The following is a 69,278-nucleotide window of genomic DNA, read 5'->3' on the forward strand; positions in this document are numbered from 1 at the left end:
GAATACAAGACTTCAGACAGGAAAATAAGACAGAACTTCCTCAATATTGTTATCACAGTTGATTACTCAGTCCTTCACTCTCCTTCAGAGCCTTACGGGGCTTACATTTTTCGGGAACATGAGACAAGAACGTGCTAAAACTAATACTTTGACAGGAATGGCTGCATCAGCTGTAAGGGCAGGTGGGCCCCCAACAGTTGCCTGCAGGGGACTGCGTTGTCCCGAGCGAAGCCACCAACAATGGTCAGTGGCGTGCCAAACAGACTTACTAATCCAGATTCGGCACGAAGAGCACCACCACGCCCTGTAAGGGTTCTAAGACCACCCTTGACAGCTCCGCACGCCCAAGCTCACCACTGAAATTGAGGATTTAGGAATTAACCACTTAATTCTTGAACTGCTGACCACCTAAAATTTTTTGTCTGCTGATATGATTAACAGCTAAAAGCTATGAATGATTACCATTACTAGTTACTCTTTTAGATTTATTTTATCAAAAAAATCAAAGCAATGTTCTTTAACAACCACTGCATGAGTAAAATACCTGAAGCTTCGAATAATCAGCTAACAACCCCCATGGTCTCCTACATTACATAACAATTACCCTATAACAAAATAAATTAGGACTGGAAAACAGAATGTTATATTACCCCGTGTAATTGCCATTAGATATTTTGATTCGCATATCTCCTTTCTCCGGCACCCCCGCGATGCTCTGGAAGTCCACCTCTGTGCTGTTGCTGGGGTGGAAGTTCACCGCCACAGCACACCCAGGCGTCCCCTTCATTACTCTGAGGGTGAAGGGGCGGGGAGGGTGAGCGAGGCTCATCTCATGGTGTGGGGGAAAAGCAATGAAATGGAAGTGGTGTTTGTTGATTAGATGTGACAATATATGTAGGTAAAAAAGATAGCTACTTGATATTTGTAGATTGATGATAAGATGCAATAATATGAAGGTATAAATGGTACTTAATACAAAAAATATAGGAATAAGAACAAAGTGCCAAGAAGAAGGAAAAAAGGCGAGATATGAATGTTGTTCTGCCACTGAAAATGTCATGAAGTTGATAACATTTGGCACACTATTCAGGTGATTAAAAAAAAAAAAAAAATAATAATAATAATAATAATAATAATAATAATAATAATAAATTATCTTCTTTGCACCTCATACAAATCTGGTCCTACTTTAAAACACTAACAAGCCTAAGCTGCAGCAAGAATTCAAATACCTTCCTAAACAATGACTGGCAGATCATTCAGTAGCATGCATTAAAATAACTTCTCATTCACGTGGTGGAGAATGAAGAAAATATATAAATCAAACTTTAACCACTAGGACATGACCATGAGGAGAGGACCACACTCATAAATCTGATGCATGATATGGTAGTGGACTGCACCAAAGATTCTTACGCACCATAAATATATCTTCGGTAATACCCCCAGACAACAAAAGGTGGGCAAGTAAGCTTAGTTTTGCCCTGGCCACACCTGTGCTTCAGATTCAACAAACATGTCTTGAGAAATATCAAATTACAATGAAATGGGAAGGGTGAGTAAGCTTAGTTATGCTGGAAGAAGCTGGTTTTGGGAACCATGCTGAGGATATTTTTCCTAAACACTGCACTGCATCGAGTGCTGATCAAAAGTTACCCATCCACTTACACATGGCAACTACAAGGTACATCCACTACAAAGGAACTCATACCCTTGTTCTCAAAACTTGTATAAAATTGTAAATATACTGAAGCTTATGGTGGTGCTATTCTAGAACCCCCCTCATAGCTGTGCCACTAGCTGGGTATTTTTTATATATTTAGGGAACCAACCCAGGCATTAAGTCATGTGACACAAGCAGGATTATGCTGAAACATGCCTAGAACTAGAGATGAAGTTATTCTCCAGTAGCAAGCAAACTGGGCACGAAGTTAAAACAGCATCTATAACAAAAATAATGAGCAATGATCGTGACTTACGGCATCCTGGTTGCAAGAAAGACAATAGCATCTGTCAATAGTGATCAATAACTATCCTAAAGTGCTATGTGGAAACCTATAATATAAGAACCCAAATCCTGGTTTCCAAATTGAAACCCAGCCAACAGAACATTTATTTTTATTGTTCTAGGAAAATATTTCCCTAAGTCTCCATTTGATAGAGGTACTGAGGGGGTGAGGACAGAGGAGGCAGATGAAATGTGATTAAGAGACTTCAATCCTGTGTGTGACATTTAGCAGCACCTGACTCCTTGTCCCTTAGAATAATAAACTGATCACGAACCATTCATTACTTTTTTCTTTATACAATCTCCATCCAATTCAACAGATATTAGAAAAACTAAATACTTCAACCTTAAGAACATGAGCTGAAGGCAAAAGAGGAATTAAGTTTAGGCAAAAACAGTCGACTCACCTGGCGAAGGCTATGACATCCTCTGAGGTGCTGTTGACAAAGGTCATGTCGCCAACCTGGACTGACTCCTTCCCCCTGAACTCTGAGAGGGACTTAATGAATCCTTTCTCTGCATTGAAGTAATCTGTCTGAATGCCTTGCAGGAGGGGAGTCCCTGGCACCAGGAACAGGGTCATAGTCACCAACTTGGCCTTGGCTTTACTGTCAGGGTCAGAGGTCGCCTCAGCCAACCTCGGATTGAACTGTGGGAGAAGAGAAAGTGCAAGTCATGAGCTATAGAAAATAAGGGAATCTAATCACCACGTTCTGCAGCAATTGCCTAACAACCACTTATAACTGGACTGTTTTACGTGCAGATTAATTCAAGAAATTTAGAAGAGAGGAAAGTCAATGAACAAGAAACCCTCCCAATACTATTGCAGTCAATTTAGTTTAATATGAGGAGCAAATTCAGGCAACTACACAGAAGATGGAGATACAAAATAAGTAAAGCAATATTAGAAGTTGAAGAACAGGTAGCTGGAAACAGCAGTAGCAAACTAACAGCAGAAACAAAAGATCTCATAAAATAGCACAAAAACATGAGTGATGATTAGAAAATAAGGGACAGTTAAGATATCTGCCAAAACTTGACAAGAGGAAAGTTATACACATCCATAAACTCAATTTGGACAAGATCAAAGAATCACTACAGAATGGCAGAAGTAGGTCAACAACTAGAAGACTGGGAATTAGCAAAAAGCTGTAGTTTGCTAGAAAAGATATAATGGCAATGTCACAAATAATATGGAGCAAATAGTCAAGAGCTGCTGAAAAACTCTATACCAAATTGTACAGAAATCAGAATGAGCAAGATGGTGAAGTGGAGTGAGTATATAAAGGAATGAACATGCGTAAAACAAATGATAAATATAAAGCTGACTGCATAATTAACTCCTTAGAAATGCAATTCCTCCGCTGTATTATCCTCTCTAGCTGCAGCAAGGGCCTGATTTTTCAAGTCTCAATAAGATAAATTTTGGTCTTAAGTTTCAAGCTTGATTTTGCACATGATAGAATACATGTTTCACTTGTATGTAATATATATGAAGTGCGGTGACTATGCCTGATGAACAAGCCTCCCATAACCCACTTAGCCAGTGGGGTACCTCTTTGGCTGACTCAGTAAGGAGTGGCCCTCTCGTCACGTTGATCGTGGGTTCAATCCCAGGCACCCGGCGAATACCCTCTCCTGATCTTGATTAATTTCTTGTGTGTTTTGATACACACAGAGGTCGTGTTGGATAATAGAAAAAAGAGAAAATACAGCTCTCGGGGCACGACAGTGGTGGCATAGCAGTGGGCATCCTCTCCTGCAATTCTGTTGAGTTTCCCCGAAGGGGTAACAGGTAGGATGGCCCATGCTCTCCGAGGGTAATAGAAAATGGAAAGTGCTGGAGGTATGTCTCTACGGGGACAGTGTGAAATAGTGCACCAAAATGGGTCACAGTCTAAAGGTCTCAACACACAGAAATTAATCTACATAGAGGGGAAAGTCGTGTAGTGCGGCGACTATGCCTGATGAGCGAGCCTCCCATAACCCACTTAGCCAGTGGGGTACCTCTTTGGCCGACTCAGTAAGGAGTGGCTCTCCTGTCACGTTGGTCGTGGGTTCAATCCCAGGCAGCCGGCGAATACCCTCTCCTGATCTTGATTAATTTCTCGTGCGTTTCGATAAACGCAGAGGGCATGTTGGGAAATAGAGGAAATAGAAAATATGCTCTCGGGGCATGACATATATACTGTACGATGGAGTGTTAAAAAGGCTCAGGATGAGGAGGGACTGTGATGGGGTAAGCAGTAGTAGCAGATACATACAGTTAAGTGGAGAGATTAAATTAGAACATATGCTGAAGCAGGACAAAATACACTAACACACATGAGAAAGATGGAGGAAACTATGAAAAACCTTTATGATACAGTGTACAACTTGTGCCTGAAAATGATGATGAACTTATTGTCAACTTTTGTTAGACGAGAACGGTCAAATTTCCTAGATTATGTTCAATGATGCAAACATTACAAGATACTTTAATACACCACTGCCACACACCTTGTAGTAGGCCCAGTTGTCAATGTGCTGGTCAAGGAAATACTTGAACAACTCAGGAGTGAAGGTATTCAGCTCGCGATTGACGTCTGTCGCTCCATACACCACGGCTCTGTAGAGGCAAGGGTGCAGGATGCATCAACTTGGTGGCTCCACACAACACTTCTCATCAACTTATCAAAACAAAAGAACTCAGATAACAAAATGAAACATGTGAGAGCAGGTCCCTTATCGAGACAAAAGAACTCAGATAACAAAATTAAAAATGTGAGAGCAGGTGACTTATCAAAAGAACTTTCACGGCAAAATAAAATGAGCAAGAGTGAGAGGAGGTCACTCAATGGATACGAGAATGAGAATCCCTAGCCTCAAGATTAAGTGTCATTGTGTTGCAAGGTTACAGTTGATGAACAAATAGACCCAAGTCCATATTTTTAAGTGTATCAGCTCCTCAGTTTGCCCGTTTGAAAAGCCTCTCATGGAGGTTGCTGGGGTTCTCATGGCCTGTTTTGTGATCCTACTGATAGTTTTACAGCCTCTCCACCTTGAACGGGAAAAGTCACCCATGAAAGCAGCTTGTCTTTTTTGTGGCCTTGAGAAATAGTAGTAGATGGAGCTCGGTACATTTAATAATATGGACCCCACCCAACAGTAGGACATAGGAAGCCCCCAACTCACCCATCCTCCTCGGCCAGCCCCTGAGTGATGGTGACCGTGGCATTCTTCAGTGTTTCATCCACATTCTCGTCTTCCACCAGGTACCCAAGCACTCCACGACTGTTCCAGGTGGTGCTGAAGATCTCCTGATGAGAGGGAAAAAATGGGGTTATTTTTTTTTTCATTATTTTTATTTTTTTTATTTATAAATTTTTTTGGGGTGTGTATTTGCCTAGTTGTGACATACGGGAAAAGTGCTACACTCGCGCTGTCCTGTCTCCACGTCCGCTCTTGTCCAACTTTTCCTTAAAATCATGAATGCTTCTTGCACAAACCGCCTCCTCTTCCAGCCTATTCCATAGCTCAATGCTTCTGTTTGGGAAGCTAAACTTTTTCACATCTCGCCTACACATGGTCGCCCTCAACTTCTTTCCATGTCCTCTTGTTTCTCGCTCGTTCCACACACACAGGTCCTCTCCGTCCAAATGCTCCACTCCGCTCGCCACCCTGTACACCTATCAGGTCTCCTCTTTTTCTTCTTCTCTCCAGGGCTGTGAGCCCCATGCTATTGAGTCTCTCCTCATAAGTCCGATCTCTAAGTTTCGGTACCATCTTAGTTGCCACTCTCTGCACTCTTTCCAGCTTTCTTATGTTCTCCTTTTCGTGAGGAGACCAGACCACTGCTGCATACTCCAACCTTGGCCTTATCATTGTAACTATTATTTTCTTCACCATCTCCTCTTCCAAATACACAAATGCCGTCCTTATGTTCCTCAACAAATTCATAGTTTGTCCCGTTATCCTGTTGATGTGTTTGTCCGGTAACATGTTCTCTGAGACAGTCACTCCCAAATCTTTTTCTTCCACTCCTCTGCATATTATCTTACTTCCAATCTTATAATCATATTCACATCTTCTTCCACTCCTACCAAACTAATTTTTTAAAATTTCCCAAGGTTGAACTCCATCTGCCATGTACCACTCCACTCCCATATTTTATCCAGATCCCTCTGCAATGCCTCACAGTCCTTCACATAGTGTGTGTGTGTGTGTGTATGCATTCAGGATTTCAGTCATGCTCATATTGTCCTGTCTCAAAATCAATAACAATCCAATTTCACTTTACACTTATGAATATTCATTTAAATTATAAAATTCTGGAGTTATTCTGTTCCATTTGTCAATAGTTCTATATGGGATACTGAATTTTTGGTCTATTTTTCATCCACTTTTTTCAACTTTATCCTTTAATCCTTCAAATGTCATATACTGACTAATGATTGGGAGCAGCGAGTAGCGGGCTTTTTTTTATTATTGTTTTATTTTTTTGTGTGCCCTTGAGCTGTCTCCTTTATTGTAACAAAAAAATAATAATAAAAAAAAAAAAAAAATAAATAAAAAAAACGACCCTGAGACCCAGGTAAGAATTTTGAAGACCTTGAGCTAAGGTGATAGGGTGACCCCTTTGGCTCATTGCCAGAGTCTGCCTCGTATCTCAAAGGCCTATGTCCAAATTTCAGGTGGGTTGTTAGGAAGATTTATCCTGAATAGATTAGTTTCTCATATGCTTCAAAAAGTTAAGCTCCCCCATGACTATCAGGGGTAACAGGCACTGGACTGAACATGCTGAGAGGGAGGGCCAAAACAAAGTTGGACGGCATGACCACTCCCTTGAAGGAAGTTCCCATGAGGGAACACATTGTAGGAGATACAAATGTTCATCACAAAAAAGATGCAGATAATTGAGCAGAAAGAGAAACTCTTGAACAGGTACTCACAGTAAGCTTGTCAAGGAGACCCTCATTGGAGAAGTCCAGCGTTCTTGTGCCGGGGATGAAGAAGTCTGAGAAGGAGGTGTTGGTGACCCAAACGTTGTTTTGATCCACAGTGGACGGCACAAAGTCAGTCACCACGTGCAGGTTAGCTTCATTGGCAGCCTGTGTGGGATGGCAAGAAATTATTAAAAATAGTTATTTCATATTACCCAAATTATTCAGTGCTATAATTATATGAGCTCCATCATACATGATTATAACACTGAATTTGCAAGTTTAGTGGCTACATTCAACTATACTTAACAACAAATCTCTACTTCTACACTTGAGAAAGCTTCAGGGTAGTAAGTCATCAGATATAAGATAAGTCACACACAGTGAAAAAATGTTTGTCCTTCAGACTTTAGGGTATACAGTTGAATGACATGCTTGATCAAAGGTCGAATCTTGAAATAACAAGACTGGCCAGACGCACCTTCAGCACAGCCAACACATCCGTATTGTCGTAGATACGATTCAGTTTCTCAAAGTCTTGACCACTGATCAAATCTTCCAGGTACACAGTGGTCACTCCCAGCTCCTTGGCCATCATTACCACATCTGTTGGGGAATGAGAAGTAAAATCACTGCCTGATAGGAGGGATATGGAGACAAGCAAAATATATGCAAACCAAAGAATATTACACTCCAAACAACGCTTCATTATGTTATCTTATTACATAGAAGTATAGTGTTGTGTGCCTTAAAACAAGCAGCTGAGTTTTGTTTTCCCTGCAGTGTAGTTACCAAACTCACCCTGAGGATCAAATGTTCCATCACCGTTGGGATCCACAGGAACCTTCATATACAACTGGACCATGGCGGACTCCTGCACCCATTCTAGGGTCTCCTTGGGGGCACAGCGTGGGGCTTGAATGATGATGACGATGGCCATCACCAGCATGGCCAACCAGCCCCCCCTGACAACCAAACACAACAACTAAGGATAATGTTTGACCATAGTTATTTTCAACATCAGGCCCTACTTAACCCTTTCAATACGGTGACACAGATGTCGGCGTCACAGTATGGAAAGGGTTAAGAGGAATTGGAACAGGATTAATCCTCCGTACTGAAAGGGTTAATATGCTTTAATATCTAATATCCCATTACATGTCTTTTACTCCCACTTGTTAAAACAAGTGACTTGGAGGAAGCAAAAACTACTTCTTGACTAAGGTTAGACTTTCCTTATTCACAGATAAATAACAATAACAATGATAATAATAATGATAATAATAGTAATAATAAAAATGTTATTTCACTCAGGCATATGAAAACAATGAAAAAGCAAAGAAGTATAGAAGATATAACTTTGCATATGGATAGGGGCACTAAATCTAATGAAAATGGTAACCACTCACCAGAAGATGAAGAAGAGCACCCAGCGCAGCCGCACCCAGAAGGGGTCATCGGCATACTTCATGAGCTCATTCTTGGTGAGGCCGCTGAAGGTCGGGCCATCGGAAATATCAATCTTGGCATCTCCATTGGGAGGGTTGCTGGAGAATTTCACTTGCTGGTAGGAGAGGAAGGAAATGGTGATACAGTGCTGCTGACAAATCAATGCTGATAACAATATTCTATCTTGGCAGGTTTACTTTTTTCTGTATATTCATAGTGAAACATTCCTAATGGATCTACCAAAGACTTAACTGGAAGAAGAGTAAAAATGTTTGTCAGCCTGTCATCTATTAGATTTCTTCACTACAACTTAAGAGAAAAGAGATCAAAAGATGAACAAATTTTATTTTTTATAAGACATGTTATATCAACTTTCAGACCAATTGTATGGTAATTTGGTAAATACAGTGGTACCTCGTGATTCAAACAATTGGTTCATTTGGGCTGTTCAATTAGGAAGCAATTCATCCCATTGAAATTAATGTAGAAAAAATTAATCCATTCCAGGCACCAAAGTCCTCATATTTTTTTTACATTTTTATGGGTTTATGTTGTGCCCTGTGGCCAAATCACTCAAATATTGTCAACCAGATATATATTGTCAACTAAATATTGCTAACACATGTAAATGCATTTTGTGGGGGGAAATGGAGGAGAGGGAACGGAAGGACATAGACGTAAGATCATGGAAAATATCCCACTGATTCACCAGCGCTTCGCACAGATTTCCCGGAGTAAAATATTGAAAGGCCATCCTCCAGGAGATGGGCCTTGTGTGTGTGTGTGAGAGAGAGAGATTTACATAGATTACATAGAAAATCAGACCACACAGACCCCATGGTCAAAACTAGGTGGTCTGTCCTTAAACCTAAGTGATTTTACATTAATCAGAAGGCTCCAAAACGTTGCATTTCTACTCTAGTTGATATTAAGTTGAAGGAAGTGACGGTCGAGCTTTTTTTTGAAGGAGTCAATCGTGTTACACTGGACCACTGATGGTGGGAGCTTATTCCATTCTTGCACTACAACGTTGGTGAAGAAAAATTTGGTGCAGTCTGAATTTACTTGTCTACATCTGAGTTTTACGCCATTGTTCCTCGTGCGCAAAATGTCATCGATCATAAACAATGTTGATCTGTTTACATTCGTGAAACCATTAAGTATTTTAAAACATTCGATCAGTTTTCCTCGGAGGCGACGTTTCTCGAGAGAACATGTTAAGGGTGGAAAGCCTTTCTTCGTAGGATTTGTTGCGCAAGGAAGGGATCATTTTCGTTGCCCGACACTGAACACCTTCTAATTTAGCAATGTCCTCTGCATGGTGGGGAGACCAAAACTGTACCGCATATTCCAAGTGGGGTCTGACTAAACTATTGTAGAGTGGGAGTATTACATCTTTATTCTTGAATAAAAAGTTTCTTTTAATGAAGCCCAACATTCTGTTCGCTTTATTTGCTGCATCGATGCATTGCTGTGAGAATTTGAGGTTTGACGCGATTTTGACCCCCAAGTCCTTGGCGCATTGAACGCTTTTGAGTTTAACGCTGCGCATTTCATAATCGAACTTTTTATTCCTCGTTCCAACTTGAAGGACCTGGCACTTGTCTATGTTAAAGGGCATCTCCCATCTATCCGACCAAACTGAAATTTTGTGCAAATCCTCTTGGAGGCTTTGCCTGTCTTCGTCAGTGAGAACCGAGTTACCAATCTTTGTGTAGTCTGCAAATTTACTAATGCGATTATTGAGTCCAACATCCACGTCGTTGATGTAAATAATGAAGGGCACTGGGCCAAGAACCAAGCCCTGAGGGACGCCACTAGTGACCGGCGCCCATTCTGAGTTGAATCCGTCAATCACTACTCTTTGTTGTCTGTTGCTCAACCAATTCGCGATCCATTGGTTTACTTGACCGTCAATACCTATTTGCTTTAATTTGTAAAGTAATTTATGATGTGGGACTTTATCAAACGCTTTCTGGAAATCAAGATAGACTACATCCAATGATTTGGTTACGTCATAAACAGTGAAGAGGTCGTTATAAAAGGTTAATAGGTTTGATAGGCAGGATCTTTTGTTACGGAAGCCATGTTGTGAGTCCCAATTAATGAGTGGCTTTCAAGGTAACTCACAATTTTGTCTCTAATTATGCTCTCAAGTAGCTTAACTACAACCGAAGTTAGACTATTGGTTCTGTAATTACCTGGTACTTTTTTGTCTCCTTTCTTAAAAATCGGTGTCACATTAGCCTTTTTCCAATCCAAAGGGACGATGCCTTGTCGCAAGGACATATTGAATATGGTTGTGAGGGAGGAGATTATTTCGCTCTTTGTTTCTTTGAGCAGAGTTGGATATACTTTGTCAGGTCCAGGACTTTTATTTGTTTTAAGTGACTGCAGGGCTTTAAGGACTTCATCGGGTTTTATTTCAAAGTTAGGCAATGCATGTTCGGGATTTACATTAATACTGGTGTTGGTGGCAGTGGTAGGAGGACTGTTAGTATTACACACCAAGGAAAAGTAATTGTTTAATAGATTTGCAACGTGTTGGCTGTCAGTCACTAGTGCACCGTCGCTGTTTGTTAAGGGTCCAATTCCACTTCTGATTGCCTTTCTGTTGTTTATGTAACTGAAGAAGGATTTCGGATTATTTTTACAATTGGCTGCAATATTTTCTTCATATCTACGCTTTGCCTGATGCACTAATCTGTTTATTCGTCGCCTGGCATCATTATAGAGTTTAATGTTTTCGGGCGTGCTTTGTTCTTCCTTTAACCTGTAAAACAATTTTCTCTCCTTGACTGAGTGTTTAATTTCGCTATTAAACAAAGGTGGGCTTTTATTAGTGTTAATTCGCTTCTCGCACAAGGGGACAAATGTGTCCTGCTGAGTGAGTAAGTGATTTTTAAAGCTTAGTCAGGTGTACTCTACATTGCCGTCATCTGATAGTTGCATATCTATTAGTTTTCGTCGGATTTCTACGAAGTTAGCTCTTTTGAAATTGGGCACCTTTACTTTATTTTCAGTCACCGAGAGAGAGAGAGAGAGAGAGAGAGAGAGAGCGAGCAGCCTCTCTCTCTCTCTCTCTCTCCCTCTCTCTCATACACACACACACAATCACATGCACACACACACACACACACCTACACAGACAGGTGGGATCAAGATACAAGGAGGGGGAGATGAGCACTTTGGTAAAAAAATATCAAGAACAACAAAGAGTGGCATTTAAAGCAGGGGAGTGTAAGCGTGACTGACGAGTGGCTTCCAGCGTTGCTAGGTCCACGTTTTTCCCGCACAATTGGGCTATTTTTCAAGGGAGTGTGCAGGAAAAAATGGCAGTTGCGGGTTGGCGGTTTTTGAGGCTGGAGTCCGCGGTATCACATTCACTGACCAGGCTACACTGGTGGCTTCGTCTGCAACTGTTTGTTTGTGTTCGAATTTCGACGCACATTCGAACTGGAGGACAAAATTTGTCTGATAAAAGTGTTCGAATTAGGAACTTTTCAAACTGAAAGGCTTTCGAATCACGAGGTTTCATTGAATGTGAATACTTTACAAAACAGCAGATTACAAGTCAACAGCCAGAAAAAAAATGCTACTGTAAATTAAGAGTCAATGAAGCATAGTTTATAGATGGTGCCACAAACTGAAGAAATACACAAATACTAAACATGGACTTCAGATGACATGCAAAAAATGCTCTTCTGAGTTGTATGGCTTCAGGAGTTTGCTTCTCTATCACTTCCTACTTCCTGAACACTATTTCTGCATCTCCAAACAGGAAGCATTAGCACACAATAGGTGATAGTAACCGAAACCTGATGATTATACCCAGTCCCATGCCACGGGTAGTTAAGGATATTAATTATTCCTGAATTACAAGTTTGCTAACAACTTAAAATGAAATAAGTTGAATCTCAATTGGACTGCCTATGGGATGAGGGAGAGGGAATATTACTCCATTACCTTCAAGAGTAACACTGACTCTATGCAAGTTTTGAATACACTAAAAACACCATTGCAATCTTTGGGTAGGCGGTGGCCGAGTGGTTAGCGTGCGGGCCCTGCATTCACTGCATGATGGATGACGTGGGTTCGCATCCACCGCTACCACCTGGGATTTTTCAGTCACCGCTGAATGGCTTAAGACTACCCACATGCTGTCCTGAAGACCACCCATCAACTCAGACTCTAGAGGAAACCGTCCAAGTGAATCAAGAACGAGCTCCGAGGGGCAGCAAGAGCCAAGAAAAGATGGTGCCACTATAAAACACTTGCCTGCGCCGTGACGGGCTGGGGCCAGCTACCATCCAGGCCCCTCAAAAAAACCTACCAGCGCTATAGCCTGACACATAAGAAGAAAAATCTAAATTATGCCACACCAAGGTTACATTTCAAGGTGTTATATAAGGCAAAATAGCACAGAATACAGCCGGAATGCCATAGGGGAGATATTGACATGAGGTGATAAGCATATGGGTAAGCTGGGGGTACACGCTAAGGCTGCGCTAACGCCTCGGTGCTCATCTCCGTCGCATTTGCCCTTGAGCTGTGGTGGGGCCGCGGCGAGACGCAAAATGGTGCACGCAAACATTACCCAAACTTTCTACTGAATAACCAAAGAAATGCTTCCACACGAGAGAGAGAGAGAGAGAGAGAGAGAGAGAGAGAGAGAGAGAGAGAGAGAGAGAGAAAAAAAATATGGATGAAGGGGAGAAGAGACGAAAAATGCTATAATGGAAGAAGGGAAGGAAACAAAAATACGAAGGAAAATGAAGATGGAAGGAATGAAGGTGGATGAGAGAGAGAGAGAGAGAGAGAGAGAGAGAGAGAGAGAGAGAGAGAGAGAGAGACGAAAATCGATATAAGGCCAGAAATACGAAAGGAAGGTGGATGAGAGAGAAATACGAAAATGAATGGAGAAAGAAAGAAAGAGGGGAAGAAAAAGAGAAAATAATTACGTAAGAGAAAACCTCACCCCTGCCTCGTCGGTGAGAGGGACTTTGGTGCCATCCTCCTGCGGCGCCATCTCGTTGTTTGCGGGGCCGTGGGAGAGCCCGTTCTTCTCCTCAGTCATGGTCTCGTATTTGGCAAGCTTGCAGGCCTAAAAATAATCCGTTTAGGCGATGAGGTCAGGGTAGGGCTTCGTGCCAAGTCCTTGTGCTGGCGAGGCGCTCGGTGCAATGGAGGGCCAGCTGCTGATCTTGCTGTGCCACGCCCGCTGTTCCCTTCACCTCCCCTCCTCATTTCGCCTCGTTCTATTCAGGGTTATTTCTGCATTATATTAGGGCTTTGATTAGTCTTTTCAAGGTAGATTTAACGCAGGAATGTGGTAAATGGTTAAAGGTATATGGAAACGGGTGTCATTGGAATGTCAGGGCAATTTAAGTTAATTTCCTTTACCTCCCCTAACTCCCTCATTTTACCTTTATTCTGGGTTATTTCTGCATCATTTCGTGCTTGGATTAGTCTTTTGAGGGTAGATATAACGCAGGAATATGGTAAATGGTTATAGGTGTATGGAAACGATCGAGTGTCTTTGGAATCCATGGCAATTATATTAAAAGTAATGAAATCCACTGATATATTATTTCCTGAGTGCTTTTTCAACTAAATACGCAGCTTAGCATTTGAAATTCCCTTATAAGTAATGCTCAGTTAATGTTACACATAAACGTGGCAATGAATAAAACAAAAATGATCAGGGAGGTAGAAGTAACAGCCAGGGTGCATGATAGGAGGAGGAGTGAAGGAGAATGCAAGGTTGCATGACTACCAATATATCATGTAGACTCAAAATACCAGCTATGAGACTCTAAACCTCATTCAAATTTGTCAGAGAAAGGATATAAACGTCCATGCAAATAGTAAACTTGTATGGGGTGGGTTGGTTTAATGATTATTGGGCCAGCCAGACAGCAGCCACCCTTCACTGCTCTGTCTGGTTATGTCTGGCTTACGCAATACCTAATTTTCCTTGAATCAGCATGATCTCCCTCACGCCACTTGTTGCTCTATGCTACTATGCCTGCAGTGTTCCAAATTTATCAGGATCAGCTTCAATTCATTCTCTTGGCACCACATTCTTAATTCCCCATAGTAACGTCTTTCACATGCCTGCCCAATATATGTGCCAGACTCGGCTAGGAAAGTAAAATCACTGAGGGAATCCATATATGTGTACGTGGTGTATCAGTGTTATCATAAATCAATGAGGGAATCCATATGTGTGGTATCAGTGTTATCATAATTGATGGATACTACGTACTTTATATATTGATTGATTGATAGTTTATTGTTGCAAGTAAAACAACAAAGGAGAAGGGAGGATCCTAGGCTACTACTATAGACGTCTCTTGCACTCACTTCCACTTTTCAATAAATGGTTACGTAAGTCCTTATCTCCAGCTGAAGGGTACAGCTAGACTAAACTGCTTTCCTATCATTCTTTTATCGTGCTTATCATAATAACTATATAATATTCAGTTGCTACGTACGCCAGTCCTTCTGTAACATTATAGAGACATCAAGCATGCATATATAACATCCCTCCCCTCCCTTCTGCCTTCCATTATCCATATATTTGATTAATTGTACCTTTCTCCACTGATCGACTGTCTTTCAGCGTTGAGCTCAAACAATGGAATATCTAGCAAATGCATATGACCTATAGGCAGCGTTATAACTTGAAACCTTTTTTGTAATTTAATTTGGTGAAAAACAGTATATGAACTCCCAAGTAATTAGCGGAAACAATAGGCTATATGAACCACAAAAGTCGATCTATATACAGGTTAACCCCGTTCCCTCTATGTAGTCTTTGTTGTCCCATCAAGGCAAGTACATATGGCCTAGGCAGTGTTGTCATTTCTAACCTTTTTATAACTGAAGCTAGTGAAAAATAATGCCCCATAACCTCTTCACAGCCAATCACAAAAATCTAGGTTAGCAGCACTCCACGTTTCAGTTGTCTTTGTCATTCCTTCAAAGCAAACAAGACTGCCTGACCTTCATGGCTGTCCTTGCCCCACTCTAAGCTCCCCCCCCCCCTGCCTTGACACTGTTCTACTGTCCCACTGTCTGCCCGAGGTCCTCAGTAACGGCCTAAGCAGCCCTGCCAGTCCGGCCATGCACACGCCCCCACCCCTGCCCGCTGCCAACACGCCTCATGCAAACTCTGATGAACATGACATTTTGGGATCAGAAACTCTTGGGGCTAAAGGAAAGTAAAGGAGGCTATCAGTTGTCTCCTAAGCCAAGATGTCTGGTATAGTGGATCTCTCTCTCTCTCTCTCTCTCTCTCTCTCTCTCTCTCTTTGTATGTATGTAAGTTGTGTGTGTGTATGAGAGAGAGAGAGAGAGAGAGAGAGAGAGAGAGAGAGAGAGAGAGAGAGAGAGAGAGAGAGAGAGAGAGAGAGAGAGAGAGATTGTTGTTGTTGTTGATTTGTCCTCCTAGGGGAGGGCACGGGCTGGTGGGCCCGTCAAAGGATGTCTTCAGTTTTCAAGTTTATCGAGGAGGTGGGAATTTTGCCACCACCTCTGCCAGGGTGGAGTCTTGGGTGAGGCTCACTCGCTCTGCTGCTGTCTGGGGAGCCATGTCGTCGTCCGGGTGGAGCTGTGGGCCGGGTGGGTGCAGTGGGGTGGTGAGAGAGAGAGAGAGAGAGAGAGAGAGAGAGAGAGAGAGAGAGAGAGAGAGAGAGAGAGAGAGAGAGAGAGAGAATCTAGGGCAAATGAGTGTTCAAGCAATCAATAAAAAATCTTTCATAAAAATTAAATGACAAAATTATCTTTGCATCATCATACTGGAAGAGAAAAAAAGGTCATGATTATTACAATGGTTCTAGATTTGTAATTGGTCTATCACAATAAGGAATACATTCCCCTCTTAAGGCATTGTTACATGCTAGGAATAAATTATGTATATACATCATTTCCACCTGGGAAGACCTCCACAGGAGGGCTGCACACTGTGGAGGCCCATACATTAATGTCTTCACACTCAAATGGAACACCTTCTATGTGCCTTTGGCATCTTTTTACTATCAGAATCTATACATTTAATCAACAACTTCCAGTTTTATGTACACATATACATAGCATCTACAATAACTACAGCACCATAAAATGTCCTTCAAGACAAAGACATCATAGAGGTTGTGGTTGTAGGGTCTGCCAGGACATGACTAGTTGTGTCTGCCTCTGTACAGCCCACAATCTGTCCCTGGCCCTGGCTTGGTGATGACAGGTTGTGCCAACACTATGTACATTACCTTGGACACAGGTCTCAGGCAAGCTGTGACCAGATCATGGCAATATCTACTGTAAAAGTATATTTACATCTTGTATTGCATGTCAAATCAGAGAAACTCAATAAAACTTTGAAATGATAAATAAACACTAAAGTTTTTCTTGCAATGCAAATTTGTCTTTGATTATATGCATTATCCCACATTCATCTATTTAAAACTTAAGAAAGTAAAAAACTAATGTAAAAAAATAATTTGAACACTTGTCCTGAATTCATTCAAGTCTGTATGAAAAAAAGTTTCATGAAGCAACAACCTACATAATGGATGCCCAGAAAATATTGCTAACAGTAACGTGACCTTATTTTATCAGAAACCGTCAAGTTCAGGAATCTAGCTGTCATCTCTTAACCTCAAAAATAGCAAGTTTTATGCATGTCTCAAACTACAGCCTTGGGGAGATTTTGTGTTCCTAAGAGACTCCTGCATATTATTTCTTCCCTTTGTGATACTCAAGGTACACTAAAGAATATTGACCACTTTTCCTTTCATGGCATAACAGTAGACAATTAACAATAAAATATTGCACTCCTTCCTTTTCCATGGTATTCTAGTGTACAGTAAACACTAATGAAAATGGACTCTGTGAACATCTACAAAAACAATAAGTATTATGTTATTGCAGCTTCAATAAGTGTTACTATATCACAGGAATACTTGGATTATCACATGCTTTTAGGTAAATTATTTTTCTGCCCTATCGTACTGACATGCATTATATTGCGTAAATTCAACATGAATTTTCTTTAAAGAAAAAAACTTAAAAATTTAGCCTCTACTGGAGAAAGAGCAGCAAGCATTCTTTGTTGACATTACTCCAACCCCTCCCTCTGTACTTAATAAAAGGAAATCACAAACTGTAGATTGCCCCTAATTCAGTGTGCATCTGTCTTGAGCTGTCGGTATGTCTGCCTGTGTCTGTGTCTCTGTCTGTCTTGGTGTCTCTCACGCTGTGTCCCAGTCCCAGGGCACACACACCTCCCCATCCAGCATGACAGCGTAGTAGTGCGTCACCCAGAGCCTTGCCCCGGTCAGAAGCGGGGAGAGGCGGTAGGCAGCCTTCAGGAGCCTCTCAAGACACTGTATCATCATATCAGGCATCACCGAGTCATCCTTCTCTAAGAACTCGAGGCCAAGCTCCCTCTTGCACTCCTCATACAGCTGCTTCTCACGGTCCTTGATGCTGTAAAAAAATAAAGGCAGTGTTTGGAGATTGATGGGGTGGCAGGTGAGGTGTGGATGGATAGTGTTTTGCTACTTAGGATAAAAACTTCTTGGCTGTGTTGAGTCTGAAGTTATGAGCTGAACTCTTGAATTTTGCCATGAACACTAATTGTATGGAATCTGGGGATGCAGACTAAAGCTAAAATGATGGCAGGAGAAAAAATCTGTATTCCTCAGTCATAAAGTGAATTGACAGGATTGAAAAATACACTAAGAGAGGTGTGAGGAGGAGGTTGTGAATAATGCAAAAAAAGTGTATGAAGAGAGAGAAATGGAGACTTTCATCCAATGGGCACATCTTCAAAGGGAGTTCCCAGAGGGGACAGAGCACCACAGCTAAAGAAAAAGACAAATGTCCGGGGGGAGACTGAAGACTGGAAGACATGGATCAGTCTCTTGTCACCAGCCAAGACAGCCTCAAAAAAATGACCATATACATAAACCTCAGTGATAAAACCACTGAACACAACATGTAACTCATCAATGATAGCTGTAATATCTTCTGACAACATTCTGCTGCCAAGCATCATTCACAATACAATCAAAACCATTAAAATCCAACAAAATGACTTATCAATGTCTTGACTGACCCTTCGTAGTTTGTGATCATTTTCTCTGCCTGTTCCATGTTCTCTGTGATGAAGTTGACTAGAAGCCATGGAGGGCAGGAGGAAGGAGCCAGAATCTGACCTGTGGGGGACAGCATCAGGGGTCCTGCAGCTCTGCAAAGAAAGCCGATTCATTACCATCTTATCTGTCACACCTATTCCTTCACCTGCTTCTTGGAATATTCTTGAGGGGGTGGCTATAACAAATGGTCCACCAACTCCTATTCATACAACAACACTTCATATTATAGTACTGTACTAAGTTTTCGACCTTGTTCCCCATTTCAGAGGTGGCCTAGGCCTTCTAGCGAATACTGATATTTTCTGTAAAGCTGATATTTAAAGGGCTGACAGTTCAGAGATGAGCACTGCAGCCATGTCACCATGTGCAGCTATAATGTATGCACCCAACTTTACATGATATTTTCTAATATCAAGGAGCTGACCAGTCTTCAGCTTTCTACTGTTTCTAATGATCACAAAGATGACTCACGATTCCACCACAAGCTGCAGGGAGGACAGGGACTCTGGCCAATTCTTGGGGAAGGCGTCACGGCCTCGGTAGTCCCCAAGGGCTGTGACCAGACGACGCAGGTGCTGGATGTAGTTTTCCAAGAGTACGTAGGACTGGTACTTCCTGAAAAAGGAAACAATCATATAATGGAGGAAAGAAATCAGGCAATGTACAAAATATGTAAAATAAAACAATGACGTTAAGTACATAGACACTACTCTCACCTCTGTGTGATCTGAATGTCCCTCAAGGCATTGGACACAGCCTTTTGCATGTCTGGAATGCGCTGTAAGATTGCGTCCTGCTCGGGAAGCTTCACAATCAGCTGATGGTACAGATGGACTCTTATGTTGTAAGTCAAGTCTTTAAGGTTCATATTTTATTTTGTGATGACGTACTGTATACAATAAAAGGCAGTATATATTTTTTGCACTGAAAGTGTCACTCAAGATATAAAAGGTAAAAACTGTTGGCATAGTCAAGACTGAGGACACACTCATAAGGGAGATGACTCATTGCTTGTAAACATAATATTATGTCTTCCTTTTGTGTGTTCTCACCTTGAGCCACTGATTCCGGACTTCTGAGGTGCTGAGAATGACGCCGCCCTCAAAGCTCACACCCGTCTCATTGCCAAAGTGAACTGCTCGGCCTGAGGTGGTGGCAGAATCAATGTTATCATTTGTGAGGTCCGGGATTTTCTCACCTACTTCCATTTATGAAATACTAAAAATTTCTATACACAACTTTTCATTCATTTATCTTATATGTTTAACCTACTTATCACCATGTTAAAGTTGAACTGACAGCCATATCTCAATATATTGTTAACAGCTTACAAGTTCTATGAAAAATGACTAAAGAAAATATGATTCCTTCACAGCAAGCTCTTTGCCAAACCTCTTAGAATTTAACTATCTGGGCATTCCCTTCACACAGTGAAAACAGCAAAAATATTTTTAGCTGTCTTTTGGGCACACAGTCATTGCTTTCTGCAGTACTCTCATTTTTCCTCAACATTCCTCCCATATACTCTCTCTCTCTCTACATTCCTCCCTTACATAATCACCCTGGATAACCCTTCCCTACAGAATCTTCCACCACACCCCTCTCTTAAGTCTTTCCATACTCATCAGTAGTAGCCAGCTCCCCTTCAGGATGTCTTACTTTCCCCTTAAACAATTCTGTAGCAGCTTCCTCACCCCTGATGATGTCCTTCACCTCATGGTGGTGCATCATGAGGGAGCGGAGGCCCTGAAGGCAGCCCCGCAGGTGTGTGGTGCCGAGGCCTCGCTGCCATGTGAGTTTGGTCAGCCCCAGCTCCTCCACCAGCTGTTTCTGAAGGTTTGCGATGTCTTTCCGTACGGGCTCACTCACTGCCAGTCGCTTCTCAGCCTCGCCCATGTTCTTGACGAGCCATGAGCTGCAGATATTGACTTGCTACAATTACTGGTGCTTGTGGTGCTCCTGTTAAACAAGTGTCACTGCTGGGTAATGTAAACTTGAAGGTTCATACCAGGTGCTGCTATAGCAAGGATTTTATTCCTACTGTTTCTAAATAATGAGTAACCTGATTAAGAGAAAGAAAATGAATGATTGAGTCTTTCCCTTGAAGCATTTCTTTCACAGCACATTACAACTCTCCATGAGTGAGAAATAGCTAGTACTAATATTAATAAAAAGAAACTGAAATTAACTAGAGTGCAGACTGGACATACATGAGTATAACTTTCAACAGAAACACCCTTACTATAGATCATCTTTTTTCTGCACAGTCGACAGCTCCTCCTCTGGGTTGAAGATGGTGGCATTGTCATAAAAGGAGCGAGACCACATGATCTTCCTGTCGGGTTTGTTGGGCTGCTGCGGGAGGCTGTCCACGTACTTGGTGGGGAGATGAAAGACACTGAGGATCCCGTGGACAGTGTCTCGCAGGGAGGGCTTGTTGAGGCGGAGGTCAACAGTGTGGAGGTTGCCTGTGGAGTAAGAGGGAAATATATATGATAAATAAAGAAATATATCTCAAGAGTATTACCTAAACTGAATCACTTGTATTATGTCACACTTGTACAGATATGAGAAACATGGAAGGAGAGTGCTTGAATATATGGTAGAGACAGAGAGAATGTAAGAATCCGTGTATATGAGGATGGAGTGATACATTTATTTTATGTATTACATTTATATTCAGCTAGTGTCATGATGGAACAGATGATAATAACAAACCTTCCATATTCTTATTTCTGATGTAGAACTGAAGACTGACAGGACTGGGTCGCTGGTCGTTGATGAGAAGGTCGATGTGGTTGTTGAGGAGCTTGAGGGAGGCATCATTGATGTGTTGGGCGCGCGGGTGCTGTGCAAACAGGTCAGGGTGGACCAAGAAGTAGAAAGGTCGCAAAGCTGTGGTGACTTCCGCAGAGGACAGACCACAGCACTGCTGCCTCGACAGCTCGGGAAGGACTTGTGATGCTCTCGCCGACAAGATAAATCTGCATCACACCACACAAGTGTTTCATGAGTGTTTGCCCTTGTATTCCCGAGCTTAATACTAGATGCAGGTCACATGGGATATTAGAGAAAAGTTAAATTTCACAATTTAAGCTTCACTTTAGGAAAATGAAAAGGAAAAAGACACTTCATCTATGGATTTTGTTTACCTAGATCTTATCTTTTTCTATAAGTAAAATGAGTGTTGCAAGGAGTGAAGATGAAAATTATATTCAACCCAACAGCATCACATTTAGGAGTGTTTTGGCATGCAAGAATGACCAATAGTTCTTGTGAGTCACGCCAGTTTATGTTCTGGCGTGTCTGATTTCTAATATGTCCCCCCAATTCCTGGCAAAAATTCTTACTCCCCTGCAGGACATGACTGGGTTGCCTTAAAAGTGATGTCATAGAGGAAAATACAGAAGAATGGCAGGCACTGCAGCTCCTTAGACTGGTAGCAATGACCATTTCTAAAACTTGTTCATAACCCTGCCAGGTGGGGCCAATAATGAGTTCATGAGGATCCTGTCATGCTGTTGATGCACCACAGACCAGTTTACAGTATCCTTGCAGGATTAGTAAGGACTTTCCAGTTGGAAAACACACACATCATCGGCATCAATACAAGCAACAATGACAGTCGATATCATTTGTCAACAGGTGCTGTGCACAAGAGTAACTGTTCACATATCACAATGGGGTTACTTTTTTGTGCTGATCTGGCTGGGAGGCCAACAAAACAAACTGCACTCCTCCGTTGATATCAAAAGACAGATTTTTTGCCTGAATGCCATCCTTTTGTCCAGTGATGGGGTGTGGGAATAAATGGAAAAAGTTCCCCGATAAGTCATTCTACAGACTAAAAGCTGTGGGCAAGATACAGGGACTGAATGGAGAGAAAATAACACGAGAACACTGAGGGCAGTGAATGGCACCTATACCTTGTAGAGAAAAAATGTTTTAAGAATTTCTGACTGATACAATGATGCTAAATAGCTCATGAAATTTTTCGGTTAAGATTCGTTTTAGGTCCGTGCCAGTATCTCATTACCTACCTTATGAAACATCAGTATCTCTTCATATATCTTTTCTACAAACCTTCAACAGTCATGGAAACGCTTTGAAAATCCAATTGAAGGAATTTTTTTTACTCTTGAAAATATGGGATAATGTTTACGAAAGCGCGTCGCCTCCTCTGGTGCTGGCCGCGGCGACGATGCAGCCGGTGTTGCGAGAAATACCTCCTCGCTGAAATAAGTCACATATATATGTAATGAGGGGCGCAGCCCCCCCGTTAGTAGGTTGTAAAGTTCGGTTGGAGTAGTTTAAATATGCTCCCTGACCCTAAGCCCTCTGCGAGCTATTTTACGGCTGCGGCGGCTGCAGCGTCGTCGCGGCCAGCACCAGAGGAGGCGACACGCTTTCATAAACATTATCCCCTATTTTCAAGAGTAAAAAAAGTCCTTGAATTGGACTTTCAAAGCGTTTCCATGACTGTTGAAGGTTTGTAGAAAAGATATATGAAGAGACAGTGATGTTTCGTAAAGTAGATTATGAGATACTGGCACGGACCTAATACGAATCTTTACCAATTTTTCTATTAAACTATACACGTTGTACTTGTGACCAGATCAACGCGTATTGTCCTTCATGAGCAACAAAACAAGAAATAGTGTTGGGTCGTTATAGCCCGCCCCTTCCCGAGTGATTGTAGTAAGACAGCATTCAGGGGGGCCGCGGGAGGAAAGTGCAGGGCAGTGGTAAGGATTCTTGGACAGGGCACAACCCGGCACGTGTGTGTAAGTGCAGCACAGCAGGGCATGCGATAAGGCGGGGACGGCCGCGCCTGGCTGGAGGGTGTGTGTGGGGGCAAACTCGGCCTCGGGAACACTGCTGCGGCCCGCCTCACCTCCATCCTGTCTGGCGGAGGGGCAGGATGATCATCTAGGGCGGCCCTGCGTGCTGTTCCCGTGTGTGTGTGGGTGGGTGGGAGCAAGACACGCGATGGACCAACTGCGTGACGGGGAACAGCTGACCAGGTAAACAACTTCTGCCCGATCCGCGAAATATGCCGAGACAGGCCGAATAGACTCCACTTTATAGATACTCTTTATATATATATATATATATATATATATATATATATATATATATATATATATATATATATATAGAGAGAGAGAGAGAGAGAGAGAGAGAGAGAGAGAGAGAGAGAGAGAGAGAGAGAGAGAGAATTACATAGAATTACATAGATAACCAGACCACACAGGCCAGGCTCAAACTATAGTCTATTCATTTGGGCAAGGCCACTCACGGTAGTAGTCCCAGCGACTCCACTTCCCCCTTCTGGCTGGGTAGCTCTAAGCGGGGTGATGTAACCTACTTGTCATGTTAAGTAGTCAACATAACATAAAAAATGTTAAGTAGTAATAATAAAATCTTAAGTAGTCAACATAATATGCATATCTAACACAAACTGCTAATTTCTGTTCACACACAGAAATTAGCAGTTTGTGTTAGATATGCATTTTATGTTGACTACTTAACATTTTATTATTACTACTTACCATTTTATGTTGACTACTTAACATGACAAGTAGGTTACATCAAACCGCTCGGAGCTACCTAGCCAGTTATTTGGTGACATATTATTTCACTTGGGTTTAGGGGCAGACCACCTACTCTTAACCATATGGTCTGTGTGGTCTGAATACCTATGTAAATCTCTCTCTCTCTCTCTCTCCAGGAATAGTATCTGCTGGACTGCTGTATCATCAGACCCAAGAACATAGTGCTGATGTAGGCTACTGTTCTCCGTGTGCCATCCACAGTATGAGTATACTTAGCAGATTATCAGATAAAAGTAAAATCTCTGATTTATTAATACCTCCTGCAAGTGGTCACCTGCACACATCTGTTTGGGCTGCTTGTATGTCCTTCAGAGGATGAGGCTAATGTTAACAATGCCATGATATAATATACTTTATTTGGTTTTATTAATACATAATATTTGAGACCCAAAACAGGAATGATCAGAACAGTGTGGACACCACCGAGGTGAAGACCTGGGGTGACACCAAGCATGTTGTGAGTGTGGCCTACGTCAAGGAGGCTGTGGAAGCTGTGGAGGCTGAGGAGTATGTTTAAAGGTCAACGAAAAGATTGTGGGGACTGAGGAGGAGGTTGTGAAGGTAGATGAGCAGGTTGTGGGGGTCAAGGAGGTTGTAAAAGCAAGGTGGTGGAAAACTGCTTCCATTGTCTTATATCTTCATTACATGGTCTCACCTCTAAGTATTTACCTCCATGGTGGACACAGGTACAAGCTACACTTCTGAGAGTACTAATATGCTGCTGGAACACTGCAACACCTGACTCAACATATGTAAGCACAGCAGTAACACATCACAGGGATCAACAAGTCCATTATTATGACATTAATACCTGATGCAATACAATTAGATTACAGTTGCTAGATTTCCTGAATGTCTAACAAAGATCATTATTTTTTGGGGAAATAATTATACATTCATTATAAGGACATTTTTGACCTGTTGGGTAAAGGAGGCGGAAGGAGACATGGATGTATTGAGGTGAGTTTATTCCTGACTAGTTTCATTTACTGCTTGAAAAAAAACTAGTTGGGAATAAACTACACCTGTGTCTCCTTCCTCCTCCTTTACCTGTACTACATTCATCATTGCTAGGAAGGCTATATGCTTCCACGCTCGTCTTCTTCAACCAATGAAGGCTCCCTGTGCTACATTATTTGTCATTATTATCATTATCATTATTGAGATCCATAAAAAGGAATCAACGGAAAAGTCAGTAATTGGTATAAACACAAACAGCATCCCCTCGATGAGCAGATATGGATGTGAAAGATAAGAATGACAGTAAAGTAAGGAAAAGGATGAAAAATAAATTGTATATATAGCAGTCTCCATCAAGGCCCAGGTACCACAGGCCACTCAGTATGAAAGAGAGGCTGTGAGAGAGTCAGCAGTGCGGGGAGCCACCATTCTATGTGTGTGCGTGTGTTAAAATAAAATGATAATGTGTTCTGTGGGGGGAAATCCTGCTACTGTCTTCTGAGTCCATCTTTCACACAACTTCTATTATAACTATCTTGAAATTGTGGAAAGAAAAGAAAGAAAAGTTAAATTATGAAAGAAAGATAAAAGTGGAAAAGAGAAAAGTAGAAACAGTTGTGCCACATGAAGAATGCCTGGATGAAGTGCCGACGTAGGAATTGAAAGAAGAAAAGTTAAATTAAGAAGGAGGAAAGATGAAAAGAAAAATGGAAAAAGAAGAAAAACAGAAATAGCTGCGCCACATGAAGAATGCCTGGATGAAGTGCTGACGTGGGTGTTGAAAGAAGAAAAGTTAAATTAAGAAAAGAGATAAAAAGGAAAATGGAAAAAGAAGAAAATCAGAAATAGTTGTGCGACACATGAAAACTGCCTGAATGAAGTGCCGACGTAGGAAATGAAAGAAGAAAAGTTAAAATTAAGAAAGAGGAAAGATAAAAAGAAAAATGGAAAAAAGACAAGTAGAAATAGTTGTGCGTCACATGAAAACTGCCTCTATAAAGTGCCAACAAAGGAGCAGAGCCACATCACTAAATGAGGTCACACTATCCACTGAGAGCCACATCGATCATAACAGAGCCACACTGAAGATTTATAGAGTAATGCTGTCTATTACACAGCCACACTTTTCAACAGTAAGATCACATGATTCATCAGAGTTTTATGGCACAGTGAAAGAATTGCATCCCTTCACTTACAGACCCGCACAATAGATTACAGAACAAAACTATTTACCAAGAGAATCATATTGTTTACTAGATTCACACCATTCGTCAACACACACACACACACACACACACACACACACACACACACACACACACACACACACAAAAAAAAAAAAATAAATAAATAAATAAATAAATAAATAATAAATAATAATAAGATATAAAATGGATAAATAAATAAATTAATAATAATAATAATAATAAAAAGAACCACATCCTTGTTAATGAGTCACAATTCATTCATCCCATCATTAAGCTTTCAACATCAACATCAAAACTACCTAAGTACAATGCTAAACAGCCAAAGTCTGAGATATATAATGAAAGACATACAAAACAACTCCCCTAATACTTTTCTCCATGACTATATAAACATCCAACACATCAACAGTTATGCCCACATATACAGAGAACTACAACACTAAATTAATTAATGCCAAACTTCCCACCATACAAAACACACCTTCTCACCCTTCAAATGCTATGAGAAATCACCATGTCTTATAGTCTATAGCAGATGAATTCATGACCATCTTCATTGTTATTCCAGCAGACATGGTGAGGTTGATTTAGTTCTTTCCTAATTTTTCCTTCATATATTGTAGGATCTCATAACCTCAGTGTGTCTTATATGCCAAGAAATACAGGCCACTATAATGTATACACTTAGCCAGTCTTTGGTGTTTGTGTAAAGCCTCTGTGACAGCAATCTTACTTATCAGCACAGTCACCTGGCCGCCAAGGCTCCCCGTAAGGAAAGGTTTTGGCAGAGGTTGCAGAGGAATGGAGAATCAATAAATCACTTGTACTCACAGAAAAATAGAATATCATGTGTGGAATGTTTTTGTTGTACTAACTTAATCCTAACCTATTCAAATCTTTGGATACAAAATTATCTTCTCTGTTGGCAATCTTATCTACAAAATAATCACTAGAGTAAAATGAGCAACTACTTGGTTCTGACTGTTGAGCCTCAAATACTTGTGAGACTTTGGTGGTGATGATGGCAGGGGTTTGTGGGCCTGCAGATGCAAGACCCTTGGAATGGCTGACACCTTAGCTCTTCTTGTCCATGTGCTCCTGAAGCTCCGGGAAAAGTTCCTTCAGCAACACCTCCAGTGCATTCTGCTGGCAGGAAAGTGTTGTGTTAGGAGCAAGAGATGGTGACCTTTGCCTTTGTGTGGCCAGGAAAACTATTGTCAGCCTGTCTATAGTTCTGATGCCCTGCTCCCCCAGGCAACACCCCTCCAGAAGGTGGCTCAAGTCTTTAGTTCTCCCTGTTCATACAAGCCATTATTTAAACATTTGCCCTAACAGTAAATGTCTGAACAAAAAAGTTAAGAAAAAAGTGACTCACTGTAATTATCATAGCATAATATTCATCTGATTACTGAAGCATGGTACATCAAACAAGCAGAGGAATAATTGGTCCCTTTCCAGATAAAACTAAAACACATTCAAATAACATAAATCAGTTTACGGCATGAAAAGCAGGAAAGATAAATGTATATTCAGAATTTTGTGGACTCATTATGATAAAAGTCCATTGCTGTGCCCACAATCAGACAGTACAAGACAGACAATAAAACATCATCATGGTGAAGTATTTACCTTTAAGGTGGACACAGGTACAGGCTACATTTCTGAGTAACAATATGCTGATGAAACACTGCAACACCTGACTCAACACTTGTAAGCACAGTAGAAACACATCATAGGGATCAGCAAGTCCACCATCATGAAAGAATAACAGAATGGCAACACGTACGTAGAAGAGGTTTTTGTTGAGTGCGTGGTGCTGCAGCGTCGTGAAGAGCTTAGTGGCCCCGCGGCGGGCGTTCTGCTGGCCTACCAGGGTACACAGCAGCACTGGGAGGTTGTTCACAAACTGCTCTCGTGCCTCATACCTGCACAGGAACACACAATGCAGTCACAACTTTTTTTTAACAACAAAATAAGGTTAAGTGTGGGCCATAGATAAACTGTCTAGCCTTATTTCTTCCTTTACTGGGTTCATGTAGTGGAAATTTTGTTAGCCACAGACAGGATAGCTAACCATCACAAGTTTTAGTTGGTGGGTAAACAACTGGGAACAGCTGGGAGGCAGATCACCTGGGAAGTTTGGTACACCTCCACACACACACACACACACTCACATGAAAAACAAGACTAGAGTGATAGTTAGAAACACTCCAGCAAGACTAAACTTACTGCTAATACAGAACCAGACATCATTGAATTCTTGAATCATGTCTCCAATGGGAAAGAGCAATCAGTAATAATTAAGGTCCAAACAATACAAGGGATTATAACACCAATAGATGACACATACAGGCATGGTGGATACAGCTTTGGGAAAATAAACTTTACAAGATTAAGAAAATTCTTTGAAGTTGTAAATTTAGACACCATTCGAGAGAAACAAGAGACAGAAGAAATTCCAAATCTTTCTTAACTTTTATAACTCAAGTGTGGATAAATCTAAAGTAGTTGGATCAATATGGATATGGAGACAGGAAAATATGTGCAGTTTGTGCACAACTAAAATCCCGTAAACTAAAACTACACCACACCTTGTTCTGAGCTTGTCCTCCTCAGTGCGAGGCTGCTGGGTGGCCTGGAGGCCCTCGTCAGATGGCCAGAGGTTGTCCCTCACAGTGTGCATGTAGTACAGGACCATGGACTCACTCAGCAGCCCCGACACTGTCTCCCGCACATGTCTGGGGAGGGACGGGAAGAAACAGTCACCATTGCCTCCATCATCAACTAAATATTTCTTAAATACACTGAGTATAAAGGTTAAAGTGAGACTTCTGAAAGACATAACGGGTCACAGAGTCCCACCTGGTGATGGTCTTGCCATAGGTGATCTGCACAAAGGAGATGAGGGTCTTCCTGAGCCACTTGCTGACACCCCTCAGCTCACACAGCTCCTCCAGGAAGGAGAAGAGAGGCTCCGCCACGGAGTCTTTCCCACCGTCACCTGGGGACTCGCCCACCTCCATCATGAGGCCAATCTCCTCCTCGTCACTGTCACTCTTGGAGTCTCCTCTGTCAGGGTGAAAAGGACAATGTTTGCTGCTTGATCTCAAGAGACATTTCTCTACATGCTTTGTATTTCCTGAACAACTAATGAAACACGATTTTGAAGCATATTGCATGTCTGATCCTCAGGGAAGAAACTTTATAAGCAGGAGTTCAAGATATCTACAACTGATGCAACAACATTGAGCTTGACAAGTACTGTCAGGAAATGTTATAATAATGAATAAAAAGGAAGCAAAGGTGTTTGGTACCCTCTGAAAAATGTAGAGAAGGAGAACTTGGGCTTCTTGCGCTGTATCTCCACCTGCTTGAGGTGCTCTGGGGAGGGCGACAGGTAGGCGTAGATCAGCTCAGAGCTGCAGAGTTTCTCATCACTCAGCACGGCAGCAAAGTAGTTTTGTGCCACCGTCCTGACGCGCTCCACGTGGGCCTTGTCCATCACCTTGCTGAACAGGATCTTGCTGGGCACAGATGGGAGCTCCACCGACTTCATGAAAGGGGATATCTGACTAAAGGAACAAAAGTAGGGTTAAATGGCAGAGCACTGATGAGCATACAACTTTCCATGTCTTCCACAGCAAAACTCATGGATCTGGAGTATATAGTCAGCAAAAAGACTAAGAAACACTGTAATGCACAATTTAGTAGCTGCTGGTTAGGTGGAGACCAGCTGAGAGACTGAAGAAGACTTGGATATGGAGCGTGGATGAAGACATGAAAGGAATAAACACCAGGGAGGAGGGAGTTAACAAGCGGGAGAGACTCAAAGCCCGTCTATCCCCTTAAGGGAAAATAAGGATGTTAAAAGAAAAGAAAGAGAAGATTCCTGTACACCAATGCTAAGTATCAGGACGTCTCTCCTCCCAAAACTGACCTCTCTTTCAACTGCTCCTCTTTACTCTTTTATATAGGAGCTGTGATTAGCGGGTTTTTTTCATAATTTTTTTTTTTTCCCCTTGAGCTGCTTCCTTTACTGTAAAAAAAACATTGCGAGGACGGATGGTCGGCAGATACTCACCACAACTTGCGGTGGAGGTCAATGAGCTGCGGCAACTTCCTCACCAACACCCAACCGTTGTCCGGGGCGGAGGAGGCCACCGAGGACTCCAGGCTGCTGAGGGAGGATGTGGGGGAGGTGATGGTGGAGGAAGCGGAGGTGCCGGAGGAGGGGGGGAGTGCAGAGCAAGGGGAGAGCTCTTGGATGACAGGGGTGGTGGTGGTGGTGGTGGTGGTGGTGCTGGGGGTACTGGTGGTGCTGGAGGTAGTGGTGGTGGTGGATGCAGTGGTGGTTGTGGTGGTGGATGTTGTGCTGGTGGTGGAGATCTTGATGTCCTCGGAGTTCAGGTGGACGAGCAGCACCAGGTGAGGGATCTCCTTCTCCTCGACGAACTGCCAAAGAAAGATAACTGGAAGGTGAAAAATGGCTAAAAATCTACTTAAAACGGACTGTGGCAATACATAGACACTTTAGTCAATGAGTGGACACATCTTTTGTATAGATTACTGATGCATATGTACTTTTTAATGATGCACACATACTTTTTATGATGCACACATACTTTTCAATGATGCATACGTAGTTTATAATGGTGCATATGTACTTTTTAGTGTTGCATACGTACTTTTTAACCTGGTAGCAGTGGCGGGCCAAATTTGTGGCTTTACCGTGTAGCAGCGACAGGCCAAATTTGTGGCTTTACCGTGTAGCAGCGACAGGCCAAATTTGTGCCATGATATAAATCCCCCAAAATAGACGATGCATAAACTGATCACAAATGCTTTGGTATATATTATGAAATGGTTTGTGTGAGTGATGATTTTTTCTCATTTTTCTCGCTTAGAGGGACCATTAAGTAACATGATCCCCGCTGCTACTGGGCTAATGATGCATACATACTTTTTAATGCTGCATACGTACTTTTATAACAGTAAAGGAAGCAGCTCAAGGGCAAAAATAAATAAATCAAAAAGCCTGCTAATCCCTCCTCCTATACAGAAAGTAGAAATGAGTGGCCAAGCGTGAGGTCAATTTCGGATGGATACTCGATGATTTATATTTTACGTCAATTAGTGGGCGTTCTCATTTCTGTTGATCCAGGGAATGCTTTTATCTCCCTCCTGTCATTTTATCTCCATTTTTTTTTCTTTTCCATCCTCTTTCTTTAACACCTCATCCTCCTTTCATCTAACTCCTCTTCCTCTCTCTGCAGCTCACTCTTCTTCTCACCTGTCTCCTCTTCCTCTCTTTACCACCCCCTCCTCCTCCTCCTCCTATCTTCACAGCCCCTTTCTCCTCTTCCTCTCTTTACTAACTCCTCCTTTCAACTGTTTTCTGTCTCCTATTCCTTCTCTTTATCACCTCGTCCTCCTTTTCCTCTGTTGATTCAGGGAACATCTTTATCTCCCTCCTTTCATTTTATCTCCATTTTTTTTTCTTTTCCATCCTCTTTCTTTAACACCTCCTCCTCCTTTCATCTAACTCCTCTTCCTCTCTCGGCAGCTCACTCTTCTTCTCACCTGTCTCCTCTTCCTCTCTTTACCATCCCCTTCTCCTCTTCCTCTCTTTACTAACTCCTCCCTTCAACTGTTTCCTGCCCTGTCTCTACCTCCTCTTCTTCTTCCTCTCTTTACTGCCCCTTCCTTCTCTCCCTCTCTTTACCATCCCCTCCTCCTCTTCCTCTCTCTACAACCTCCTCCTCCTCTCCCTCTCTTTACCACCCCCTCCTCCTCTTTCTCTCTCTACCACCTCCTCTTCTTCCTCTTTTTACTGCCTCTTCCTCATCTCCCTCTTTTTACCATCCCCCCCTCTTCTTCCTCTTTTTACTGCCTCTTCCTCATCTCCCTCTTTTTACCATCCCCTCCTCTTCTTCCTTTCTCTACAACCTCCTCCTCCTCTCCCTCTCTTTACCATCTCCTCCTCTTTCTCTCCTTGCCACTTCTTCCTCTCACCTGGACACTCTGTACGTGGACCTTCCAGTTCCCGATGTTGTCACTCCACAGTGCCGTTCTCTCCACATGGGTCTCCAGCAGCTTGTGGTCAGCTCGCAACTGCGCTATCTCCCCCTCCAAGTGTGTGATGACCTTGGGATCCGCCTTCCCGCTCTGGCGCAGCGCTTGGAGAGCCTAAAGGGACGTGAAGTTTGTTGGGTTTCTTGGCACCTTGCTTTGGATGTTATGAGTGACTGAGAGATTAAATTGACACAGTTTGTCTTGAAGTACATATATGTATAAATAGCAAAATGTCTTACTGATGATAGAGAAAAAACAAAATAATGACTTGATACCTAATACACTTCTACTGGTTGTTTTTCCATTGTTTCCTACAGACACAAAACTACTATTACTACTACTACTACTACTACTACTTTTAATAAGGCTGCTGCTACTACTACTATTTCTACTACTACTACTACTGCTACTGCTTTTTATTATTACATATACTGCTCCCTTTTCAAAATAAATCAAGAAAATTGGTTAAGTGACTATGTAAACTTTCAATTAACTGATTTTGAATTTACTCAACTATTATGCATTACTTTCTGTAACTCTTTCTTTCATCACAAGGTTCGGATCATTATCATGTACTATTATCTCCCTGATCCTGAGGCTTCACTTAGGGGTACCTTCATGAGGGTGGCGATGGCAGAGTCCCCCCTTGTTACAATCCTCACAGCCACCGTCGGCAGATTATCGTACTCAGAGCCACGTATTTACTGGTTTCTGGCCATGACTGTTGCCAAGAAACTCCAATAATTAACCATTTAAACAATAACCATATATGAAGGAAGTTATTTGGGTGATGAAAGCAGTTTTTGGGTTGGAAATCGGCAAACATAAGAGGCAGAGTACGACAATCTGGCAACGTTGCTCACAGCCTCTGGTTCAATACTCTACCTATCACTGTCCTGTCCTTTTCCTTTATTATATCTTTATTACTGTCTGGTTCTGGTATTCTTCAGGACCAACATCTGAGGTGGGAGCAAGGCACTCACCAGGAGCTTGTTGGTGAGCCTCTCCTGCAGGTGTGCCAGCTTGTTCCTGGCGTAGGTGGAGTGGTCTGAAAGCTGCAGCTGCACAGGCTCCACGGGCTCTGTGGGGCCGCCCTCCCCTGCCCCTGGCCCGGTCTCGTCTGTCAAAGGAAAAGTGGCAGACTGGTAGAGGAATAATGGTTGACTGAGAGAAAATGGTTGAATGGTATTGGTTGAGTGAAAAAAGGGTTAATTCAATGACTTTGGGAGGTTGACAGACTGACTGGAAAGTGGAAAGTGGCTGATTCATTGCCAGGAAGATAGTTACAATGAGTGTCTGACACAGAGTTTACGTTGAAGTACAAATAAGAAGCAAAATATCTTACTGAGGATAAAAAAATAATAATAATGACTTCCAATGTTTCTACTTGTAATGTGGCTTTTGATTCAATGAGTGATGATTAAAAAGTCAATCATTCATAAAAAAGTCTTGATGAATATTGGTTTCTGACTGATTTATGATGAATTAGTAGTACTGGAAACCTAAACTACTAGTGAATTATGAGATTATTATTAGATCATTATTATTATTATCAGATTATGAACACACCCACACACATACACACCAGCACACTCAGTCATGAAGTCCACCCCTTGGAGAGCTGCCTGGTGGATCATGGCGTGGTAGGTGGAGGACACGAGGAAGCCGGTGTAGTGCCTCTCCTCCAGCGTGCGCTCCACCTCCTCGGCTATCTCATACAGCACCTCCGGACCCCTGTTGCCCAAGAGGAACGCTTCCACGCCTCGGAGGGTTGGCTGAGGAGGGGAAGAGGAATGAAATCAAGGTAACAATATGAAGAGAAGAGGAATGAGATCAAGGTGACAACATGAAGAGAAGAGGAATCAGATCAAGGTAACAACATGATGAAGAGAAGAGGAATGATATCAAGGTAACAACATGATGAAGAGAAGAGGAATGATATCAAGGTAACAACATGAAGAAGAGAAGAGGAATGAGATCGAGGTAATGGGAAGAGGAATGACATTGAGGTAACAACATGAGGAAGAGAAGAGGAATGAGATCAAGGTAACAACATGAAGAGAAGAGGAATGATATCAAGGTAACAACATGAGGAAGAGAAGAGGAATGATATCAAGGTAACAACATGGAGAAGAGGAATGAAATTGAGGTAACAACATGAGGAAGAGAAGAGGAATGATATCAAGGTAACAACATGAAGAGAAGAGGAATGATATCAAGGTAACAACATGAAGAAGAGAAGAGGAATGATATCAAGGTAACAACATGAAGAGAAGAGGAATGATATCAAGGTAACAACATGAGGAAGAGAAGAGGAATGATATCAAGGTAACAACATGAAGAGAAGAGGAATGATATCAAGGTAACAACATGAAGAGAAGAGGAATGATATCAAGGTAACAACATGATGAAGAGAAGAGGAATGATATCAAGGTAACAACATGAGGAAGAGAAGAGGAATGATATCAAGGTAACAACATGAGGAAGAGAAGAGGAATGATATCAAGGTAACAACATGAAGAGAAGAGGAATGATATCAATGTAACAACATGAGGAAGAGAAGAGGAATGAGATCAAGGTAACAACATGAAGAAGAGAAGAGGAATGACATCAAGGCAACAACATGAAGAGAAGAGGAATGATATCAAGGTAACAACATGAAGAGAAGAGGAATGATATCAAGGTAACAACATGAGGAAGAGAAGAGGAATGAGATCAAGGTAACAACATAAAGAGAAGAGGAATGACATTGAGGTAACAACATGAGGAAGAGAAGAGGAATAAGATCAAGGTAACAACATGAGGAAGAGAAGAGGAATGATATCAAGGTAACAACATGAGGAAGAGAAGAGGAATGAGATCAAGGTAACAATGTGAGGAAGAGAAGAGGAATGAGATCAAGGTAACAATGTGAGGAAGAGAAGAGGAATGAGATCAAGGTAACAATGTGAGGAAGAGAAGAGGAATGAGATCAAGGTAACAATGTGAGGAAGAGAAGAGGAATGACATTGAGGTAACAACATGAGGAAGAGAAGAGGAATGAGATCAAGGTAACAACATGAGGAAGAGAAGAGGAATGAGATCAAGGTAACAACATGAGGAAGAGAAGAGGAATGACATTGAGGTAACAACATGAAGAGAAGAGGAATGACATCAAGGTAACACCATGAGGAAGAGGAATGACAAGATGACCACAATTTTTTCTTGACTCGTAACAACAAACTCAATTCCTACTGCACTCTTTTCCCATTTCAAGTATGTGCTAAAAGGTGCCAGACAACCCTGAAAATTTAATGTGTTTACGAAAACCTAACCTCTCTGGAAAAGAAGCAAGAATGAATATCTGATCTTTTCTCTCCTGAAGATGTGATTAGTAACTGGCAGCATCATAGGGAAAAAATACAAAGAACATAGAGAATGGAGAACACTTGAGGTGGCAATGCAAAGGGGTCTAAAAGAAGATGTCATTAACTAGCTAAAATAAAGAAGAAACCATAATATAGCTTTCTTGCTACGACATACTTCAACAGGTAACATCTTTTACTATGAACATCCAGAAGAACAACATCACCCTCAAAACAAACTGCCTTAGTCACTTTTTTATAATTTTCAGAGTTTTGTCCAAATCAATTTTTCATGTGGTGCACCTCCTGGTATATCGTCACCTTCGTGAGCAAACCGCCTAAGTCATTATTTTCTACTTTACAGGAAATAGGAAAAGAACTGTCATTATCTCATTTGTCTTAAGATTTAGGCAGAAATGAAAAGGCCAATTCTAGAACACTCAAACCCTGAATGACGAAGGCAACTATACAAAAACCTGGAAATCGCTGAAAAATGACTTAGGCAATTATTTTATGAGGGTGATGATATGAGTTGCCTTTGTCATTACAGGGTGTGAGTATTCATAAATTTCCTGTAACTTTTCTGCCTATAATATAAAAACTAAGGAAATGAGAGATTTTTTTCAATTTCCCAAAAAGTAGAAAAAATAACAATGGCAGTTTGTTTATGATAATGACGACATGCTCACCTTGTCCACTTTGACGGGCGGTGTCTGTGGGCTGAGGTAGGTGTAGTAGATCTCGGTGGCCAGCTGGTGGTGGAGGCGCTTGTCGGCGTGCCGCAGGTCTTGCACGGCGGACCAGAAGCAGATGAGTGCCCCCTGGCCTATCTCGTCCAGGTACATGGAGAAATAGCGGCGCGAGAAGGCGGACTCCATGAGGGCTTGGAACATCAGGATCTGCAAAATAATAAAAATAGATAAAAATAAATAAAAAACTGATTAATAAAAAAGAAAAAAGAAAGAAAAGTAGATAAAAAAGGGTCAAATAAAATCCCATTACTGTTTTTACTGATCGACTAGTGACATTTACAATTCCAGTACTAATGTAAAGTAATATAATCAATCAATCTACAGGGGTATGCACTGGGGAAGCGCATAAGCGAAGATAGAAAGAGATATAGAAACATAAAATTCCTCCTCATGATACAAAACACTATAAAAGGGACACAGGTATTTATAAGCAACGGGAAACTACATCACTTCAACCTCCTGAATATCTTTTTATTTATTTATTATTTTTTATATCTTAGGTATTTGTTTTCATATGTTTATTGATTGACAGAACTATTTGACCCTAGTTAGTTAGTTGTGACCCTCCGTGCCCCGCCTGACCTTTCTTCCGGGCAGGTTCTGCAGGGAGTTGTAGCTGTCAGTGTCGCCTTTCTCTGTGCCTGACCCGGCCGCCTCCGCTCCCTTGCCAGTCTTGAGCACCGTTATCCGCCGCTCACACTGGGCCTTGGCGTACGTCAGCTGGTTGATGTAGCGCTTCAGGTTGCGGGCCTGTTGGCGAGTAAAGGTTCAAGGGTAAAAATAAAGTTCAAGTAAAGTTCAAGTAAAAGGTTCAAAGATAAAGCTAGGGTAGAGTTAAGTTCAAGTAAGAGGTTAGAGGGTACAGGAAAAGGTAAATTATAGTTCAAGTAATGGGCAAGTAAAGGTAAAGTAAAAGTTATGGGTTATGGGAGGTTGAAGTGAACTGACACATCACTTTGGCACTGAATCTCGTCTCATTCCCCTTCAATACGTAGAGCTGCATGTTGGTTTGATAATTAATGGTCTTATTTCCTTCAAACCTGTGGTAAATAATATTCTTTGACCCTAGAAAGCATGACCACTTGTGATATCAAAGTGGGCTCCAGTGATCATCCCTAGGTCTCCCAGGTGTGGCTGGGAGGCAAGAAACAATCCAGAAATATTAACAGAGGTGGTACATCTTCATACAATTACATGGGAATCTATGGTTTCACACCAGAGCCATGGAGTAGATGAGTCTGGCCAGCTTCATCACAGTGCCATAGTTACAAAAAGAGCTATTCGAAAGTCAAATTGATGCAGATATAACACTTTTTTTTGTATTCTAGGTATGGTCAGGTCAAAGAAGAGCCTAGAGCACAAAAAACACAATTGTAACAATATTATTGTGAATTTTGCGACACTTTTTTGGTAACAACATGGCGCCTGTGATGAAGTTGGCCAAACTCTCCTATCCTGTGGCTCTGGTACACATGAGCCCCCCACACACCTGCAGCAGGTCTCCCTTCCCTGGGCCCTGCGGCGTGCTGTCCTTGTTCACGTCCAGCCCCTTGGCCTTCTTCAGGTTGTTGATGGCTGTGGCTTGCATGATTTCGTTGATGATGTTCCGCCTGTGTGGGAGGCAGGAGGTCAGGGATGGCTGGCCTGGGCTGTGGCTGGCTCATATGCTTACAAGTGGTACATACAGCAACTTTATTATGAGGGTAAAAAAGTTACAAATAATCATATTTAACAATGCTGAACTAGCAGAATTATAAAAAACCATCAGGTGATATATTTAAGGAATGTAAAAATAATACAAAGAAGCATAAATAATTTACAATGAATGGTTAGTCAGATGCTCTATCAACATACAAATTCTTCAAGCAATCATCAACACATAATTTGTTGACAAAAAATAACTCAAGATCAATCATGCAACAGTTCATGAGCCAAACTGTTCTTGCTCTCAATCAAGTGTTCCCAGCAGACCTTAACCTCCCCAGGGATGAGCCAAACAAAGACACACCAAGCCGTCATGATCAGGGGGCAGAACAACGTCCCACCATAAAAAAGGAATAAATCATATGCATTCCTCTAAACAACATCCATCACTGCAAGTGATATGAAATAAAGGTAATGTGGATGTCAGCTGACGACTATCTCCTCTCTGTCTTATTTTCATAAAGGAGAGCTGGTCATGGGCCTAACAAAGCTAAAAATGATTCTCTACTCCATTTCCCAAAAGTATGCATGGCAATGTTTCCAGCTCCCGTGAGTCTCCTGAGGTACCAAGGTCCTTTGACTCAAGAGGGGCGCCAGTAGCACCCCGAGGCAAGCAGCGGTGCTCACGGCAGAGCCTTCAAAGACTGCTTGTGAACGCAACAAAGTGAAAACAAGACAACACAAACTGACTGACCAAGAGTTGTGAAAAGAAAAAAATGCAGAACAGAAACTTCTTACTACTGTAGTGCAAAGAGGAGCTGGTGCATAAACATGACTGAGGAACCAAATAATAATGGATAATAAAAAGAAAGATGACAGAACTCTGATTCTACGAAAGACTGGGCACTTAGAGTGACTGGCAATCATCTACCATGTAGTTCATAGGGCATAATGTTAAGTACAATCTTAGTTCGTTACCTTTACAGCCCAAAAGAAACTGAGAAAGAAAACATTGCCGGATACTATTTTATAGTGAACCAATCGTCAAGAACATCACAAAGTTTGCAGCAACAGTGGAACACCAACACACCATGACCTCACAGGCCAGTAACTCAACACAAACATGAGCCATATTGATAAAAATCATCAGCAATAAACAATAACAAACACTGTACAAACCACAGTCCTGAACTAACAGCAGACTAAGCACAAGTCTTGCTTACCAAGGCTTAAAACTATGAATCAGTAAGAATAAATCACCATTTTCATATCCTCTTAACCTAAATGCAGTTCTTCACGAAACACACACACACACACACACACACACACACACACACACACACACACACTATCCATTCATGTGTAACTCAAGGAATCAAACCCATACACTTTGCAAATACATAAATATACATATCAAATCTTAAATTAATTATATTATTGTAAGCATTACTTATATACTTTGCTTATTCTGTATATATGTGAGTATGGGACTGTAAGGTTGGCAGCAGGAAAACCAAACCAGATACAAGTGAAACAAGATATGTACAGGAAGAGAGAGAGAGAGAGAGACTGCACAGACACAACAGTTTGGAGGAGAAATTCACTAAAGAAAGAAGGAAATAAATATTTTATAAAATATTAAGAAAATGAGAGAGAGAGAGAGAGAGAGAGAGAGAGAGAGAGAGAGAGAGAGAGAGAGAGAGAGAGAGAGAGAGAGAGAGAGAGAGAGAGAGAGAGAGAGAGAGAGAGAGAGAGAGAGAGAGAGAGAGAGAGAGAGAGAGAGAGAGAGAGAGAGAGAGAGAGAGAGAGAGAGAGAGAGAGAGAGAGAGAGAGAGAGAGAGAGAGAGAGAGAGAGAGAGAGAGAGAGAGAGAGAGAGAGAGAGAGAGAGAGAGAGAGAGAGAGAGAGAGAGAGAGAGAGAGAGAGAGAGAGAGAGAGAGAGAGAGAGAGAGAGAGAGAGAGAGAGAGAGAGAGAGAGAGAGAGAGAGAGAGAGAGAGAGAGAGAGAGAGAGAGAGAGAGAGAGAGAGAGAGAGAGAGAGAGAGAGAGAGAGAGAGAGCACACACCAGCCTAGGCAAGCATTAGGGGACACACTGGCCAAGCTGCACACCAAGAAGGGGTAGGAGTGCCCTCACCTGATCCTGAGTAAGTCTTCTGTGCTTTCTGAGGCTAAAACCAACTCTAAGAAGTTGTCAAGGCTGACAAATGAAAACAAACACTTGAGCAGGTCACAAAGGTCACACAGCAGAGAAATGGTTGTCTACTACCAAAAGCCAGGAGTGCTTGTAGTAGAAAATATCCTCATGTACTGAGTAAAAAGAATAATGCAAGAGCAATTTCTACAAAAATGATTAAGACTTGCATACGGAGAATCAGAAATACTTACTGAAAGACTCTAATAACTGGAAGGTATTTCTTTGGGACGGTTCATGTAAAAATAAATACAATTCTATTCTAAAGTGAAAAGTGCTAAAGTTCATGGGTTTTGATGAGCCGGTAACATCACTAACACTGTCCCTCTTAAATGGGGATGAAGATGGAGAGGGAAAAGCACACACCATGGGGTAGAAAAGTGTTGCATGTGTAGGCCAACCAACTGACAAGTGTCTCTCAGGTGTTGAAATAAACTGTATATGGTCATCATATTATCATCATATACAATTTCCTTCAACAGTTGAGAGGATAATTATTAGATGGGTGATTAGATTATACATACAACAACTGTATGCTTTCAATTGTTGAAGGAAACTGTATTTGGTAAAGAAACAGAAATGAAAGAAACACAACCCTGAGACAGTATAGTGCAATAGAAAAGCAGGCTGAAACAAAACACACTATAGTATTTCTACGAGAAACTGGCAGGCGGGAGGTGGCGGCTGGGGGGTCAGCCAAGGTCAGCACCGCCCCGCACCTTGCCACACACTCTCAACACCTTCCTTTTCCTCTCATATGTCAGCTATTTACTGCCTTTAAATGAATTTAATTAAATAATTGAATAATTGAATAAGGTCACATAGTATTCAGATTGTTTTGTTGTTTGGATAATAACAAATATTTTGTGTAAATACCAGGACACTTGGCAACGCTGGAATACAATGTTGTCAAGTGTCCTGGTATTTACACAAAATATTTGTTATTATCCTGAAAACGAAACAATCTTAACACTATATGACATTATTGGATTATCCAATTATTTAATTAAATTAATTTAAAGGCAGTAAGTAGCTGACATATGAGCGGAAGCGAGAAGTGTTGAGAGTGTGTGGCAAGGTGCGGGACTTAGCTGACCCGCAGCTGTCACCCCCCCGTCTGCTAGTTTCAAATAGATTGACTATAATTAACACGTCACTTTTCTTGGCAGCTGTGTACCCACGTCATGTGCACGGTGGGCACACAGAGGAAAATAAATTTTGGCATGGTGAGGGGAGGAGGGTAACACGGCATGTAGAAGTGACATCTTGTCTGCCAAGGAAGTATCAGTCTTGTGTACTGTGTACTTGTCACCCTTAAAATTTAATTTAAATAAAGTAGACAGGGCACTCCATTCAAATGTGACATATATTAACTAATAAACAGGTGTCAGCATAACAGAGGGTGTATGCATATCTGTGAACTGTGTTGGCAAAACAGATGCATCAAAATAAGAAAATGAATGCCTTGTGGGAACCAATGCATTACTAGAAATAAATAACAATGAAGAAAAAAGTTCAGTGCTAAAACTTACCACACAAAAAATACCTGTGTTAGTGTCAAACAAGGCAGCATTTGCAATACTCAAATAAGCCTTAGCAAACTTTAAATGAAAGTTTACCTTTTGACAGGGCTTAACACTAACATTATCCACGACCATGGCCATGTCTAGAGAAAATCAAGGGGTTCTAGTGCTGGACACTCCTCTTAGCAAGTCCACCATGAACTGATATCATATTGTACATGTGACAATAAATGACAAACAGCTTGTCTGGCAGGCAAACAGTCTAGCTTTGTCCTGAACAGCCTTGTGGTTTGTCTGTGAGTGGACAAATATTCTGCATCATGTAATTATGCTACATTACTAGCCAGGTTCAGCTTAAACATTACAGATTCTGATACTCATCCAATCTTGATTTCTGAAGAATCCTCTCGCATCTCTCTCCTTACTTGACAATAATGAGTGAAAGGCTGAGTTGAAGATCAGCACAATCTTGCAAACCTTAAAGCAACACACTTACAGCTGTCACTCTCAGCGCCAGCCTGGAGGGACAGGTCAGAGAGGACACACAGCACCAGGGCCCAGCAGGAACCCTGGCATGTTAGCCGCACCACTGAGCGCCAACATAACCTCTGACCTTACCTGAGGTGCTTCAGGTCGTGCACGTCGGTGGAGTCATGGATGAGGGTGATGAAGTCCTCGTAGCTGGCGGCGTACATGTAGGTGCGCCGGTGCAGCTCCTCGGCTGCCTGCTGCTGCCGCAGGTACGCCACCAGCCGCTGGTTGATCCAGTCCGGGTCACACACGCGGTCGATCAGCGGTTCAAACACTGCACCGAGGGAATGGTGGAGGAACTTGTACATGGCAGACACAACACATCCATGATTTAAGTATTTGAAAACTACCTGCATCAGCAGTTTTCTCAAGACTAAAAGATGTACGGTAGTCGGATGCAACCCATGCCAGAATATTAAGTAGCTATACTCTCCTAATCTTATAGGAATTTAAAGAAAAGTATGGGAGAGTGGTTTCAAAAGACAAGATAAAAATACACACCCAGTGACCCCTTGATACCTGACCTAACCATTTCTATCCCTTGACTCAGTTTGAGAAAAAAGTTAGTTTATGAAAGAACATCCCCCCCACCCCACACACCTTTGCAGGCCAGCAGCTCCTTGAGTAGGGTGCGGAGTGGGGTGCAGCGGGAGTACTCTGGGGGGAGGCAGCGGGCGACTAGCAGCTCGGCCACCAGGCGCAGGAAGTTCCTCTCTCTCTCCGGGGAGCTGAGCTGGGGCACCAGGTGGAACACACCCCTCTCCCCCCGGGCCTCTCTGGTCCAGCAGGGGTAGAGGAAACGGTGAGACTGACACACAAACAATAGCTTCAAGATAGTCACCCAAACACTCCACAGTAAGACCAGCAACAAGAGTAAGGATAATACCAAGAACCCAGGAATAACACAGCTCAACCCACAGAGGCAGGGCATGACATGACAACAGGCATAGTGTGTTGCTCTGTGTCACTCTGTGTTGCTGCAGCGGCCTCACTCACCCAGCGGCCTGAGCCATCCGGATGTGCTCCAGGTGTCGGGTGAGGCAGGTGACCACGCCCCCCGTCAGGAAGCGCACCTGGTCCATCTTCCCGAGCCGCTCGTTGATGCTCACCACACTGTACCACAACACATTCCTGGGGGCACGAGTTTAAGGATGGGTGAGGGAGGCGGAAAGTGGCAGAGTTACCATAAAGCATGAAGATTAAGAAAGTCAAGAGTGAATAAGCCTAATGCATAAATTAAATAATCATTCAAATATATATAAATAAGATTTGCAAGAGGGAAACAGCATAACATTCATGTACAAGAAAAAAAGTAAAAAGAATTAAAGGTGAGACCACTGTAATATAAAAGAGAGGAAATGAAAACAATGCGTGAATTCAAGAATCATTCAAGCATACACACAAAAAATATAAGAGGGAAACAGCAAAACACTCAAATACAAGAAACAAAGCAAAGAGAAGCTTAAAAAGTATAAATGCTAAGTATGTTCATTGACACACTGCTGGACAGGGAGGAGGAGAGAAAGATGCTGAGGAGGGAGAGAGATAAACAGAGGAAAGAGAGATGGAACCCCAGTAAGTGGTAACATTATAGAAGGAAACACCAAAACAAGTCCAGGATCAGAACTAAAAAGAGCTGCAGAGTGGAGGTAGAAGGGAGGAGACCAGCTGGAAGACTGAAAATGACCTGGAGATGGTGTGTGGAGGAAGACACGAGAAGGATGAAGATCAGGAAGAAGAGAGTACATTATCATCAAGAGTGGGGGAGACTCATACCCATCCAACCCCACAAGGGAAAATAAGGATGTTAAATGAAAAGAAAAAGAACAATAACCCTTAGACAGTGGCAGTATTTGAAGAGTAGCTCCACACAAAATGAATCATCTATATATAGTCACTGCCGACCTTAGGGCCATAGCACAAATATAGTTACGCCGCATAATGGATGTTTTAACTATTGTCCACATATAGATTCTACTGCAATCTGGAAGTGTTGTTATGTATTTGCCATACAAAACTGACTGACTGAATTTTGGACCGTCTATATAAAGTTCCACTATCGCCTAAGGGTTAAGTCCACACTAACCTGAGAGTCTCTATGCTGGGTGTGGGGTCGCTCACGATGTTGGTGTACCACGGGTTGATGTTGTTCTGGATGAAGGTGTCCATAAGCTCGTTGATGGCACAGTCTATCTTGCGGCTGATCACCACCCCGTGTCTGGCCGGCAGGGAGCTCTCGATGTCACAGCAGATGCTCTGGGTAGTTTAGGGAGAGAAGCAGTGGCAGTGGTGGTGAGGGTGATGGGGTGGTGGTGGTGGTGGTGATAGTAGTGGTAGTAGCAACAACAACCAATGGCCCCTTCTGACCCTTTGACACTTGACCTGACCATCATTTCTTGGCCTGGCATAATGAGCTGACCTTTTGCTTATAACACACACACACAATGACCCATTTTGATAATAATTTCTATCCCTGTCACTACACACACATACATTCCAAGACATTTTTGACCCTTGATCCTCTGACACTTGACCTAACATACCAAGATGACCCTAGTAGACTTATAAGACACACCCAACGACCCCTTGATGCTTGACCTGACCATAATTTCTATCCCTGTCACTACACACACATACATTCCAAGACATTTTTGACCCTTGATCCTCTGACACTTAACCTAACATACCAAGATGACCCTAAACTTATAACACACACCTAATGACCCCTTGACATTTGACCTAACCACCATTTTTGTCCACTTCACCACATAAATTTTCCAGGACAGTGTTGACCCTTGACCTGACATACCGAGGTGAGTGTGTGGAGTGCCGATATTTCTGGAGGGACTCTGATGGTGACCTGGTGCTTGGTGGAGAGTTTGATGTAGGCGGCGATGGTGAGCGTGGCCCCAAGCACCATCGCGGAGAGGCAGCCGGCGATGATGGAGAGGGGCAGTACCACCCCCATGCCCCCCCCCTCGCTGCCCCACCCCCACACCATACCCACACACCACGCCCCCACCAGCCCCCCCACAGCTGCCGCCCACATCCAGACCTGGGGGGGTAAGAGCTTTTATTATTATTGGTGCACATTTGTCATCATTTGTTATCTAAACAAAACATTATATAATGGTAAGATGTGGTATGGCTAGCTTTTGGTACTACATTATTATCATTATATTATATACTATTTTTATTACTATCATCATTATTACAGTTATTAGATGTAACACTCATTAACGGCATACATTTGTTTTTTTCCACTTTATTTAAATGCAGAAAGTTTTTTTGGCAAGCTCATCTAATTTTTATATCCTCATGACAGATGCTTGAAGGGTAGCATGAAAAGTATTAGGAAGGCTGCATAATATGGTGAGGCAGGTTATTATGCACACTTAGGGAATACTGAAGGCTGAGGGGCCCCAAATAATATGAGTCTTTGTGAGTACTGGAGCAGATGGTATCTGACCGTACACTTTTTAACCCAGTGAGTGCAGCCTTTTCTTCAAACTACCCAATTCTCTGTGCATCTTTTCTATCACAAGTCAACTTGCAAGCCTTCATTGATAGCCAGGTGACTGACTTGATCTACAATCCGACCCACTAGGGGAGGCAGGTCTGGGCTGTGTGTGGGCGTGTCACTCACTCAGGAATGGCACAATGGAAATATGTCAAGGCTTACAGATTAATAATGCACATGTAACCAATGAGCCACACCTTTTGATATTTACTTACATAACTTTGTTTATTAAATTTTGTTCAGTTTTGGTCTGTAGATCGTAGTGTTGGAGACCTTCTCACGCAACATGATAATTTTGGGTTGAAAGTATTGCATCTCACGCCACTAATAAGCTACATTATTTGAGTTTGACAATGTGCAAATTGGCCCCAACTGTACATACCTATCACTTGGTTAGGAGAGGTAAATGATGCCAGATTAAGCCAGAGTAGGTTAAATAGGCAAAGTTAGGATAGAGCATCTAAAAAGTTAGACTTAGTAAGGATAGTGTATTAGATAAGGTAGATTTGGTCAGATTTGGTTATTCAAACTGTTTCCTGGCTTGTAAAATGAAGCTGCCCAGTTCTGCTTCAAAATTGCCATAAAATAATCAAAGATATAAATAACAAAACATATGTCCAGCATTTAAACAGGCACAGTGCATTGACCCTAGAAAAGCACCCAGGTTAAGCAGCCTTTAAAGTATTCATCAGTGGCTGCATGCTGTACACAAGGCCTCAGCAGCACGTTTAGACTGATTGGAGCAAACATCATAAAACTTTCCATGCTGAGGCCCAGTTTGGGTTTGAGTATTACCCTCATGGCCATGCTGACAGGCTCTTGACAGCAGTGAGTCCCATGTGTGGCCCTTCATCCGGCAATAATTAAAATGACTGCTGGAGGCGGAGACCCTGTTAGTGGAGGCCTGCTGCCCAGTGCTGGGGTGCAACCCATGCCTTGAGGAGCCCTGGTTTGGAGAAGTAAAATGAAAACCCAAATAACTGTTCTCCTTTACACACAACAGAGAAGGGGCGTATTTACATTTCCTACACAAGTACAAAAAACGGGTAGAATATGGCAGAGGCAGTGATGACAAGTGCCCATAAGTCTTGTTCAATTGATAATTATGATGATTCAGGTAATAATAATGGTGATGATGGTAATAATAATGAGAATAAAGTGCCATTCCCTCACCTGATCACTCCTAACAGGTAAAATATGGCAGAGGCAGTGCTAACAGGTGTGTTCTTAAGTCTCGTTCAGGTGATAACCAAACAAAAGAAGGCAGGAAAGGCACAGAGCAATCTATACTTTAAAAATTTTATGGATGCTGCCCAACACATCACTTGCTACACTGAGGCCACACCACAAGGATAGAACTGGAGGACAGTGAAAGATGAACTCAGGAATAGAGAGAGTCGGAGAACCATGATCCGAGCAAATCCTTCAGCATCAGTGTCGGAAATGACAAACTCTTTACTTGACACAGTGTTAACCCGGTAGCAGCGACGGGCCAAATTTGTGGCTTTACCGTGTAGCAGTGACAGGCCAAATTTGTGCCATGACATAAACCCCCCAAAATAGCAGAGAGGTAAAATATGGCAGGGGCAATGCTAATTAACAGGTGTGTCCATAAGTTTCGTTTTGGTGATAACAATGATTCAGGTAACAATAATGATGATAATGGTGATAATGATGAGAATAAAGTGACATACCATCACCTGACACGGCCCAGAGAGGTAAAATATGGCAGGGGCAGTGCTAATTAACAGGTGTGTCCATATGCCTCGTTTAGGTGATAACAATGACCCAGGTAATAATAATAATGATGATAATGGTGAAAATGGTGAGAAAAAAGTGACATACCATCATCTGACGACCCCAAACAGGTAAAATATGGCAGAGGTGGGGCTAACAGGGCTTCGTTCAGGTAATAATTATGATGATTTAGATGATAAAAATGATTCAGGTAATAATGATGTGAGTAAAGCGCCATATCATCACCTGACGACCCCAAAAAGGTAAAATATGGCAGAGGTGGGGCTAACAGGGGTACCATTAAGCTTCGGTCAGGTGATAATAATAATGATTTAGATGATGATAATGATGATTCAAGTAATAATAACGTGGGTGAAGCTCCATTCCATCACGTGACATGACCCAAACAGGTAAAATATGGCAGGGCGGGACTAACAGGTGGCCTCATATTTAGACTAACACGCCTATTTCACCCCATCCCGCCTCAAGACACTGTTCCCCCTCCTCCCATTATCGTTTTAGGGCACAAAGGGAGGCGTAAATAGGCCTAGGAGCAGTACAACCCGTGCCTCACCCTCGCGATGGTCCCCTCCTGAAGTATCTTGAAGGGCCACACAAACAAACAAACGAACAAAATAGTCTTCCCTCAATACACGTTTTCTACAAGTGGTTTTCTGTTTAGGTCTTTTCTCGTTTCGATGTAGACTATTGTATATCAGTAGGTACAGTCTTTTAGGTATTATTTCGGTAAACAGCATCCTGAAGAAATATTCATAGAGGTAATGGTATATAGTGGTCATGATGGTGTTTGTGATGATGAATGGTGGTGATGGTGATGACTGATTGATATTTTTTGGTTGTTTTGTGGCCGGTGTCCTGTGTTGGGAGCCCTGTTTTATCCACTCTTGGTATGTTTCTTTTCTATTTTTAAGGCTCCTGTTTTCTTTGTGTATATACTGAGGGTTGAAAGATTATTACTGGATGTTTTGTTATTAGTTTATTGTTGCAAGTAAACGACAAAGGAGAAGGGAGGAACATGCCATCCCAACCCCCAGGCAGGACATAGTGAGATTATACAACTAAGGATACATGTGGAAGTAGCACCGGGAAACTAAAAAGATACAATGGTAGGGGACAAGTGCTAATGATAATGATAGTGATGATGGCGATGGTGATAGTGGCGGTATACAAGTGGATCGAGTACGTCCTCAGTGTGTGTGTGTGTGTGTGTGTGTGTGTGTGTGTGTTGCTTGTCATTCTGTCTTTTGATCCCGCATATAAAATTGGGACATTGATAGTAATGAAATTAGGGAATTATTTCCGTTTGTCGCATTTTGGCAGCGGGCCACAGGTCAGATTAGCTGTTATATTTAGTTAAGTTAGGTCAGCTTAGGTCAGAGGTTCCCGAGCTTGACCATACCAAGGACCCCAGACATGATGAGTCCCAGCCGAGGACCCCCAACCAAACAAAAATTATCATTACCATACCGGAAATCCGGGATACATATATATTTTTTATTGTATATATTTTTTCTGGAGTTGAAAAAATATTAATTTCTTTCATTGTGTCGCGGACCCCCAAGGGCATTCTCCCGGACCCCAATTTGGGAACGTCTGGGTTAGGTAATGTTTTATTTTTTCGATAAGCATGTTCCGACACCCTCAGTCCCGTTGTTGGGTCTCCTCCTTGAAAGAATTGGGTATCTCTCTCCCGGCCGTCTGGGGGGTTGCGCGGCATGCTCCGCCTTCCTCCATTGAGGTATATCCCCAACAAAAAACAACCAAAAAAAAAAAAAAAAATGTGATAGGTTTGGCGCTGCGCCGTTGTGTTGTCACGCGGTCGAGGCGGCGACTCAACTCCGGCGGCATCACTCCGTCATCCTCGTAGTTTTGCGAGGCCTAAGCACAAGGATACACAAGGACAGACACAAGATGCCAGACGGCCTACATATGGCAACTCCTGAAAATGGTTATTCACTTACCTGATTTCTGTGTACCGTAAGGAGATAAAAGTTTTATTTCAGATGAGCTTTGATTTGTTTGCTATATATTTACGTTATTTGTTTCGCCTTTAGACTCCAGAGGACGTCCTTTACCGGCAATTTACCCAGCCTTCAATGTGACCTGTGCGAGGGATGCTAGTAATTATTAAACACCGTAGTCCAAATGAAGTAATTTTATCTGGAATAAGTTGTTATTTCAGTGGCGACAGGTTCTACTGCAGAGATGTCCATTAACTATTTTATCAGCTGGGTTTGGCTAGGTTAAGTTGAATTTGGTTATTTTATTAGCGATAGGTCATATTACCGTTTGCTTATTGTAGAGTTTCTTGTTGTCTCCTATAAGAAAAAAAAGACTAGGAGATAAAAAGACGATCACAGTCTCCTTGCTGTAAGTAAACATTGATTATTCCTCTGGTACTTAGAGGAATAACTAATGTTTACTTACCGAAAATGACGGTTTTGATCTCTGAAAAACCTATTTTTGTGAACCGGAATGACTAGTGCACGATAGCTATTATAAGAGAGGGATCCTCGCTCTCGCGATAAAGTCCATAGAAAACGGCATATATCCCAACTTCTAGACAACAGTGAGTCTAGGCTGCACTAGTAAAAATGAAGTAATCACACGTGAAACAGTCGAATGAAGCGTCGAGAAGGGCGCCAGAGCGCCACCTGGGCACAGGTAGAGGAAGGTGCCATAAGCCGCCCACTCCATTCTTTCAATGCGTATCGACGGAGACCGGAGGGACCTTCTGTGGTGAAGGAGGGGGGGAAATAAGGAATTTCAGAGATCAAAACAGTCATTTTGGGAACCCTCCATGACTAGTGCACGATAGCTAACTCCCACTTGGAGCTGGGGAGAAGGTAACTCCATCGAAGTGCCATATACTTGAGTCTACCTGTGCATCCCGCCAAGTTGGTAAGTGTAGAACCGACTGAGGTCGCCCGGACTTACCGTAATGTACCATGTAAAGTAATCCACTCCGTTACCTGAGAGGAGGAATACCAACAGAATGAAACTCCAGGGTAGACATGAAACTTCTTTTGGCCCAAGTTGTAATAACAAAAATAGGCACCTCGGCCTATAGCATAGCACAAAAACCCCAAGGAAGAAATAGGAACATATAAACATGGAGGAAAGAGGGTAAAGTGCACCTTGCCCCCTCCCCCTTTTCCCCCTGGTGACGTAGGGTGAAAAATCGTTAAATTTCTTCCTCCTGTATCTCCCTCGACGGGGGGAGTCCCAACGCAACGCAGGGAGCGTCGTCCACAGACAGGGAGAGATAGCGGGTCACAAAACAGGACGCAGTGCTCCACTGGCCGCTCTCCTTGACCCGGTCCAGGGAATGGGTCCTAAGGAAATACAGGGAGGCCGCTACCCCTCGGACATCGTGAGCGCGCGGGGCATGTCCCGGATCTCCTTCCTCAATGACGGTCCTTAGGAGGCCTGCAATCCTCCTGGTTGACAGAGGGAGGCCTGAAGCGGGATCACAGAAGAGGTGGTGTTGATCGCGCGCCGTAGAAGTGCTTATGTAGTTCCTCAAGGCGGACACGGGGCAGAGTGGGTGAGGCTCCCTTTGCAGGCACCAGGCTGGTATGACCACTGGTTGGAGACGGTGGTCGAGGCGCTCATTCTTGGCTAGCGATTTTGGAGAGGGAGCCAAGGACACTGCAGATCCATCTGTCGTGAATGTAGTGTACCTGGGAAAACGCGTGAGAGCCCTGAGTTGCGAGGACCTGAACCCAGAGGCGAGAGAGACGAGGAACAGGGTGCGTTTTAGGAGATCCATTTCTGTAGGTTTGTCCTGGTACCTGGTGGAAGATAGGGACGTTAGAACCTTTTCTAAGGACCAAAAAGGGCTGTCTCTTCTAGGGGGAGGATCTTGGTGAAAGAGGCCACGCTTAAGGAGATGTACTGAGCGAGGGTCTAGGACAATTCCCCAACCATATTTAAGAGGATCAGCAAGGGCGGCCAGGTGAGTTGCAATTGTTGATGGGGCCTTCTTCTTCGTGTGGGAGAGAAAAGAAAAACTCCTTTACCACCCTCGAGGGATAGAGGCGTCCTAGGGAGGCCCGGAGAAATTCCATGCGTGAAGCGCCAGCGTGGAAAAGAGCCTGCCATGGCGAATCCCCTCGAGAGTATGAGGCTCTAGCGGGAGAGGAGAGGGACACCGTTTGTGAAGTTCCGCGAACCAGGGCTGCGCCGGCCACCACGGCGCTACCAGTATTAGCCTGCCTCTGAAGGACCTCAGACGATGCAGTACTCTCAGAAGTATGCTGGTGCATGGGGGAGGGAACAGATAAATGAACTCCCACCTGTTCCAGCGTCCGGACCGCCCTCCGTTGTCCGGACTCCTCTGCTGAGGAATTTGGGAAGCCTGGCCGATGTCTTGGAGGCGAAGAGATCGATTTGCGGTGTCCCCCACATCCTGCATAGGTCCTCGAAATACTCCCATTTGAGGGTCCATTCTACTGAGGAACCCTTGAAGCGGGAGAGGGCATCCGCCCACTCGTTGTCCTCCCCTGGTAGGTGCATGGCCGACAGAGAAATGCGACGAGGCTCCGCCAGAGCAAATATTTGTTCCGACAGGGACAGGAGGGCGTCTGAACGGGAAGTGCCCTGCCTGGCGAAGCAGTGAACAGCCGTCGTGTTGTCCATGTCGAAGCAGATATCCTCGCCTTCCAGGTCGGTGTTTTCCTGAAGAAAGAAACCATTAATTCTGTAACGTTTATATGGAGCCGTCTTTCTTCTCTGCTTCATGCTCCAGAACTCTGGTGGCCCCTAGAGGACTGGTAACCCCACCCAATGGAAGAAGCGTCCGAAGCAAAGTCTTTGGTCCGAAGTGACTCTGATCGTTGGGGAAGGGGGTACCCAAGGCACCCACTATGAAAGCCAGTCTGACTTTCGCCAGGTTTCTAATATTGGAGCGCACCCATCGGGAAGTGGGACCTGCGCATCCCTGGGTCTAATAGGGATCACCGAGTTGATCACCCTCACCAGGCAGCGATGGCGAAGCCTACCAGTGGGGGTGACGTCGGCTGCAAAATTGAGGGAGCCCAGCAAGGATTCCCATCCTCTGCGGGACAGGGTGAGGGACACTGACGCGCGGAAGAGTTTTAGGCGAAGTTTTTTCGCATTGTCCTCGGATAGACTTACTCTGGCTGACTTCGAGTCCCAGGCCATTCCTAGCCAGTCGACGCAAAGGGCCGGGTTGGGTTTTGATTTCCTCATGTTGAAGACAAAGCCCATACCTTCGGTTACTCCAATAGTTTTGGCCACCGCCCGCTCAGTCGCCTCTTTTGATGATCCTGTCACCAGCCAGTCATCCAGGTACATCAGACAGTGAACCCCCTCCGCCTCAAGGGCTTGGGCGACTACATTGGCTACTTTCGTAAAGACCCTAGGGGCGATGGACAGTCCGAATGGCAGCCTGGTAAATTGAAAAGTTTCCTCTCCGACCTGGAAAGCGAGGAACCTACGGAAGCGAGGGTGGATGGGAATGTGCCAGTAGGCGTCCTGCAGATCCAATGTTGCCAACCAGTGATGTTGTCTAAGTCGCAACCTCACTTGTTGTAAGGAAAGCATGCGGAACTTTAAGGTTTTGATGTGGAGGTTCAGTTTGCTTAGGTCGAGAATGAGCCTCTCCTTATTAGTGTCTTTCTTAGGCACCGTAAAAATACGGGAGATAAAGATTTCCCCACCGCTCTCTCTACTACTCCCTTGTTTAGCATGTCAGAAACGTAGGGCAGAACGTTATTTGGAAGACTCGTAAACGGAGGAGGAGCACTCACCAAGGCCAGGTCAGTCCTTGTCTGACGACTCTGGATGCCCATCCTCTCTCTGGCCATGCGTGCTGCCATCCCGATAGTAGAGCTGGGAACGGAGAGTCATTTAGCGGTCCTTTCTCTTCTGGCTTTCCCCCTAGGAGACCTGGGGGCTTTGCTGCCCGTCCTGCTGTGCCCCCGTCGGTGGGGCTGTTTTTAAACTTATGTTTGCTGCGAGAGACGTGGACGGGGGGCTGTTTACCCCCTCCCTTACGAAAGGGTGGTTTGTGCGTACGTCTTTGGTGTGGCTTGGCTGATCGATGCTGGGAGGAGGCTGAGGCTTGGGGTACCACTATCTTGATCTGTGGGGGGTTAGCTGCTAGGCATCTCTCCAAAGGTTCCTGAGGGAGGGGGGCGGCGGCGAAGGCGGACATGGCGAGAGCCTGACGGCGTAACTGCTCAGGAAGAGAGCGGGCAGCCTCACGGCGTAGGTTGAGGCGCTCCCCTACTGCGTCGGCCAAAGCCGGGCGTATCGACGGGAGCAAGGAGAGGCCGAACCCCTCTGCAGTAGTTGCCAGGGCCTTGAAAAAGTCCGAAAGGGTGGCGGGTGACAGCTGTTGGTGGTTTGAGGCAAGGGTGTTCGCCCAGGCAGAGATGAGAAACAGGTAAAACACCGACGACGTGAATATAGTTACTTTCTGCATGCCAGGAAACCCCTTTTAAAAGTTGCCTCTCGCACGTCCGAAGCCTGGATAGGGAGGTCGTGGTTACTCATCTTGGGGGCAAGGAGGAAAGACCTCACCTCTTGCGAGAGGTGCTCACCGGCGGGGAGGAGAGGCACCGGAGACCAGTGGGAAGCTGTGTCCTTGAGAAGGCGACGCCCTAAGCCATCTCTCCACATTCCAGCCAGATTTGAAGTGGCTCTGTACCAGGGGCAACGTGGCTGTTACAGAAGGAAAATGCCCCGGACGTCGCTTGCTGTACCCTGAATAGGCGTTTTAACAGAGGAGAGCAGATTTAGCTCTACTAAAGCCGACAAACCATCTATGGTGTCATCTGGCGTGACAGATGCAGGCTTGGAGCACGCCAACTAGCAGGATGTAGGAACCTTCCTGTAAAGGGTGACCTCTGCTCCCGAAGAGCCCCTAGTCCGCTTCGCCTCTAAGTCGGGACGGTGACCAAAGCTGCCGTCCTGAAGAGGTCCCATGACGTGTAACTCGCTACCTGGAGGTACAAAGAGGAAGGGCGGGAGAGGTTGCCACTCATAAGCCATATCCGAAGCAGACTGCTGAAGGCGTGCTTTCTTCACAGGCGGGGATAGTGACAGACTCCTTGAGCGGCCCCGGCGGGAGCCGGAAGAGGAGGGCGAGAGAGGGGAGTCGGCATCACCACGTTCCGAGGCTTCCTCGGTTCGTTCCGAAGACGGGCTGTAAGGGGGATCGACAAGAGGCTGAGTCTCCTGGCAATCGAACGCCTCTTGAAGGAACATGAACATGTCCGCGAGTTGTGAGATCTGGGACTGGAGGCCCCTGTTGCGGTCTGCCAGTTCCTGGAGCGAAGTGGGGTTGGGAAGAGTGTCCGCTTGAGAGACATGATCCCGGGAGTCCTCAGAAGTGCGGGGGAGAGGACACCCTTCCGCAGTAAAGACCGTCCCGTCGTCCTGCGAAGAAGAACTGCTGTTAGAACATCAGGAATCGGGGAAAAGACAAACGTTCGCCCACATATGCTACTAACACGGCCGCTCCCACTAACATACTGGAACGCGGTAGTCTTCTAACGCGGGCGTACACCCGTGCCCCCGGGACCGGCAGTGTACTATATGGAAGCCAATCACTCTTCACAGACAGCCGTTGGTAACGCGGGAGTCGTATACCCTAAGCACACGTCTGTATGGTAGGTACTCGTCACAAACTCGGGCGCCCATCTCACCCGGTGAGGCGGGGAGACGTGGACGCTAGTTTGGGAGGGGGTCATGGGCTCGCATCTCCGGGGACGATAGGCAGCCGCAGGGCGCCAAGGATTCGTCACGAGTCTGGTTGCCCATCTCGCCCGGTTAGACGGGGAGAAGTGGGTGCCGCTCTGGGAGGGGGTCAAAGACCCGCGCCTCTATGGACGAAAGCGATCCAAAGGACGCTTAGCACTCAAGAGCCCGGCCGTCCATCTCTCCCGATGAGACGGGAAGAGTGGGCGCCGCTACGGGAGGGGGGCGTCCCGGGACGAGGAACAGGGCCGCTGCACGAGGAGAACCAGGTCATGCACAGGTAGACACGCAGCTCACCATGGCAAACGAGCAGAGCGAGGGGCAGCGTCCGTGCAGAGCGAGACGGCTTGAAAGAATGGAGTGGACGGCTTATGGCACCTTCCACTACCTGTGCCCAGGTGGCGCTCTGGCGCCCTTCTCGACGCTTCATTCGACTGTTTCACGTGTGATTACTTCATTTTTACTAGTGCAGCCTAGACTCACTGTAGTCTAGAAGTTGGGATATATGCCGTTTTCTATAGACTTTATCACGAGAACGAGGATCCCTCTCTTATAATAGCTATCGTGCACTAGTCATTCCGGGTTCCCAAAAACAGTCGTGTTTGTCTCCCGCACACAAAAAACCCGCATTCCCCCAGGCCTTCAGGTTTACGGGTCCCCGAATCCTTGGGGTAGAAGGAGAAAGGGTCATTTCCGGTGAAAATCATCGTGCAATTCGTTTTATTTGTGTAAAATTTACGTTACAAAAACATGTTGTATGCAGTTGATCTTTATGTAAAAGCTGACACACACACACACACACACACACACACACACACACACACACACACACACACAAGATTTCTTCCCTAACAATACAAAAACACTTTCAACTTGCCCTATTCAACCACTCTCTGCCGCCTTCCCCTCCGTATACTTTCCCCACCTTCCTCCCATCCCTCCATCTCTCCCTCTCCTTTCCTCTACTCTCCTATCTTCCTTCTCTCACCTGGCCCTCCTTCCCTCCTTCGTTTAGCCTAACTTTCAATCTTTCAAGGGAAAATTAAGTTGGAGTTCTCGTAAGCGCACGTCCCGAGGGTGACGCTGGCGGGCGGGTTAATCCACGAAAATTAGATTAGCCAGTAGTACTTCCTCCAGGCTGCTGCGGGAGGCGGAGGAGGAGGAGGAGGAGGAGGAAGAAGAATAGTGGTATGGTAAATAGTGAAGGAGAAGGAAGAGATAGAGAAAAGTGATATGTGCAGAGTTGACGTATGAGAAATTGGAAACAACACAAGAAGGAAACTGGGCGAAATAAAACCATTATTATTATTATTATTATTATTATTATTATACATATATAGAAGGAGGAGGAGGAGGAAGAGGAGCAGGAAGAAGAGAAAGAGGAGGAAGAGTTGTAAGGTATATAGTGCAGAAGACGGAAGCGATAGAGAAAAGTGATATGCGGAAAGTTGATGTATAGAAAAGGGAAAAGAAAACCATAATATATAAAGGAAGAGGAGAAGGAGGAGGAGTGTATAGAGTGCAGGATAAAGATGCGGGATAAGAAAAAAAGAAGATAAAGAGGAAAAGAAAGAAAAAAAAGAGATGTATGTAAAGTTGACGTATGGAAGAGGAGAAAGACAACCTGAGAAAAGAAAGGAGGGGAGGAAAAAGGGGTGGAGGAGTAAACGTATAGCCTAGTTCTCGATAAGGAAGGGGAAAAAAGTGAACGTGAGGTGCATAGACATATTAGCAGCACAAAAAAACGTTAAAAAAGAACAAAAACGGATGGAAGAGGAGGAGGAGGAGGAACATAGGTAGGAGTAGATGTAAGAGGAGGAGGAGGAGGATAAGGAAGTTTAAAGTCTTGGAGAGTCTGAAACAAAGGGAGGGAGAAAGGATGCAACAGGGACGCGGTAAATTAATTATAGAGTGAATAATATGAGTGTTTTGAAGAGTTTTGGGCGATAAATCAGAGAGAGAGAGAGAGAGAGAGAGAGAGAGAGAGAGAGAGAGAGAGAGAGAGAGAGAGCATTCTATTATGTATATACCCAGGTCTATGTATGTTTGTATGTATGTATGTATGTATGTATGTATGAATGTAAGAACGACAGGTGAGGTAACAGGCTACAGGTAAGGTTATGCGTGTCAGGTTACTTGCAAGAGGTGATATTTAGAGAAGAAATACCAAAGAGAACTGTGGGAGGGTTGAGATGTGGTGTGTGTGTGTGTGTGTGTGTGTGTGTGTGTGTGTGTGTGTGTAACAACCCCCAAAAATATATCATACAATTATCATTTAAATAGCAAAAAAAGTCTACATATATTAGGCAGGTGAACTTTACTAAGATATTATGTAAAAGACAATATTTCTCTCTCTCTCTCTCTCTCTCTCTCTTGCATATTCTCTATTTTCTATTTCTATTTTCTACTTTTCCGTTTTGTATTTTTCATTTTCTTTCCATTTTCTATTTCTATTTTCTATTTTTCCATTTCGTATTTTTCATTTTCTTTCTATTTTCCATTTTCTCTTTTTTATTTCTACTTTCTGTTTTTCAATTTTTTCTTCACGTGTGTTTTCTTTTTAGTGTTATATTTTCCTACTTTTTTTTTCCTTTCTTTTCTTTTTATACACCCGAGCAGCAAAGGCACAATGGACGGCGTGTGAGACGTAATGGCCGGAATAAAACCCAACCCTCTCATTTAACTCTTCCTCAGGGACAGATTAGGCGAATTAAACTCTATTCTTTTTCCGAACAGGCTCAAGGCACCCCACAGCCGTCACTCCAACACAGAGAAAGAAACACACACACACACACACACACACACACACACACACACACACACACACACACACACACACACACACACACACACATACAAAAAAGGCAACGTGAAAACTCAACACACATTACGCAACCCATCTTTTTCTTCTCTCCCTCTTTTTTTATATTTTTTTAAGGTGTCCAATACGATTCTCTTACCTTTTATGTCTCTCTGATGCTCTTTTTTTTTGTTCTTTTTCTCCCTGCGCACGTAACCTCAAATATTTCGGAGCTTACACACACACACACACACACACACACACACACACACACACACATTAGGTAAGGCTTTCGTAGAGGTTCTGATTATTTCCATGGGTAGTTTTATGAGCCCAGTGATAGTTTGACAAGGCCTCCCCAACGAAATACCTCCCCCCCAAAAAAATGGCCTCTGTACCATGAACCTAAAAAACACTCATGCGAACACGGCTAGTCTCCTTTCTGGCCTCTGGAAATACTTGTTGTTAGAACCGAAAGCGTCTGAAAATACGAATTCTGAGCGCCTTTGCCAGATTATCGTACTCAGAGCCTCGTATGTACTGGTTTCTGAGCCAAAGCTACCGCCAAAAAACACCAATAATTAACCATTTTAACGATAACTATATATGAAGGCAGTTAGTGGGGTCGAGGAGGCAGTTTTTGGGTTAGAAATCGGCAAACGTAGGAGGCTGAGTACGACAATCTGGCAACGTTGGCCTCCTGAGGTAATATTCATAAACATTTCGGCGCGGAAGCTCACACAATTGATCAGGCTTTCGTAGGAGTTTTGAGCATTTCCAGCTGTAATATTATGCGCCTAGTGATAGTTCGACCCTTCTTCTGTACTATGAGCCTATAAAAACACTCATGGGAACTCGAATGATCTCCTTTTTGCCCTTTGGAGATATTTGATGAGAGAGCCGAAAGCGCTGAGAATACGGGATTTGGGGTCCTATTCATAAACATTTCGGCGCGGAAGCTCACACAATTGATAAGGCTTTCGTAGGAGTTTTGAGCATTTCCAGCTGTAATATCATGAGCCTAGTGGTAGTTCGACCCTTCTTCTGTACCATGAACCTATAAAAACACTCATGGGAATTCGAATGATCTCCTTTACGGCCTTTGGAAATAGTTGATGTGAGAACCGAAAGCGTCTGAGAATGGCCCTGGTGACGCTTGCAGCTTTCACAACAACTGTTTCCAAAGGCTAGCAAGATTAGTCAAGTTCTTATGAGTGCTTTTTCACATATATGGTGCAGAGGCCTTATCAAACTATTACTTAAGATGAGCTGTTAAATGATGCTCGTCAGGCGGCTTCGTCTTGTTATCTACGAATGTGTAAAAAAAGGTGGAAAAGGAAATAAAGGAGATGAAAGACCGGAAGGAAGGAAGGAAAGAAAAGGGGGAAGATGGAGATAGAAAGAAATTAATGAAAGATAAGGGAGGAGATGGAGGCAGGCAGGAAGGAAGGAAAAATAAGGAAGGAAATGTAGACAGGAAAGAAGGAAGAAAGGAGAGATAAGGGGGTAGATATAGACAGGAAGGAAGGAAGGAGAGATAAGGGGGAAGATGGAGATAGAAAGAAAATAATGAAAGATAAGGGAGGAGATGGAGGCGGGCATGAAGGAAGGAACAATAAGGAAGAAGATGTAGATAGGAAGGAAGGAAGGAGAGATAAGGAGGAGAGATAGAGGCAGGAAGAAAGGAAAGATAAGGAGGGGAGATAGAGGCAGGAAGGAAGGAAACACAAATAAGGGAGTAGATGACGAAATGAATGAAGGAAGGAAAGATAAGGGGGGGGGGGGAGATGGAGACAGAGAGGAAGAAAAGATAAGGGGAGAGATGGAGACCTGAAAGAAGGAAAGATAAGGGAGAGGATGGAGACATGAAAATTGTTGTTGTTGATGGAGAAATGAAGGAAGGAAAGAAAGATAAGGGAGGAGATGGAGGCAGGAAGGAAGGGCAGATAATACGGGGGTGGGGGTGGGGGGTAGATGGGGTCAGGAGGGAAGGAAAGGTACTGGTCTCCGTCGCGTCCCGATAGATTTACAAGGCCTGGGATGACGAAAGCTGCCGCCACTTATACCGTTGTCTGCCCCTGATCATGCTCCTCGCCCGCTACATGATTCATCCATTCGCTGGGTTAGGGGCGCGCTGGCTGGCTGGCTGGCTGGTGGCTCCCTCCCTCGCTCCCTCGGCCCCCTCAAGTGATATACAGAGATGGAGAGAGCTAAGGCTGTTATTATTATTATTGTTGTTATTATTTTTGGTTTTGTTGGTGTTGTTGGTGTTGTTGTTTTGTTTGTTTGTTTTTACAGTAGAGGAAGTAGTTCAAGGTAAAAAAAAAAATAATAATGAGAAAAAAAACACGCTAATTACTACTCCTACGAAGAGTCGAGAGGAGTGGCCGAAAGTTGTTGTAGTTGTTGTTGTTGTTGGTGGTGGTGGTGGTGGTGCTGTTGTTGTTGTTGTTGGTGGTGGTGGTGGTGGTGGGGGAGGTAGTGTTGTTGTTGTTGTTGTTGGTGGTGGTGGTGGTGGGGGAGGTAGTGTTGTTGTTGTTGTTGTTGTTGTTGTTATTGTTGTTGTTGTTGTTGTTGTTGTTGGTGGTGGTGGTGGTGTTACTCTTTTTTATATGAAACTGAGAAGGAAGTATAAATTGAGATAACGATTGAGAGAAAAAGAAAGAGAAAAATGATCGACAAGAAGAAGGGAAGAGAAGTAAAGAGATAAAAACAAGAGAAAATGATATCATGGAAACGAAAAAAAAGTTGAAGAAAGAAGAAAGAGAGAAAAGAGGAAAAAGAATTAATATGACCTACACAAATCATTCACCATCACTAGTCACTTTTATTCAGAATCTACCTAGTAAGTTAATAAGCTGGAGATATTCACTAAATAAATATACTCATGACGGTATTTGGTGGCTATGCGTCTATCCGTTTTTATATGAAACTGAAAAATGAAGAATAAATTAAGATAACAGTAGGAAGAAAGACAAAAACGATCGACAAGAAGAAAGGAGAAGAAAGTAAGAGATGGTAACAAAGAGAAAATGTAATAATATAAAAGAAGAAGTTGAAAGAGAAAGAAGAGAGAAAGAAGAAAGAAAATGAACCTATGTAGACCCCAAACAAAACAGACCCAAAGAGACCCAACACAAATGACAAAAATGATCGACAAGAAGACAGGAGAAGAAAGTAAGAGATGATGACAAGGAGAAAATGTAATAATACAAAAGAAGAAGTTGAAAGAGAAAGAAGAGAGAAAAAAGAAAGAAAATGAACCTATGTAGACCCCAAACAAAACAGACCCAAAGAGACCCAAAACAAACACACACGCCCCCAACACCGCCTCCACACAGCCCCAATTCAGCCCCCCAAAACATCCCCCCAGCCTCACCTCTGATCAGCCCCGCGGTACATGGTCAAACACACAGACAGATGAACAGACAGCCTAACCACAACCTAAACATTACCACCCTTTGCACCATGAGCTAGATGGACCGTAATAGACAGAACAGATCCTTTGTACCACGGGGAAAGAAACAACAACAACAACAACAACAACAACATCAACAACAACAACATTACCACCCTTTGCACCATGAGTTAGACGGACCATAACAGACATAACAGACTTTGCACCACGGAAAAAAAAGAAAACAAAAACAAACAAACAAACAAACAAACAAAAAATACATTAACCAACACACCAACTAACTGAACCCCTTCTCTTCCCCCCCCTCACCCCCTCTCTCTCTCTCACACACACACACACACACACACACACACGATCAACAGACATAACAGACTCTTTACGCCACGAAAACAATAACAACAACAACAACAACAACAACAGTACATACTTAACCAAAACACCAACCACTAACACCCCTCACCCTCTACTCTCTTCTCTTCCCCTCTTTCTCACACAGTAACTCTCCCTTACTTCCCTCTACCCTTCTCTCTCCCCCAAACCCAACCCCTCTCCCTCCCTCTTTCTTCCAGTCCTCTCCTCCTCCCCATACTCTCCCTCTCTCCCTTCCATCCAACCCTTCCTCCCCCCCCTCCCCCCTCCCTCCTTCTCCCATCTCACACACACATAGTTGCATTCCCCTCACCCCCTATCTCCCCCTTTCTCTCCCCCCACCTAAACCCTCCTCCCCCCCCTTCCCCCTTCCCCTCTCTCCCCTCACGTATCGTCGGTATCGTAAGACACTTTCGCTTCTCACATCAGCTATTTCTAAAGGTCAAAGAGGGGGTCAGTCGGGTTCTAATGAGTGTTTCTTTAGGTTCACGGTACAGAAGGAGGGTCAAACTATTCCACCAGGGTCATAAAACTACTCCTGGAAATGCCCACAACTCCCACGAAAGCTTTGTCAAATATGTGTTCTTGGGCGGCGAAATGTCTTGTAATGCGACCCGACTCTTATTAGTTACGTATTGCTAAACATTTCGTTGCCCAAGTTCACGTATATGACAAGGCTTTCGTAGGAGTTTGGGGGATTTCCAGGATTAACTTTATGGCCCTGGTGGTAGTTTTATCCTTCTTCTGTACCGTGAACCTAAAGAAGCACTCATTAGAACCTGACTGACCCCCTCTTCGACCTTTAGAAATAGCTGATATAAAAAGCGAAAATATCTTATACCGAGTCGAGTCACAGTCCCCATACCCCTCTCCCCCTCTCTCTCTTCCCCCATCCAACCCCTCCCCCTCCCGCTCCCACACACACAGTTACTCTCTCCCCTTACTCCTCTTCCTCCACCTTTCCGCCTTCCCTCCCTCTCCCCTTCTCCCCACCACACAGTCACACTACTCCCTTACCCCCCCCCCCTCGTCTCCCTCCCCCCATCATCGCACCATCACTCCCTTAATCTCGATACGTACATAAAAATCACTTTGTCTTTTGTCACTTTGGAAAGCCGCACTTAAACACAGGCCTTCGCGGGGAGCACGTCACGGCGGCAGGCCAAATTAGCCCGTGCGAGGCGGCGTGATGGTCAACCGGAGAAGGGCAACGAGCACTTTAGTTAATGTTGCACGCGCCTGACATTTGTGGGGCGTGTGAGCCTTGACGCGAGGGTCTTATGCGCTAAAGGTCTTTGTGGTGGTAGGTGTGTGTGTGGGGGGAGGGGGGTAGAGATGGCACTAATGGGGAAGGGGAGAGAAGGGGGGTGCAGGAGGGGAGGTGCGTGATGGGGAAGAGGAGGAGGCTGTTTTAGGATTAATGGGAAGGGAAGAGGAAGGGGAAGACGTGTGGGTGATGGGGAGGAGGTGGTAGAGGAAGATGTGCTGGGAGTAAGGGGGAAGGAGGTAAGATGTGTCATGAGTGAGGAAGGGGGAGAAAGGGAAGATAGGGGCTTGTTAAAAGGGGAAGAAGGGGGAAGATGTGTGATGGTTGAGGAGGGATGGGGAGGGATGAGCTGTGATACGGGGAGAGGAAGTAGAGGTAGAGAGGGGAGGGGGGGGAGGCTGCTTGCGATGGGTGAGTTGGAGTCAAGGGAGGTGGGGGAAGGAGGTGTGTGTGTGTGTGTGTGTGTGTGTGTGTGTGTGTGTGTGTGTGTCCTTATTTCCCTTTTTTTCTTCAATAACTAACGAGAAAAACAAATAAACATCAAAATAAAAAAAAATAAAACATAGAAAAAAAGAGAACCAAATTAGCATGAACCACATTTGCCTTCATAGCCTCCTCCTCCTCCTCCTTCCACCTCCTCTTCCTCTTCCTGGTCCTCCTCCTCCTCCTCCTCCTCCTGTCTTTCATGTCGCATTCTCCACCTGATGGTTAAGAAGCTTGAAAGTCACTCAAACTTTCCCAAATAATTACATGCGTGTGAGATTTGTTCTGAAAAGTTGGTCCCTTCGTTTAAATTTTCAGGGCGCACTTAACGAAAAAAAGAGTCGCAGAGAGAGAGAGAGAGAGAGAGAGAGAGAGAGAGAGAGAGAGAGAGAGAGAGAGAGAGAGAGAGAGAGAGAGAGAGAGAGAGAGACCGTAATCGTAATGTGGGCAAAATGAAATGCCTTTATATTTTCTCTCCTCCTCCTCCTCCTCCTCCTCCTCCTCCTCTTGTGCGTTCAGATTACTCTTATTTGTTCAACTTCCTCTTCCTATCCGTCTTTTATCTCATCACCTGCGAGTTATTCCAAATTAGGAGTCGTCGTATTACAGGTGAAAGTGACTCAGGTGGGGATTAGCGCGACAGGTGAAGGGCAGGTGTGTTGAGAGGGAAGGTGATTAACAGGTAGGCGATCTGAAGGTACGGTCGTCTTTCGGAAAAATACGACTTCATGACTGACACCTGATTATTATTATTTTTTTTTAACGTCGTCTGAGTGGTCTTCGTCTAAAATAAATCTGGTAAACTGACTCCCACGACCACTTTTACGATACTGTGTTGGTTTATGTACGATTTTGGAAGCTACTGAAGTTCTGTGTCACTTGGGTACAGAGAGAGGTAGAGAGGGAGAGCGAGAGACAGACATACCGAGGCAGACAGAAAGACAGAGAACATACGAGCCAGAGAAAGACAATGAGACAGAGAAGGTACGCATCGAAGAAAGAGACGGAGAGAGAAGGGGAGGAAGAGACAAACATATAGAGAATGCAGGCACCGGGGAAAGAGACAGAGAGACAAGAGAAGGAAGAGACAGACATAGAAACAGGGAACGTACGCGCCAGAGAAAGAGACAGAGGCAAGAGGAGAGACAGACGAGGGAGACAGATGGAGGAAACTCATACACCGAAGGGAGAGAGAGAGAGAGAGAGAGAGAGAGAGAGAGAGAGAGAGAGAGAGAGAGAGAGAGAGAGAGAGAGAGAGAGAGATAGAGAGAGAGAGAGACAGAGAGAGAGAGAGAGAGAGAGAGAGAGAGAGAGAGAGAGAGAGAGAGAGAGAGAGAGAGAGAGAGAGAGAGAGAGAGAGAGAGAGAGAGAGAGAGAGAGAGAGAGAGAGAGAGAGAGAGAGAGAGAGAGAGAGAGAGAGAGAGAGAGAGAGAGAGAGAGAGAGAGAGAGAGAGAGAGAGAGAGAGAGACAAGAGGAGAGACAGAGAAAGACAGACAGACGGAACTCACGCACCAAAGAGAAGACAGACAGACAGACAGACAGACAGAAGGAGGAAGAGCTGTGGTGGGAGGGAGGGAGGAGCAGGGAGGGTACAGAGAAGCAGAAAATGCCAGCAGGTGCTCACGCTATCGGGTCCTGCTGGGCGCACAAAGGTTCCAGCAGGTTAATAGGAGCTTAATGATACAGCGTCGCACCTGACTGATGGGGACTTGTCGACAGCGCTCAAGAAGACGAAGGAAAAAAAGAATAAGTGACTCGGTTGTTATTTTACTCTCTCTCTCTCTCTCTCTCTCTCTCTCTCTCCAGATGCAAAGAGTGAGGAATAGACAAAAAAAATAAGCAATCAATGTTGGAAGGAAGGAATGAAAGAAGGAAGGATGAAAGGAAGGAAATGAGGGAGAGAGTGAAGGAAGAGAAGGAGGAAAAAAAAAGTAGAGGAAGAGGAGGAAGAAATAAAGATGAGGGGAGAGGATAGAAAAAAATAACCAATGGATGCAAAAAAAATAAAAAAATGAAGGTAATAGGGAAGGAAGTGAAGGAGAAAGTGAAGAAAGAGAAGGAGGAAAAGAAGAAGGAGGAGGAGGAGGAGGAGAAATAAAGAGGGGAATGAGAGGGCATGAAAAAAACAACAACATGGAAGAAAAAAATAACACAAAGTTGATGGCAGTCGAATCCCTCCCCCCCCAAAAAAAAAAGCATATTAACCAAAAAAAAAAAAAAAAAAAAACAAGAAAAATAAGTAAAGCGTCAAGTATAAGTACCACGTGAAATGTAAAGTATAAGTATAAGTAAGACATATGTAAAGGTTTGTCGTTCCGAAAGGAGTCAGCATAAAATATCAGACACCTTCAGTAAGTGAGGCTGGGTAGCAATTTGAGGGGGGGGAGGAACGGGGGGAGGGGGAGGGAGGAATGGTGAAAGGAAGAGGAGAGGAGAGGGGAGGTGTGAGGGGAAGAGGCGAGGAGAGGAGAGGGAGGGGAGGGATAGAGGGTGGATAGGGGGGGAGGAGGAGGAATGGTGGGAGGAAGAGGAGAGGAGAGGGGAGGTGTGAGGGGAAGAGGCGAGAGGGGAAGGATAGGGGATGGAGAGGGGGGGGCGAAAGTGGGGAGAAGAAGAATAGAGAGGATCAGAGGGGAGGGCGAGGGGGGGAGAGGAAAGGGGGTGGGGGAGGTGGGGGGATAGAGAGGCTGGGGTTAGTAAATACGTGGGGAGAAGAGGGGTGATGGGGGGAGCGAAAAAGGTGACTGGCGGGGAGGTGGAGAGGGGAGAAGAGGGGTATAGGGGAAGAAGTGGAGAAGAGAGGGATTTGCGTGGGAGGTGGAGAGGAGAGGAGTGGGGGGGAGAGGCAAAGAGTAGAGGATAGAGGTGGATTGGGGAGATGGAGAGGGGAGAAGAGGAGAGAGGTGTGTGGGAGAAAGAGGTGGATAAGAGAGGAAGGTAGGAGGAGAGGTGGATAGGAGAAGAGTGGTGTGGGAGAAGGTGGAGAGGAGAAAGGGAGAGGTGGAGAAGAAAAGATGGAGAATGTGGAGAGAGAGAAGAGAAAGCAGGCTGGGTGACAAAAAAATTATCATGGTTGGTGTGTAGAATATTGAAAGCAGCGATCGAAGTCAGAAGATACCGAGTGAGTTAACTAGTGGGTGTCTCCGTGATAGCCTTCGTTGGGGTACTGGAATCAGGCAGGAACTCGTGATGTTTGTCAAGTCAGGATGGAATGATAGATAGGGAGTGAAAGCCAGGATATAAAAGTGATGGGAGGATGAGGAAGGGAGTGATGGGGCTGTGTGGATGAGGGAGAGTGAGGGGTGGATGAGGGAGTATGTTGTGGGGATGATGAGAACAATATGGATGCGAGTGAGCGATGGTGGATGAGTGGGAGTGATGGGTGGGTAAAGGAGAGTGACATGTGGATAAGGGAGAGTGATATGTGGATAAGGGAGAGCAATATGGATGAGAGAAAGAAATGGTGGATGAGAGAGAGTGATATGTGGATGAGGGAGAGCAATATGGATGAGGGAAAGCCGTGGTGGATGAGGGAGTGTGAGGGAACGTGGGACATCTCAAATTATCCAACTGTGGAGATGTGGAAGAATGTGGACTAATAGAACGCACACACACACACACACACACACACACACACACACACACACACACACACACACACACCTCCACAATCACCCGCCATCTATTTGTCCTACGGTTAATTAATCAAAGCTGTTCACCTGAGGAAAGTCACACGGGCAAAACCAAAACACGCCTACCTGTAATTAGTGCGTTTGTTTACCTGTCTCTTACCTGTCTCCTCCCATTCACTGTCTACCTGAGTGTAATTAATTCATCCACTCGAAAAAGTCACACAAACAAAATACGCATGCTCACCTGGCGTACCTGTAATTAACCTGTGTGCTCACCTGCCGTTCTTTATCCTTACCTGCATACTCTTGCCACACCTTGAATGCCAGTGTAGGGGCGCGCTTTGCTCCTTTGTTCATCTCCGTGTCTCTGTTTTCTATGGATTGAGAGTTTGTTTGTTCACTAACTTGGATTCGAATTTGGGTGTGTTAAGTGTGTGTGTGTGTGTGTGTGTTGTAGCCGTTCATACCACACACACACACACACACACACACACACACACACATTATTACACCTGGCCACGCTAATTATTTCCACCTTCTCTAGAATGACCGCCATCTGCATAATATATTCTCCCTGGGATGACGCCCTCTCCTCTCTCCCTCCTCCCTGTTCCACTCCCACCCTAGCCTCCTATTACCCTCGGTCTCCCGTCCGAGGTACTTCCTACTCTTCTCTCTCTCTCTCTCTCTCTCACTGCATAACTCCCTTTCCTCCTCCTTCCTTCCCTTCATTTCTCTCCAGCGTCCTTCCATCTCTTTCTTCTTCCAGTTTCTCTCTTCTTCTCTCCCTCCCTCCCTCCCCCTCTTCCTCCCTCCCTCCCTCCCTGCCAGCTTTGTGTAAACCCGAGACTGGGATAAAACAGACTCCTAGCTCGTCTTAACACCAGCCTCCTCTTCCTCTTCCTCCTCCTCCTCCTCCTCCTCCTCCTGCTGCAGTTTCTCTCCCTCCACCTCTCCTTCATCCTTCCCCTACCTCTCTCTCCTCCTCCCTCCCCTCTTTCCTCCTGCCTCTCTCCTCCAACTTGCAGCTTCTTTCCCTCCTTCTCTCCTTCCTCCTTCCCCTCCCTTTCCTCTCTTCTCCTCTCTCCTCTCTCCTCCTCCACCTTGCAGCTCTCTCCATCTCTTCTCTTCTCCTCCTACCTCTCAGCATCCTTCTCCTCCCTCTCTTCCTCCCCCTTCCCCTCCTCCCCTCTCCCTTCATCCCTCTCCTCTTCTTCTCCTCCTGTACCTTCTTTCCCCTCTTCCCTCCCCCCTCCTAATGCCTCTCACTCTCCCTGCATCGCTCCTCTCCTCTCCTCTCTCCTACCTCCCCTCCCCACCGTGGCTGCCTCAAAAACCGCCCCCCGCCCGCAACCCCCCCTGGACCGTAACGCGGGGCTTTCAGGTCTTCCCCTCTTATGTCCCCGGGGAGGCGGCAACAAGAGTAAAGGTGGGGAAATTTGTCATAAAATGCAAATTATTCCACGTCCGCCACGCCCTTTGTCCAAATAAAACGCTAGGGGCCGCGGGGGGAGGCGGGCGACAAGGGGCCAATGAGGAGCCGACGGGGAGCTTGCGTTTTGGGCCCTGGGGTGAAGGGGAGGTAAGGGCGAGGGTCGAGTGGCTCCCCGCGGCTTCCGAAGGGCGTGTCTGGCGGTCTCCCCTTCGCTGCCTTCCTCCCGCTGGTGTCTGGATTAAATGCGGCGCCCTGATGTCCCTAATTCTTTAACTTGACACAAATTTTCAAAGCAGTAATGGGGGCTAGTCAGTCAGGCGGCCCATTAGCGAATCCAGAGGCGGAGGAGGAGGAGGAGGAGGAGGAGGAGGTGAGGTGAAGGACGGAAAGGAGTAGTGTAGCATGAGGAGCAGAAGGAGGAGGAGGAGGAGGAGGTGAAGAAGAGAAGCAGGAGGAGGAATAATACGAGATGAAGGACGTGAAGAGGAG

General features: G+C 44.0%; 3 protein-coding genes across 4 annotated transcripts in view; all 3 read right to left on the reverse strand.

The window, feature by feature from the left end:
• Positions 1–13,582, reverse strand: part of LOC126998009 (4F2 cell-surface antigen heavy chain-like) — a 13,962-nt gene extending 380 nt beyond the window's left edge. The window contains exons 1-10 of the mRNA XM_050859288.1: positions 13,358–13,582; positions 8,340–8,494; positions 7,732–7,895; positions 7,412–7,536; positions 6,940–7,098; positions 5,183–5,307; positions 4,508–4,616; positions 2,416–2,657; positions 651–791; positions 1–356 (exon numbers count right to left, since the gene is read on the reverse strand). The exon at positions 1–356 is cut by the window's left edge and continues 380 nt beyond it. Of these exons, the coding sequence (XP_050715245.1) occupies positions 269–356; positions 651–791; positions 2,416–2,657; positions 4,508–4,616; positions 5,183–5,307; positions 6,940–7,098; positions 7,412–7,536; positions 7,732–7,895; positions 8,340–8,494; positions 13,358–13,456 (1,407 nt within the window). The 5' untranslated portion in view covers positions 13,457–13,582 and the 3' untranslated portion in view covers positions 1–268. The remainder of the gene's footprint in view (positions 357–650; positions 792–2,415; positions 2,658–4,507; positions 4,617–5,182; positions 5,308–6,939; positions 7,099–7,411; positions 7,537–7,731; positions 7,896–8,339; positions 8,495–13,357) is intronic.
• A 3,882-nt stretch (positions 13,583–17,464) lies between these two features.
• On the reverse strand, positions 17,465–23,586 carry LOC126998010 (T-cell activation inhibitor, mitochondrial-like). The gene is made up of 9 exons (XM_050859289.1): positions 23,434–23,586; positions 21,258–21,523; positions 20,782–21,007; positions 20,234–20,454; positions 19,592–19,683; positions 19,256–19,356; positions 19,011–19,154; positions 18,500–18,631; positions 17,465–17,868 (listed from the first exon to the last, which is right to left on the reverse strand). The coding sequence occupies exons 1-9, from the start codon at positions 23,466–23,468 to the stop codon at positions 17,631–17,633; spliced, it is 1,455 nt and encodes a 484-aa protein (XP_050715246.1). The 5' UTR covers positions 23,469–23,586; the 3' UTR covers positions 17,465–17,630.
• A 3,339-nt stretch (positions 23,587–26,925) lies between these two features.
• On the reverse strand, positions 26,926–48,255 carry LOC126998011 (sorting nexin-25-like). 2 transcript variants are annotated; one of them, XM_050859290.1, is made up of 20 exons: positions 48,210–48,255; positions 46,694–46,844; positions 45,188–45,433; positions 44,465–44,634; positions 43,375–43,509; positions 42,979–43,154; positions 42,466–42,652; positions 40,268–40,330; positions 37,980–38,100; positions 37,073–37,240; positions 36,428–36,637; positions 33,980–34,169; positions 33,378–33,514; positions 32,335–32,508; positions 30,404–30,774; positions 29,637–29,894; positions 29,185–29,391; positions 28,914–29,060; positions 28,109–28,247; positions 26,926–27,465 (listed from the first exon to the last, which is right to left on the reverse strand). In XM_050859290.1, the coding sequence occupies exons 2-20, from the start codon at positions 46,703–46,705 to the stop codon at positions 27,397–27,399; spliced, it is 3,180 nt and encodes a 1,059-aa protein (XP_050715247.1). In that variant the 5' UTR covers positions 46,706–46,844; positions 48,210–48,255; the 3' UTR covers positions 26,926–27,396. The 2 variants fall into 2 exon arrangements, with proteins under 2 accessions (XP_050715247.1, XP_050715248.1); XM_050859291.1 differs by lacking the exons at positions 40,268–40,330; positions 48,210–48,255 and having other exon boundaries at positions 46,694–46,839.
• Between the last annotated feature and the right edge of the window lie 21,023 nt (positions 48,256–69,278).

Source organism: Eriocheir sinensis, chromosome 13 (genome assembly GCF_024679095.1).
Source record: "Eriocheir sinensis breed Jianghai 21 chromosome 13, ASM2467909v1, whole genome shotgun sequence".
NCBI lineage: Eukaryota > Metazoa > Arthropoda > Malacostraca > Decapoda > Varunidae > Eriocheir > Eriocheir sinensis.

Coding starts and splice junctions, on each gene's coding strand:
- LOC126998011 (XM_050859290.1), bottom strand. Junction 34,170..36,427: donor CGCCCGTCAAAGTGGACAAG/GTGAGCATGTCG, acceptor TCCCCTCCTCAG/CCAACCCTCCGAGGCGTGGA. Junction 32,509..33,377: donor GGCTCACCAACAAGCTCCTG/GTGAGTGCCTTG, acceptor ACGTCCCTTTAG/GCTCTCCAAGCGCTGCGCCA.
- LOC126998010 (XM_050859289.1), bottom strand. CDS start 23,468: ATGATCATCCTGCCCCTCCGCCAGACAGGATGGAG. Junction 21,524..23,433: donor CTCCGCCAGACAGGATGGAG/GTGAGGCGGGCC, acceptor GGTGTGATGCAG/ATTTATCTTGTCGGCGAGAG. Junction 19,155..19,255: donor GACATTCAGATCACACAGAG/GTGAGAGTAGTG, acceptor TTCCTTTTTCAG/GAAGTACCAGTCCTACGTAC.